The sequence below is a fragment of the Gossypium arboreum genome, chromosome 5 (assembly GCF_025698485.1).
Source record: "Gossypium arboreum isolate Shixiya-1 chromosome 5, ASM2569848v2, whole genome shotgun sequence".
In the NCBI taxonomy this organism is placed as follows: domain Eukaryota; kingdom Viridiplantae; phylum Streptophyta; class Magnoliopsida; order Malvales; family Malvaceae; genus Gossypium; species Gossypium arboreum.
This window is the reverse complement of record NC_069074.1, coordinates 10,350,237-10,420,584: the sequence shown is the minus strand read 5'-3', so window position 1 is coordinate 10,420,584 and position 70,348 is coordinate 10,350,237. Positions and strand designations below refer to the sequence as shown.

The 70,348-nt window shown below is 31.8% G+C and overlaps 8 protein-coding genes, 1 long non-coding RNA gene and 1 pseudogene across 21 annotated transcripts in view; 6 read left to right on the top strand and 4 right to left on the bottom strand.

The window, feature by feature from the left end:
- The window catches only part of LOC108452075 (G-type lectin S-receptor-like serine/threonine-protein kinase CES101), a 4,136-nt gene extending 2,718 nt beyond the window's left edge, over positions 1-1,418 (bottom strand). The window contains exons 1-2 of one of the 2 annotated variants that reach the window (XM_053027697.1): positions 1,205-1,418; positions 1-1,106 (exon numbers count right to left, since the gene is read on the bottom strand). The exon at positions 1-1,106 is cut by the window's left edge and continues 9 nt beyond it. In XM_053027697.1, the coding sequence (XP_052883657.1) occupies positions 1-967 (967 nt within the window). In that variant the 5' untranslated portion in view covers positions 968-1,106; positions 1,205-1,418. The other variant, XM_017749813.2, reaches the window with a different exon arrangement.
- A 9,377-nt stretch (positions 1,419-10,795) lies between these two features.
- LOC108450812 (uncharacterized) lies at positions 10,796-14,886 on the top strand. Its single transcript, XM_017748585.2, has 6 exons — positions 10,796-11,355; positions 11,481-11,613; positions 12,676-12,779; positions 12,939-13,083; positions 13,185-13,325; positions 13,645-14,886. The coding sequence occupies exons 1-6, from the start codon at positions 11,315-11,317 to the stop codon at positions 14,542-14,544; spliced, it is 1,464 nt and encodes a 487-aa protein (XP_017604074.1). The 5' UTR covers positions 10,796-11,314; the 3' UTR covers positions 14,545-14,886.
- Positions 14,887-18,629: 3,743 nt separating this feature from the next.
- Positions 18,630-20,674, top strand: LOC108452350 (uncharacterized). Its single transcript, XM_017750128.2, has 3 exons — positions 18,630-19,387; positions 20,259-20,330; positions 20,431-20,674. Exons 1-3 carry the CDS (start codon positions 18,791-18,793, stop codon positions 20,434-20,436), a joined length of 675 nt encoding a protein of 224 aa, XP_017605617.1. The 5' UTR covers positions 18,630-18,790; the 3' UTR covers positions 20,437-20,674.
- Positions 20,675-28,163: 7,489 nt separating this feature from the next.
- LOC108452614 (transcription repressor OFP14-like) lies at positions 28,164-29,740 on the top strand. The gene is made up of 2 exons (XM_017750415.2): positions 28,164-29,220; positions 29,599-29,740. The coding sequence occupies exons 1-2, from the start codon at positions 28,325-28,327 to the stop codon at positions 29,612-29,614; spliced, it is 912 nt and encodes a 303-aa protein (XP_017605904.2). The 5' UTR covers positions 28,164-28,324; the 3' UTR covers positions 29,615-29,740.
- Positions 29,741-33,075: 3,335 nt separating this feature from the next.
- LOC108450863 (trihelix transcription factor ENAP1-like) lies at positions 33,076-35,367 on the bottom strand (annotated as a pseudogene).
- Positions 35,368-38,157: 2,790 nt separating this feature from the next.
- LOC108449926 (uncharacterized) lies at positions 38,158-42,130 on the bottom strand. 4 transcript variants are annotated; one of them, XR_008282865.1, is made up of 5 exons: positions 41,808-42,130; positions 41,429-41,597; positions 40,802-41,164; positions 40,576-40,692; positions 38,158-40,129 (listed from the first exon to the last, which is right to left on the bottom strand). It is a non-coding gene; the product is annotated as an uncharacterized LOC108449926 (long non-coding RNA). The 4 variants fall into 4 exon arrangements; XR_008282863.1 differs by having other exon boundaries at positions 38,158-41,309; positions 41,433-41,597; XR_008282864.1 differs by lacking the exons at positions 38,158-40,129; positions 40,576-40,692 and having other exon boundaries at positions 40,727-41,309.
- Positions 42,131-49,651: 7,521 nt separating this feature from the next.
- LOC108453514 (FCS-Like Zinc finger 10-like) lies at positions 49,652-52,775 on the top strand. Of its 4 annotated transcripts, none has more exons than XM_017751658.2 (4): positions 49,652-49,975; positions 50,059-50,112; positions 51,067-52,110; positions 52,201-52,775. In XM_017751658.2, exons 3-4 carry the CDS (start codon positions 51,107-51,109, stop codon positions 52,355-52,357), a joined length of 1,161 nt encoding a protein of 386 aa, XP_017607147.1. In that variant the 5' UTR covers positions 49,652-49,975; positions 50,059-50,112; positions 51,067-51,106; the 3' UTR covers positions 52,358-52,775. The 4 variants fall into 4 exon arrangements, with proteins under 4 accessions (XP_017607147.1, XP_017607144.1, XP_017607146.1 ...); XM_017751655.2 differs by having other exon boundaries at positions 49,653-49,975; positions 51,023-52,110; XM_017751657.2 differs by lacking the exon at positions 50,059-50,112 and having other exon boundaries at positions 49,653-49,975.
- Positions 52,776-54,729: 1,954 nt separating this feature from the next.
- Positions 54,730-59,525, top strand: LOC108453376 (MAR-binding filament-like protein 1-1). 4 transcript variants are annotated; one of them, XM_053028024.1, is made up of 5 exons: positions 54,730-54,844; positions 55,046-55,210; positions 56,814-56,866; positions 56,981-57,118; positions 57,601-59,525. In XM_053028024.1, exons 2-5 carry the CDS (start codon positions 55,081-55,083, stop codon positions 59,314-59,316), a joined length of 2,037 nt encoding a protein of 678 aa, XP_052883984.1. In that variant the 5' UTR covers positions 54,730-54,844; positions 55,046-55,080; the 3' UTR covers positions 59,317-59,525. The 4 variants fall into 4 exon arrangements, with proteins under 4 accessions (XP_052883984.1, XP_017606936.1, XP_017606935.1 ...); XM_017751447.2 differs by having other exon boundaries at positions 54,800-55,210; positions 56,826-56,866; XM_017751446.2 differs by having other exon boundaries at positions 54,800-55,210.
- A 768-nt stretch (positions 59,526-60,293) lies between these two features.
- LOC108452849 (uncharacterized) lies at positions 60,294-63,109 on the top strand. Of its 2 annotated transcripts, XM_017750626.2 has the most exons (3): positions 60,295-61,217; positions 62,022-62,245; positions 62,597-63,109. In XM_017750626.2, the coding sequence occupies exons 1-3, from the start codon at positions 60,994-60,996 to the stop codon at positions 62,602-62,604; spliced, it is 456 nt and encodes a 151-aa protein (XP_017606115.1). In that variant the 5' UTR covers positions 60,295-60,993; the 3' UTR covers positions 62,605-63,109. The 2 variants fall into 2 exon arrangements, with proteins under 2 accessions (XP_052883982.1, XP_017606115.1); XM_053028022.1 differs by lacking the exon at positions 62,597-63,109 and having other exon boundaries at positions 60,294-61,217; positions 62,022-62,369.
- A 1,294-nt stretch (positions 63,110-64,403) lies between these two features.
- LOC128292999 (uncharacterized) lies at positions 64,404-65,474 on the bottom strand. Of its 2 annotated transcripts, none has more exons than XR_008283011.1 (3): positions 65,312-65,474; positions 64,975-65,149; positions 64,404-64,653 (listed from the first exon to the last, which is right to left on the bottom strand). XR_008283011.1 is itself a non-coding variant. In XM_053028023.1 (3 exons), exons 1-3 carry the CDS (start codon positions 65,352-65,354, stop codon positions 64,494-64,496), a joined length of 363 nt encoding a protein of 120 aa, XP_052883983.1. In that variant the 5' UTR covers positions 65,355-65,474; the 3' UTR covers positions 64,404-64,493. The 2 variants fall into 2 exon arrangements, 1 of the variants encoding a protein (XP_052883983.1); XM_053028023.1 differs by having other exon boundaries at positions 64,975-65,134.
- Positions 65,475-70,348: the final 4,874 nt, after the last annotated feature.

Below are 70,348 nucleotides of genomic sequence, written 5' to 3'. Positions count from 1 at the left end.
TGTCCGCAAGCATGAAGTAGAGCTGTGTCGTTTCTTTATAAAAGATGGGGTGTCTTTTGGTACTCAGTCCTCTGCTCCAGACGTCGCAACTGGCGGTTCGGTCATCATAAGCAAATGCGACACAAGAACAATCGCTAGAGCAATTGGCATTGCAATCATAAAGGCTCAGATTGGAATATTCTCCAAACTTGAATTTGCCTTTAAAGGAAGCTTTGCTATGCTTATACTGTTGGACAAAATGCGTACTGCACTTGTGCGCTGTTGGCTGGATGCAACCGGTAGCAAGGTTATTGGATCTGTATAAACCGCAGCTCCAAAAAGGTGCTGCCTTTGACCTCTCCAGGATTTCACCTGAAGATGTAATGGAATATCCTGACATGGAGTGGTTTTTATTCGTGGAAAAGGAGAAGTACCTCTCTTCCTCATTTTCAGTGTAGCTGAAGTGGTGGTCAGATTCATTTGACAATTCTGGGGCTAAATCGAAATGTTTGTCGCGGTTCCGCCAAAGCCCGCTAGTCCAATAGGGCTTCCCTTTCCACGAGATTATCCATTGGCTTGCACCGCTGCGGTCTACACCAAGGGTAAAAGACCCAGTGGCAGGAACGGCATCGCTAATCCATGAACTTAGTGACCAGTTGTGCCCAGTTTTCAAGTTAATTCCGAGTTTCATGCCGGGAAGAAGCGTGTCTGTGGGATAATCAAAGCTCTGCCACAATATCCGCTTGGTAGAACCATCTGAACTCAGCTCCCTGAGTATAAAATTACCAGAATCGAGTAGCGTAGCGCTTACGTTACCAGCTGTTCGAGCAGGAGAAGATAATACAAAGGGACTGCCTCCACCATGCGACACTTTCAAACTGCCAACTTCATCTATGGTTAGGATTCCGGATTTATCAAATAACGGGTTGTCTCTATTGGCAACCCACACCGCCTTTCTATCTGCAGGCTGAGGCTGGTTGTACCACATCCCTAAGTAGCGATTGTTGGAGGAGCCGGGACTAAAGAATCCTAACCTGAATGTCCCGCCAGCAGAGATCAGATACCCCGACTCTGCATCCTTCAGCTCTTGACCTGCTGCTAATGTGTCTGTCTCTACACCTGATGAGCTAACACATATAATACAAGTGAAGGAGCTAATAAGGAAAATCAGTTGTCTTCGTTTATTACCCATTAATCGGTTAAGCTTGGGGATTAAATCGATTACCTTGTAGTGACTATCTAGGCTTAGATATTCTGTTCTAGTTACAGTTCTGTTTTAAGTTTCAATCTTGAGGTCACTACGGTATTCATTTCTTTGACAGCGTTGGGTACGCGTCTTTAGGATTCAACATTTTCGTTCTGATGAAATTTCAGAAATCAACACTGTAACAAGTAAACGAAGGTTCCTTTGCACTTTTGAGTATCGCGTGGATCGGAAACTGTGAGGAAAATGAAATATCATTCCTTCCATAGGAAATAGCAAAGAAACAAACGTATAAGGGTCAATCTAGTATTTAGGGCCTGAACTTAACAATTATTTCAATTTGAGGGCTTGAAGATTTTTCAAATTCGTCTTTTAATTTGACAATAATTTTTACTTTAGGACCTAAACATTTTTTATCCAAACTAATCACTCACCATTAATTTAGCTAACAACAATATGATTGTGTACTCGTTTTAGTAACTTGTTTTAGTTAAAAATTTTATTTTAGTTATTCATTTTATTTATTTTTCTCTTTTAGCATTTATTTTATGTTTTATAGAAAAATATTGAATTTTATTTTAAAAGATATGGGTTTTATCTAAAAAACAAGTTTTTGTATTATTTTTGGTCTAATGTGATACATATATCTGACAATTGTTATATTGAAGATAATAATATTAATTTTTAGTGTTTAATATAGGTTTTGGAATTGATTTAATGAAAATTTATAATTAGCTAATAGTATTAGCAATGAACTTTCATCAAATCAACACTAAAACTAAAATTAAATCACATTCGTAAGGTTGTATTTGACAAATTAAACACAAAATTAAATAAATTCACATTTAACACTAGTTTTTTAAAAGTTCATAAAAAATTAAAATCTAATATTAACAATTAACTTTCATCAAACCTTATAACTCGAATTAAATATTAAAAGTTAATATAATTATGTTTAGATATATAACTTTTATTAAATATAAACACCATATACGATAAAAAAAATGACACAAATACATTTTAAAAAAGAAATATGTAGCAAATTATATTTTAAGTTATAAATTAAATTTAAAAAATGTTAACCAATCCGTATACAGTTACATGTAGCAGTTCCTTTTTAAATTCTAAGTGCCATTTGACAAGCGACAATTCTTATAACCTCGAGATGAAAGAAACTGTCTTATCGGTAAAAACTGAATTGAAATTAAAGATTTATGAACTCTTTAAAGCTTTCACTGCAAAAACCATGGGCTCCACTCAGTCATGCAGTTTTGTCAGCTTAACAAGGAATTTTTATTTTATGACCCATTTGATGGAATCTCATCCGGTTTGAAAGTCTAGTTAGATTTTAAAACTTCTTTTCTTCAATAATTAAATTTTTTTAACTGTAACTTTCTTCTTTCCGATTAATTTATTTTTATAATGGAATTAACGTTGAAAATAAGTATTGATAATCCTTAGTAGTAATCACTTTTTTTAAACACACAATTTGTCTCATTTTTTTAAAATTCTTTTATCATAATTGAATAAAACTAAATAGATATGCGATGGAATTAAATTAAGTCGATGATAATTTATTTGATTAAGATGATTTATTTAATGAAAAGATTAAACTTCATCCATACTTGAATGTTTATCAACTCATTAGTCGGTAACACTCCCACTACTTATTGGACCGAGAAACACGAAATCAAGATAAATCTATCAAAAAAAAAAAAAAGATCAACATTCTCCGAGAATTAAAACCATGTGTTTGCCCCTTGTTTAAAGGGGTCTGATAAACCCCCTGAATCAGGAAGTAAATACAAGCAAGCCGACGAGAAGGTGAATTTAAATCAATTTTTTTATGTTTACGAAATCGAAAAAGTTCACTGGCAACAGAACATACGCATAAAACATCGAGGCCCCTGTCATTTGGGCTTTCTACTATTTATCCAGGAGCTTGGATTGGCTCCTCAGTCGTAGCATTACTATAAGCCATTTTAACAGTTTGGCAGCGGATTTGACCCTGAGAGAAGGGTAGGTAAGAACATCAGCTGAAGATTGGCAGCTACGATTTCATCAGTTGTTTATCAACCACCCACATTTCTCATTTCTCTTCGATCCACTACACTTACCCATTGTCTATTTTCAATTCAACCTTCAATCTCTTCTTCACTTTACCACAATCGTTGGACAAAATTTCCACCGCTTTTTTGACCCTGTAAAATCATGGTAATGGCGTAATGCACTCTTCTTTTCTTTGTTTTTATTTGTTTCGTTTTCAATTTTTGTACCGAATTTGAGTGAGAGTTTTCTTAAAACTGCTCTAACAAATGTGTATATATATATTATCATCTGCCATTGAATCAAGCTTCCCAGCGGATAATCTTAGTGATATATATTTTTGTTGCAGTCTGTGATGACATTGATGGTACGGTCGGCAGCAATGCTAGTAACAACGCTAGTGAGTGAACCAACGGCCTCGTTCACAACGTTGCTTTATTACAGCGATCTTCTACCGCGAAACCTCAACTTAGAAAGACTGGTTCGACGGGACTTGCTGGACCCAGAAAACTACTTGTTTCATTTTCTCATCAACCTCTTGAGATGTTTTTGGTAGTAAATTACCAATAACTTATTTTTCTTATCAATATTGCCTTTCATTTCTGATAATACATGGTTTACCTGTTTTATATCTAGGACCAGTGGGACGAGTAATAGTAACACTAACAGTCTATTCTGTTCTTTTGAAGTAATAGTAAGAGTCTTTAAACGTCTCATTTTTGTTTTGTATTTTCTTTCCCAGACCTGCTGAGATTGGATCATTTTGGTGGGAAGAGAGGGATAGCATCCATTGATGGATCCCAGAGTTTGATGTAGCATACTCTAAACTGCATGTTATGCATTTGGAGACAAGTCCTAGGTTAACGAGTAGACTTAGAACTGGGAACTAGTATTGTAGGAAACATGACTATGCTAATTAATGAAATTCCATTACCAGTTTTTATTTTTCATTTTTTTATGGTTCCTTGTTTCGTAAAGACTAATGAATGAAAGAGCTGGTGGAGATCGGAAGTGAACTGCGCATGGTGGGGGGCAAAGAAAATGACCCTCCACATGTCGGATGCCAGAGAATTATTTAATTTGGGATATGTCACTAGAGGTGATCATGGGCCGGGCCGGGCCCAAATAAAATTTTAGGCCCGTCTACTAGGCCCGGGCCTGACCCGGCCCGAAATATGGGCCTAAAATTTTACCCAAGCCCGACCCGAAATAAAATTACTAAGCCCGAGCCCGCCCGGCCCATATTAATTTTTTCTTATTTCATTAAATAAAAAATTTAAAATATAATAAATCAAATATATTTAAAAACATAAAAATAAATATTAAAACAAATAAAAATAATACTAAAACAATTCTTAAAACAATACACAAATTAACAATATAATAAAAATAGTTATATTAAAATTTTAAAATAATTAAAATAAAATAAAAATATATATTAATAAATAATTCTGGCGGGCAGGCTGGGCTGGGCCAAAAACTCTTACCGAGGCCCTGCCCGTTTTTAAACGGGCCTCGTTTTTTGCCCAAGCCCATTTTTCGGCCTATATTTTTACCCAAACCCTTCCATTTTTCAGGCGGGCCTTCGGGCCGGGCCGGGCCGCCCAACCCATGTTATTTTATAATATCAAATACTATACAAAATTACATATGAAAATTTTATATAACATAAGTTATTTTATAATATAAAAAATTATAATAAAATGCATAAATTATTTTTTGAAAATTACATGCGGTCTGATAGAATATATAATATGAGAAACTGATAACTTCAAGTACCGACAAAATACCAAATCAAAGTCAATGCTCCAATAAGATTTACATACAAAATCAAGATGAGAAGACAATGAATCATACATGATAACAAATTTAGGATATTCCCCAGTAGTCAATTCACGACTATATTGCTAATTTTCCGACAATCTTCCCAGTCTTTTGCGTACAAAACTTTCACTCTCCTTGGACGATGAGTGAGTTCATTTGTGCTAGAAATAATACGGTTGCCCGCATCATCCAACAACATACTGGTGCTGTAATGACCAAGTTAAGGTGGAACCAAGAAACCATACTCGTGTCTCCTAATTTATAAAATATTTTAAGCAATTTATTATAATGTGCAACACCTAAATTTTCAGTTTGTATTTAAATAGTCTATTCCTCAAATAAAAAGAATAACACTTCAAATTTGAGCCAGACTCTTTAAAATATTTTAAAATAATCAAATAAGGATTAATTCATTTCAGATATACTTAAATAAAGATAAAATATTTTAAAATAATCAAATAAAGATAAAATCTAGTAAAAACTTTTAAATATCTTATAATAAGTTTTAAATTATGTTATTATTTTTTATTTTTAAATAATTATAAAATTTGACTCTTGACAATTTTAGAAAAATTGAAAACAACTTGTATTCAGCACCTAACACAAATTAAAATAAAAAAACGTTTTCTGGTGTAGGCCGAAACCCTCTGAAACTCGTACAGTTGAGCCACCGCTCACCCCACATGGATCAAAACATCCTTTTTAAACACTAACTAATAATAAATGGGTTATAGGCCCAACTAATCTGAAAGCTACGGGACCATACGCAAGGCTTCTCAGGGCTTAATTTGGTTACGAACTGACACTTTGATGATGTAGGTGTGGGGAATGCGGTGCCTCCAATCGGGCACAATAAAATAGGCTCGACTCATAATCAACAAAATAGAACCATTTAATGAACTCACTGGCAGTTTTCTTTACGTCAGAATGTAAATATCATATTTAATTCATGGCTAGATAAAATTGCCTTGCTAGAATTGTAAAGCCAAAATCATCTCCAATATATGCAGGCCGACGGATTTAATTGTTCATCCATCCATTCTTCAGAAATTTAAAAAAAAAAAAAGTTCATCCATTCATCATTTTCTTTCTTTCTCGTCAAATTTATAGCAGTCACCACCATCATAATATATATATATATATCTTAGTGAAGACCATATCGATCAATATTGCACCGATTTTACTGTAAAACAAAACGATATTTATATTGCACCATCTTATGTTTTTAGAATTATATTAATGTGTATTGGTTATATCAAAAATAATAATATGATTGATATAATATTTTTTTAATTTCACCTATTTTATTTTTAAAGTAGATTTTAATAGTTTTTCTATGATAAGTCATTTTATATATGATCAATAATACCAAAACCATATATTACACAACACACTAGTATAAAATGCATGGGTATAGCGGCGAGTGCAATTTGGTAGCCACCGTATTTGGTAGTGTAAGAACCGCGTTTAGTATCTACAAAAGATCTTGGTTTTGCGGCGCAACTCATCTATGATAAGTCACATGGAATGCTTTCCTGTTTTGCCGGCACAAGTTTTCCTTATATTATTGTTATTATACTAATTTAATTTTAATGTTTATTATATATAATATAATTAATTTAGTTCGTGTTAAGGAATTGATGTCACGAATTAACTTGTGATTAATTCACTTAATAAAATTATTTAAAATTTAATTTTAATAAAATAATTAATATTAATATAATGGTATTTTTGTTTTTTACTGTTTTATATAAAATATTTAACTAAAACAATTAAAAACTAAATAACTACGCTTTAAACTTTAGAGTACTAAAGAACTAAAACTTTATTTCGGTTCAAATTAAATTATTATATTTTATAATTATTGTTTAATATAATATAATATCAATTTATATGAAACTACACCTGCTGAATTAATTTAAGATTTTTTTTTTGTTATTAAAAGAAACACGGCTATCCGGAACTGGGAATAATATTTGTTTAAGGCCCAGTGTGGCAAGTCGAAGACTTGGTGATATGTATTTGCAATGTTCATGTGAGTTGGATACTTGGATGGGGTGGCGCAATATTTTTCACCCGATTTGGTGGCAACGTAGCATGTGAGCTGCTAGCTAATTAGGCCCAAAGGAAAACTTCATTTTGACGCCATCCCCTACAGTTTTTATGACGATTTTTTTTAGTCCACTAAAGCAAACACAACCATTTCACCATCACTCCACTCTATAGATCATGCTTTTCTCCCTGCTTCCATACCCAACTTATTATTGCCAGCTATCTCTATATCGATACATGGCTATAAACCATTCATTTCATTTTCATGCATTAACTAATTATTTCTAAAGTGATACACCATTTTCAGATTATATACCTCAGGACGCCATTGCCCATTTACCTTCACCCAACTTCAAGACAACAAAACAACTTCAAGACAACAAAACAATGGGTCTGCGCTATTTATGTATATAAATGTCCAATGATTATAATATTATCAATCATTGATTGACAACTTAATTTTTTATGTATTTATTAAAAGTCATTTTAACATTTTTATTTTATTCTTTAATAAGATGATAATTTATAATTACTTGATGATGCACAGATTTTATGCGCTATCAATACATTAAATATACCCATAATTATATTTCACATATGTTTATTTTAAATCTCGCGTCCAAATAAAAAAGTATTTATGTAACGCTAGTTAATTAATTTGATTCAGTTTGTAAGGTAATCGTTTATTTAATTAACTCTAAATTTAAAATTTTTAACCATTTACCTTATTTTATCTAAATTAAAACAGTATTTTTAAATTTTTAGATGCTAATTAATTTGAGGAGTCGAAGCATTTATTTATGTCTATACATTATAAAACCATTTTTTTACATGACATTTTTCAAAGAATAAATTAAAGGTGGTGGAGAATAAAGTATAAAAGTATAGGTACAGAGGCTATATATCATGTGATTAGTGGGGTCCAAAAGCAATACCTAATCAAATTTTGAGTCAGGATCAGTAAATAGCAAATTGTCTCTCTCAACCACTTATCACGAACGAAAATCAGGTTAGTGATGTTCAAATGGGTTCGACGTTCTTTAACAAAGATATCAATTTTTGATTTTGTGAACAGAAAAAAAAATCCTTTGTTATTACATATAAAAATAATATATAAAATCATTACAACGTGTCTAATTTTTAATTTGTCCAATTATTCATGAAATTTTGAAGCATAATTTTTTATATGAAGATTCATCAGGTTCTCAATAAAAGTTTTAAGATTTGAATTTAACTTAATTCAAAATCCTCTTATATCCATAAAAAAAATACATTTTATTTAACATGCATTTAAAAATATTAATATAATATAAATTATAAAATAGAAAAAAAAGATAATATCATTTATATATCATAGAATTGTATTGCTTTTGTTTTTTAAAAGGTAACCCATATGGAAAACTTGCGTTCCTTTTGTGAAATTAATGTTGACAATGTATGTTACCATCTTCTCTTTCATAATCATAATAATGTTAATTTTTCATAAGAAAATATATTTAAAATTTAGTTTCCTATAAGAAAATAAATAATGGAAGTTGATGTTTTGTAATCATAAATAATATGTTCACAGATATTTCCCCAAAGAAATTGGCTACTAAGTTAACTAAAACTGTTTACTTACTAAAGAAGATTATGGGGCACACTTTTTGATATTGGGGGAAATGAATCAACTCAAAGTATTAAAGTGAAACTACTTTTCAAAAACTCAAAGTGGATCATTGAACTTGCCTAACAATGCAACATATTTTTTTATATTAAAATTGTATTTAAAATTATATTTTATACAATTATTAATTATCAATAATTCGTATTAAATAAAATTAAGCATATTTCTATATTAATATTTTTTAATACTTAAGTGGTAAAAATCTTTCCGAAAAGTTGAAGCATTTTGTTTTGGCTTTTAGTTTTCAATCGACCGATTGGCACATATAACAATTTTTTTAATGAAATGAAAAAAAAAAAAAGGAGAATATTTTAATACTTGGCAAGCAAGTAAGGACATTGGCATATATTTCCATCCAGGTAACAGCTGTGCTCCAAAATCCAAAGACATGGAAACCCCGTTTTTCTACCGAGTTAAGCTTTGGAGTTGGACTTGTTTTATTTGGCTATATCCAATAGAATATCGACACGCGACTGTAAAAGCAAAGTTATTGACAATTATTCATTCTAAAAGAATTTTGGGGTGAGTAGGTTATTATTTTAGTTGTTAGTGTGATTCATCCATTTTTATTCTTTAAATCGTGAGGAAAATCTTACGCGATAATGCTAAGCAGTGTTAAGGTGATATATATATATAAAAAAAAAAACTAGTAATGTAGATATATTATATTCAGGGCGAAGTTAGAAAATTTTTTAGGAGGGCCGAATAAAATTTTAATTTTTAATAGTTTATATTTTTATAATTTGTAAAGGATTAAATTAAATTTTTATAATTTTAGGAGGGGCCAAAGTGTAATTTTACCTTTATTAATTTAAAATTTTTAAAAAATTTAAAGAGCCTAAAATAAAAATTTTCATTTTAAGGGGGGGCCGGGACCCATGCCAGCCCCCTGACTACGCCCCTGATTATATTGTAAGTTTTTCATCTCTTAAATATAATAAAAATTACAATCATAAATCCCAAACTTAAAAATAAATTTGCTTGAGATCCACATATGTTATTTATGCATAATTTATGACTCTAATTGAATGTTTAACAACTTAATGTTTAAACTTTAAATAATCTCATTACAACTTATAGATAATTAATGAAAAAAATATTAGATTTAAATGGTTTTAAGTTTTAAAATTAAATCTCTCCGAACTTTTTCAACAAATGGATAAAACAAACATTACCTCAATTCATTGATCTTCGTAATCTCCAGTCAACTAGCCATAACAGTTTTTAGTTCACATCGGTTTTTATAAGACAATAATTTTTTTTGACAATTTTACATATAATAAAAATAAAAATATGATAACAAAAACAATACATAGATATAATAAATTCTATATAAATAAATTATTAATATAAATTATATGATACTTTAAAAATAATTATAATATATAATTTTTATAAATAGAATACAAATACAAGTGATCGAATCAATATTTTGAATGATAAGTACATCGGATACAACATATCACATTAACGCAAGTTGACCATACTTGAAACTACTTTTGATATAAGAGTTTCCACCATGCTCTAAGATGTTGGCTATTATACCTTATTTTTGTGTAACAAAAGATCTGCACTACGCTAAATTGGTTTCAATTTATTATCATGGAGTAAAATTTAATTATCGGAACCATAATATAAAAACAAATTACTAATATTTAAAATAGCAAAAAACATTAAGGAATAATCATATTTTAAAAATATATAATTTTCAGGCATCAATAAAAAACATAAAAATATTGATATACATCCAAATATGTATGATATATTATTTTAACTTAATTTAATTACTTAAAATAATTAAATTTTAATAAAATAAACTAACATGAATTCTTCTTTTATAATGTTTTAATCATTTTAGTTTTTCATTTAATTTAATTTAATTCTTTTGCAACCAATTTTTTTTTAATTCTTTTAGTTTTTAAGTAGTCCATTTTTTTCATTTTAAATGTTTAATAAAACACCAAAGTTTGATTATAAATTTTAATTTTCAGTTTTCACTAAAGGTATTCTTAGTTGTTGATTTCAATTTTTTTCAATTTTATGCTTATGATTCTTTATCAGTTATTTTTAATTATTGATTACAAAATTTTCAAAATTCAATAGTTTTAATGTGTAGCATACTCTTCCCTCTTCTTTAAACATTCTTTGAACATAACCTTCTTCATTTTCTGCTTGAAAAGTTGAAAAACCTCTCAAATTCCTTTCGTTTTAGCTACTTTTGCTTTGCTATAAACACACCCATTTTAGCTTTACCTGTCTCCTCATTATCTTCCGGCTCTTTGCTTTTCTTTAACCGAGTAACTTTCTCGGAAACTTTTATCTAAAATCTTTGCCTTTTGGATTAAAAAAGAGAAACTTCTTTTCTTTGCTTCTTTGGGTTTTTTACATACAGATTCCTACCTTCCTGGTGAAACTTGAAGAGCAAACTTCCAGTTCTATTTTATCATAAACCCGGCCTCAAATCTTTCTCTTCTTTCAAAAAGCCATTTTCATTTTCAAAAAAGAAAAAAAGAGCCGTCTGCTTTTCAAGTTTGAGTCTCAAGATGTTTGACTTGTTGTTGAAGCCGAAGTTCTATACAAAATGGTTAGACATACAAAGACCTTTTTTTTTTCTTTTTTTTTTGCATGAAATTTTGATGCTTTGTTTTGTTTTTTAAAATTTCATTGTATTTATCGTTTGATTGGATTTTTCATGTTTTGTTCGGTTAGCAAATCGGCTATAAAGATGATTAAGTTGCGACTGGAGACTATAAAGAAGAAGAGAAATGCGGTGGAAAAGTATCTGAAGAATGATGTTGCTGACCTTCTCAAGAACGGTCTTGATGAAAATGCTTACGGCAGGGTAATTACTTCCACTGTAATTCGTCCTTTTCCTCTTTTTTTGCTCAATGATTTACGCATTAACTTTTTTGTAGCAGAGCCTAAAACTTGAGTTTCATAATTACCATATATGATGTTTGTCGCCTATATTGCTAATTAGACATTGTTTCCTTAATGCACTTCTTCTTCACTCTGAAAAAATAAACTATTTAATGCTAATTTTTTTTATTGTCTTTACTTTTTAATTCGATGAATCTTATAGCTCTGATTTTCAAGAACCCCAGAAAATTTGTTTGCTTGTTTAATTTTTGTTGGTACTTTGTGATGAATTTTTAATATTAGTTCTTTTTTTTTTGGGGGTGGTTCTTTAAGCATCTATTTGCTGTAATACTTCCGTTGTCTGCTTATCCTTGGATTCATGGCAGCCTAACAAGTTTTCGACTTAATTAACTTTGAGTGCCTTGTTCCTTGCTTCATTATCCGTGAATATTGGAAACATTTAGGCTTAAGGAAACATTTCCACAGAATTTTACACCAAAAGAATAAAAGTTGAAATATTGGAGTATGTTACGGGACCAGATGTTATGCTTCGTGTGCTATGTTATATTGTCTTCAATTGTCACCCTACTTCATTTGGCAGAATATATTAGTGTCTAGTTGTGAGTTTTGATTAATGAACTGTAATATATGATTGTTGGCGTGTCGATTGAGCATCAGCAGCTGTTCGGGATGTTTTTGTTTATCAGCATGATACTTTGATGACAAGGCAGCATCTTGATTTCATGACCTTAGCTACTGCTAGGTTTTTTGTATTACTGCTGGCATTCATCAGGTTTCATGTGCAATAAGCGTCTATGTTGCTGATGTTTGCTCTCAAGGATCATTGGATGGTCTAAGCACCTTAAATTCCCAACATGAACCAGACTTAGTGATACATATGCAGACCGTCTTATACCTTTGTTTGCGTGCAATTTAATATGAGATTTAATTACTTGGCTCAATGTGCAACCAAGTTAGTTTAATAATTTATGCACGCATATTGACTATATCGAAATTTAATAATGTTTGTGGCCTGCACATGCAGGCTTCAGGTCTTCTGATGGAGCAAAAGAGAACAGCTTGTTACGATTTCATAGAGCAGTTTTGTGAGTGCATCTCAAAGAATCTCTCAGTCATACAAAAGCAGAGGTATTTTGTGACGCTTGAATATGTGCTACTCTATTCGTATTTACAGAACGGATACCTCATCAAGTGCTTAAATCGAACATTTACCCCCCTTTTCCATCTCTTAAGCTTAAGGATATGGGGAAATACTTGAATTTGACCCAAATTTTCTCTTCAATACAGCGAGTGTCCAGAGGAATGCAGAGAAGCTGTCCCTTCTCTAATATACGCAGCAGCCAGATTTGCTGATTTGCCAGAACTACGTGAACTCAGAACTATATTTACTGAGAAATATGGAAATTCCCTAGATTCTTACTTAAACCAAGAGGTAATAAATGGGTGACTTGAAATCCTATAAGATTTTCTCTTCTCCTATGCTTAGGAATAGTGTCTCTTTACGTACTGATCTGGATAATTGCATACATGCAGTTTGTGCAGAAGCTAAAGGCAGAGCCTCCCACAAAGGATACGAAGCTTCAACTGATGCATGACATAGCACAAGAGTTCTCTTTTGAATGGGACTCCAAGGCTTTGGAACAGAAGCTGTTTAAACCACCTCCATTAGAGCAAGTAAACTTCCTCCCTAGAACCTTGTAAAACCAGTATCTTGTTGGAACATGAGTACAGAACAATTTTGAATGCTTTTTGATGTTAAGAAATCTATAGTTATTACGTTTTAGTTACTGTAGATCTATTTGCTTTCTCGTACCGCTTGGCTTTAAAATGCTTTGATGCACTGGGGAATGCATTGGGCCTTTGTTAGAAGGTAGAATAGTTAGGAGGTTTTAGGGACATTGCATATAGCTAGGCAAATTGTCTCATTACAGTAAATACTTGTGTCTCTGAAGATCTTTTCTAAGGCTGATACACTTTGTGACTTTTCTTGCAGAACAATGCTGATGATGATAGATACAATTTGTATAGAAGCAAGAACGACACATTTGAGAAAAGCAACAATGAAGATGAGAATGGATTGAGCAACTTGCATAGGTACAGGAGGCAAAAGGGAAATGAAGCAGACCTTACTTCTCGTGGGATAATGGAGGATACTGATGATAAATTCAAGCAGAATAGCAGCAGTGAAGATGAAGTTACTGATCAAGATATCCCAAAGGGTAGTTCTGCTTCGGATGAAAGTGTTTCTGAGGATGGTATAGAAAACAGAAAGCCCTTTTATTACAGGTTTATTCCTCCTCCCTATGTTAGGCCCGCCCTGGGTAAAGAAAAAAGCATCACAGAGGACCCCATGGCACCGAATGATAATACCGAGAATGAGAATAACAATAAATGGAATGAACCTGTTGGTGAAAGTAAGCCAGAACCAAGATCTGTTTGGAGGAGACCTTTGAGACCACCACCGGGTTCCAAAGGTTTAAGTGGTTTTGGAAACAATGTAGCTGCAAATATGAGTCGGACATCCACACAAATGGAAGGCAGAGATAAGAGGGATGAAGAAGAAAAGAGGATGGATGAGCTTTTGGTGCATTATAGTAAGAAGAAGTCGCCTTTCGAATGGGTGAGCAGATGGAAGACAGCAATTCTAGCACCTCCTCCTAGAAAACAAGAATCCGAAGGCACAAGTAAAGCTCCAGGCTTACGAAGCACTAAATCCAACCCTATTTCACTTCCAGGCAGAGTTGCATCTTTTTCCAAAGAAACAACAAGTTCTTCTGAGAGAGCAGGAAGACACACCCGAGCTGCCTCAGATGGGTTTGCTGGGCATGTGCATCCTAAGCTACCAGATTATGATGATTTGGCAACTCGTCTTGCAGCTCTAAGGCAGCAATAAAAGAATATTTACACAGTATTATGAGAGTATAGATATTACCTGCATTTATATTCTACCTAGTAATCTTCAGATTTGAAAGGCATCTATAGGAATTTAGTTTGTTGTTTCATTCATTCATTACCATATATAGCTCTACATTTCTTTATGAATTGCTCGTTCATTCATGTAAAAGAAAAAGAAAAAAAAGGTTGTAAAAATAGATTCGGATACATATATAGATGATATTACTACGTGTTTATTTACATACGGATTTTGACTGCTTCTCTGTAAATGATTATAACTTTTGGAAGATGAATTTCAATCTTCACCATTAGGAGGATATAAAAAATTGATATTGGACAATTTATGGTGGAATCATTGAAGAAGAGGAAGGGGCTTATGATATACATGGTCAGTCTAAGATGCTAGTGTTAATCAACTAAACAAAACCCCAGATTCTTTTAGTCCGGCCTCGGCTTTCTTCATTCCTGTCTGAAGTTTAAGGCATTCCCATGCTACGTTTTTCCAGAACGCTGCGAAAATGAAATTGATTTTTTCCTTTGAGGATACAATGAACTAATTAGTTAGTAGTTTGGACTGCGACAGATAACATGGGATGTGTTTGCCATATAAGGAAGGGGACCATTGCTGATTGTTTCTCTTTGCTTCTCAAGATTTTGCTTGATACTTGTAAAGATTAAACGTCCTTGAAAAGAGGCCTTACCCGTATTATAAGACCCTTAAGTATTAAAAATTTAAAAGTCCATTTTTTTAAAATAATTGTATGAATTAATTAAATTAAATCATATTTCAAATGTACCAATTTTTTGTTCTCACATTTTTATTGCAAGGAATTTTTATTAGAAAATTACAATCACAGCTTCCGCGTAACAATCAAATAACTAACTAATACAAGAACAAAAGTACTAATTTTTTTTTTTTTGGATGTTTAAAAAAAAGGAGGGTACATATGAGGAGTTAGAGAAATATAAATATATTCGTACCTGACAAATGGTTTAAAATTCCCAACAAATTTAAAGCAGAAAAAACAAACCAACAAAAGAGCCAGACATTGCAATTTTTGTAAAAAAAAAATTGTAATTATTATCTAATTGTGTGGCTTGTTTGAGTCACCCAGAGTAGTCTGTCTTCTATTTGTTCTCTTCTTGTACATGAAGATACGCATTCGAAAAAAGCTGCATCAAGAAAACAAAGTCCTACCAAAGCTTTGAGAAAGATAAATGGAGTGATAAACTATCATTAAAATCAGATTTTTATATTCATTACACCGAATCTCAATTTTTATTAGAAAATCGTATGAAGGCAATACAATGGGATGAGAAATAAAAAAAAAATTAGGGTAAATTCCACCAACACTCACTCAAGTTTGGGATAACTGACAAAACAGTCACCTAAGTTTCATTTCAGTCACTCAACTTTCGAAAAGTTACAAAACAGTCCTTTTTACCGTTTTCTGTCACAGACATAATGACAAAGTGACATGGCAGATGACGGTGTCCTTGGTATCAAAAAACCGTCCAACTGCCCGGTTACTCTCACTTTAACAACCCTATCAGCACCATTTTAGGGTTTAAAAAAAGAAAAAGAAGAAAAAAAGAAAAAGAATAAAAGGGGAAGGAGGAGGAGAAAAAATGGAGGTGCCTCTAGTGATTCCAAAATCAATTATTAGGCTTATGGTCTCTCATTGTTGTCACTGAAACTACGAACAAATTATGTCATCCGCACAAAGCCCCTGAAACCCAATTCACCATTTTTTTCAAAGAAAAAACATATGTCTGATGAAATTTTCTTACCTACTCTGCAACTCTTGATACATTATCTTCCCCAACAAAAACTTTACATCTATGTAATATATTGAAGGTATTGTTTTAATGGAGGAGGTACCATTTTTGACTAAGTCACAGTGGATGAAAATATAGTAAGATTTGGGTCATTGGGTAAAAATCATTGGTATTGAAGGTAAGTTGTTTGATGCCAGAAAAAGACTGGGATCAAACAGGCGATCATACAGTTGAAGACGGACTAGTGGGTGAAGCTGGCGCCTCTGGTTTTTGGACAGACTTTTGTCTAAGAACAACTCAAAATTTTGACATTCAATCAATATAATGGGTGGCAGGGAGTAATAGGACTTCTACACGGCTTACCTTGTATGCACCTTTACATCAAGCCGCAATGAAAGGTGGTTAAGGAAAAGCTAAAGAGTTCCTAAATATTCATCCAGGTGCTGCAAATGTCAGGATAACCAACCGATTGGAAACAACTCTTGACATTGCTGTAAGGGCCAGACACATCGGATTTGTAGAGGAGGTAGTCAAGTTGATGAGCGTATCAGACTTGGAACAAAGGGACAAATCCAGTAACATTGCGCTTTTCGTTGCCGCTGATTCGGGTATTACTAGGATTGCAGAGGTGATGGTGAAAAAGAACAAACTTTTTGCAGGGTTAAGGGGTAACTAGGGGGTGACACCACCCTGCATTGCTGCACAAAAAGGCTATTGAGACATAGTTTGGTATCTTTACAATGTGATCGTTGCTGAGTATCTTAATCAGGAGGATTATATTGGGTTGCTTATAGCAACCATCACTACTGATTTATTTGGTATGAACTATGAAGTGAAGTCTATTAGATGTTTAATAATGGTTAGGGCTATTAAGGGTGTGTTCTCCATTGCTTTAAGGATGAACTTTTTCTAAAAAAAGTGTTTTTCTCTTAAAAGCAATGAATAATACATATCATTGGGGCAACTTTTTTAACTTTTGGGATGAGTTTTTTTAGAGATGAAAAAGCAGTAAATTTTAGGTTTTCAGCCAAAAAGCACTTTTGGCTGTTATTTTACCTTTTTAACATTACTTTTTGACTTAAAATGTGTTTGATGTTATTATTTTGTGTTCTCTTTCTTGGTTATTTAATATGAGTTTTATAAATGTGTTAAAAGCATTAATTAAAAATAAAAAATATTTTTAAAATAATACAATTATGTCAATATCTAATTATAAATATTTAATTATTATATTTAAATATTTAAATATAATTTATATATTCTAATTAAATTTAATAAATAATTAATATTAACTACTTAGAAATATTTAAAATTAATATTATATATTAAAATATTAACAATAAGTTATAATAAATTATTTTTTATATTTTTGCTAAAATATCATAATATTAACTAATTTGAACATTATTTAAATACATATTTGTTACTTTATAATATCATGTCTAAAATGAACATTTTACTTCTCAAAATCACTTTTTGACAGCAATATCAAACACTTAAATTTTTCCAAAGCACTTATCAAAAGTACTTCTCAAAAGTACTTTTCCACAGCACTTTTCAAAAGCATTGCCAAACTGGCCCTAAGTCCATACTTTATGGTCCATTTATAAATAACTGATCAAATTCTCCTTTTCTACTTAGACGTAGCTCTCTACTTAATTCAGCACAATCTAGAATTGGCTATCCTGCGTGATTCAAATAGGGAGACGACACTCTATGTTGTTGAAATGGTTGAGGAGTAGCCTCTAAAATCGTTCTTGATGGCGGCGTGGGGAGCTCTGGTGAAGCAAAAGAGGGTTTTATGGCGGCGGTTACGAGCTAAGTTTTGCCATTGGACGATATCAGAATCGGTTCTTGGATGGAATCCTATTGGGTTTCCGTAAGAGCACTTTCTCTTCTTCTTCTTCTTCTTCTTCTTCTTCTTCTTCTTCTTCTCTGTTATTAAGGGTTTTTTTCAATTTTTACTGTAAATATCCAATGTGGCAAGTTAACTGGCCACATCAGTTAGTTAACTTGCCACATCAGCAGTTAAGACACTAATGGAAACTATTAATTGGTGACTATTTTGTCACTTTTTTATAACGTTAGTGACTATTTTGTTATTTTTTCAAAGTTGAGTGATTGAAATAAAACTTAAGTAACTGTTTTGTTAGCTACCCTAAAGTTGAGTGACTATTGGTGAAATTTACCCAAAAAATTATGTTAAAAATTTATAATTAAAATAATCAACGCTAGGAAAATCATCCATGATTGCATACCTAATTATGTCTTTTACATAAATATATTATTTATTTATTTGAATGCGAGAAACAAAAAAAAAAAATCCCGTCTAAAGCAACCATCATGATTAAAGGGGAAGCAAACAAAAAACCCACTTTCCTCTAAAAACCTACATGATCTTCCTAACACAGCCCTCACTCCCATCTGGTCCAAAGTAACATTTCTCTCACACTCGACACAAGTCAATGGCTCTCTCAAAACTCGAACAACAATCACCCACACAAGAACCGCCGTCGCCATCCCACTGCTACACTGCTTTACCAACCCAACCTCCTGATGAAAACTACGTCGTTTTGCCCTACTACTCCCCCGAGGGACGGCTCCGCTGGTGCGGTTGCCGGATGCTATACACCGGCACGGCTTCCTTCTTCTTGTTAGCTACCTTGGTGTACATTTTCTGGCCCTCCGACCCCGACGTTAAGATCGTACGGATGCATGTGAACCGCATGAAAATCCACACCGTACCCATCATAGCGTTGGATATGTCTTTATTGATTACGTTGAAAGTGAGGAATTCGGACGTCTACTCCATGGACTTCACCAGTTTGGACGTTGCTGTCGGGTACAGAGGGAAGATGCTAGGACACGTGACGTCGGAGCAAGGTCACGTGAAGGCGTTGGGGTCGTCTTATGTGGAGGCGGTGCTCGAGGTTAATGGGGTTGAGGTGTTGTCGGACGTTGTGTATTTGCTGGAGGACCTGGCCAAGGGAACTGTCCCGTTTGACACTGTTACGGAAGTCGCCGGCTACCTCGGTCTGTCCTTCTTTAAGTTCCCTTTAAAGGTAAAAATAAACTTTTAATTTTATATTATTATATTTGCTTTTCTTGGAACCTATCTTTCGTCCCTAGCAATATATGTTAGTTTAGGTCAAATTTTAATTTTAGTTCTCCTACTATACTGAAATTTTAGATTTAATCCCCATAGTAGTTTTAAATTTACAAAACAATTAACGGTTTGTATTAAAGTTTATTAACACTGTTAATATAGTTTACAGTTAATTTGTTAGTACTCTAATGGAAAAGCTAACAGTGTGGCCTACTGATAACATTGTAAAAGTAGAAGATCAAAATTATGCCAAATTAGAGGGGATTAAATTCAAAGTTTAAATATAGTAGAAGGACTCAATCTAGAATTAAACCTTTCAGTTTATTATAGGTTTCAATATTGACAAGATTGAAGTTGAAGGCTTGGTACTTTAATTTTTAGATGGCTTCTGTACAAAGAACTATAATGGTGCCTTCTTCTCGAAATATTTAGGTATATTAAGCTTTAAGTTTTGTCTTTTCATGTTTGGGGTGAAATGTTGATTGACACAATAATTTTGTTTTCCTGGAAAGCAAAAAAAAAAAAAAAAGGAGAAAAAAAGGTAACTAACCATTAAAGCTGTTTTATACCAACTTACCATTTGACTGAACAAAATGATGATATATTATTGCAATGTTGATCTTCATCTTCAAAATTTTCATTCTTGAAGATGAAGATTGATTATTCAACTTGATGATTGCTTAAGCTCATCAAATTAACACCCTGTTTCGAGAAACACAAGGAAATGGGATTTTTGGATTAACAAGCATTAAATATTAATGTTGTACTACTCTGTTTCATGATTTTAGTCTTTAGATTCTCTTCATGTGTGTAATAATATTGAACAGGCGAAAGTCTTATGCGAGATTGTGGTACATAGAACCACTCAGACTATCGTCCGCCAAAACTGCTACCCTCAGGTACGGACGGAGCTAACAATTCACGCATGCGTGTTGAGTTTCGTTTTATAGATATTGTACTCTGTTTTATAAACTTATTGTCAATTTGACCCTCGCATAGAAATGAAGTTGGAAGCGATGGGTACGAGGAATGAAGTGGAATGGATTGGATTGCTTGCGGTGCAGAAAAAGCTGAAAGATTAACCAGTGTTCCACAGCCATCATTGTAAATAGAAATCGAAACAGGTTTCTTAAACTTGTGCAGCCTATTATTTCATGGTATTGTAATTATAGTATATCCTGTTTCCATTATGCTGGACGAATTGGTTAATCTGCATAAAAAAATGATTTGGATTTTCCCATCAGCTGCTTTTATGATTGTTAGATAGAAAGTAGTAATAAAATAGGAAAGTGAGGGATGGGAACAGAAACAGGATAGTAAAACAGGGATGGTTTGAAGGTTTGGTAGTGATCCCGATGGACGGTATTGTGACAGCGGCGAAAGATGATAAAAGAAGAAAAAGAGGCGGAGATTACAAAAATCGACCACGTGCCCGAGGTGGTTTGGGTTCCGGTGGCTGGGATTTGATTTGTGGTTGGTGGGTATCCTCCACTACAATCGTCAATCTGAAAAAAATTTGAAAAAATTGAATGTGAGGCTAATCAATGCCTCTGACACCATGGAAGAGATTTAAACATTTTTTACTGCTAAGATACTAGTAAGTATGAACTGTAGAAGTGGCTAACCTTGTTATACGTTCACACTTAATCTATTCTTTCCCATATTTATAATCATAAAAAATTAAAGAAATCTAAAACAATAGGTATGCCCATTATAGTTTATTGGTTTTTTAGCTATACGGTCCTGAGCCCAAAAGAAAATTTTGGGTATTTGTTTTTTTAAATAATAAAAGCCCAGTTAAATTATTCAAAAAAAAATCTAAAACGATGGGGAAGAGATAAATTACGTATCAATTAAAATTTTAAGGGAATGAAATTCCATATAAATTAAGAATCTAGAAAGATAAAAGAAAAAGATATAATTAATGAAATATGAAAGTAGTTTAATAAACATAATCCCATTATTAATCTAAGGTTCTGCATTTGAATATGAGTCTTGGATCTGTGGCAGCTACCCCTAATGGGGAACTGTTGTTTTGGGCTGCACCCATGCCCTAATACTCCCCAATCCCCATTTGAATATATTTTGCTGCATCTATTTATTATTCCTTTTCGAAGAGCATCTTAATTAGTCTGAATAATAATGTTTTGAAGAGTTGTTGTAAAAGCATGAAAATTCAATTCTAAACGGTTCAATCAAGCGATTATGCTAACCCAATTATCAAATTAGCCAGTGCATGTAGCTGAATTATTATAATAATAATAGAACCAAAGGAAACATTAATTACTCACCATCACATGCAGCATAATTTCAGGATCAAATATTGTAAGTCAAATTAAGCTGAAATTTTGGTTTTCTTTTTTGAAAAATAAGATAAAATAAAAGAATTCTATTATTAGCTCATAACAGGATTTTGACTTTGGAAGCATGTTGTTGCTTCGTATATAACTACCATACAGCATGAATATCCATAAGCTTTTACACTCTCGCCTCAACAAGATCTCAAATAAAAACCCACAATTTCTAGCTTCTCCTTCACAATGGAAGTTAGCAAGTTGTGCAGCTCAGGCATCCAGGAGTTGAGATGGAGAAGCAACCGTTATGACCGGATGCTTTCAATCAGTGTGTTGACGACCACATCAAAGGTGCCGAGGTGGAGGCTGCTATGGCGGAAGTTGATGCGGGAAAAGAAGAAGGTATTTGCTTGTACATCAAGGACTACTTCTGGGGTGCATAATGTTTCTTATGATCCTCATACATATGCACAGAACTTCGATCAGGGCCTGATCCCAGCTGATCCTGATGAATTCTCCAGGTCTTTTTCAGCTAGGTTTGCTGTTCCCTCGAGGGTTTTTGACAAGACTGGATTCATAGGTTGATCCATGTATTGTTGAGTTAAGAAAATAATATATAGTTTTTTTTTTTTTTTCACTTTGATATGATCAATCTACTAATGTTAAGATCCACCAAGCTTTACATATTTGGTCATCTTAATTAATGAAAACATATCTACTCTTCTTCCTCATCTTATCTTCTTGTGTAGCTTTTTTCTTCATTTAATACCTCGGCCGCCATATTTCCTCTTAACTATCGGATGCCACGAACCGATAAGAAACTGAAGATGTGTGATCACATTTCATGGTTGAATATTGCAAACCTAGTCTGGCAAACCTGTAGAGCATATTTTCATTTTGTTTTCTTTAGATTTTAAGTGAAACTTGAAATATATTATAAACATTAATGATTAAAAGGATTATATCAAAATAATTTTTAATTTTCAAATGGGTATTATCCTATTATTTTTCTGAAGATTGCAGCGATGTTATATGGGAAAAAATAGAGGTAGTTTGAAAACTGAACACTATTATTCAACTTACAAGCTTTTATAATGAAGAATCACATTGTTGTTCCTGTTTAGTTGTTCATTTAATCATTAACTAATCAACACTGCAAGCTTTCTGCTAATAAGAAAATTATTTTAATCAATTTTCATTAGTGGCACAGAACTTGCTTATATATATATATATATATATCATGCAACTTCCCTGTTAGGTTTAGTAACAGAAACATATTTTCTTTTTTCTCTTCAGTTCAAAGCATGAAATTGGGCTTTTTCAATCCTGGTTTAAAAGTCCTTTTCATACAGCTGAAATAATTTTTTAAAATTATTTTTATAAATAAATGTTAACTTTTGAGATTCTTATGGTATGTATGGTTAATAGTATATCAACAAATGAATGGTGCAACCATATGTTCATACATAAGGACCCAGATGTCTCACCAGTCACTAGTGTTTCCATTTGCAATAGTTCAGGTCACATCTTAAAGTCTTAGAAATGCAGAAATAAGGCCCAGTGAGAGTGTCATTTGGTGCATGGCTTGACCCTTCTTTCAAAAGCTTGGAACCCCAGTGTTTGTGTTGATTTCCTCAATTTGCATGTAAGGAGCTAGAACTGAAGAAGATAACAATTACAAATAATACGTGCATGATATTATTACAAAAATTAACCATTACCCTGATCCGTATAAGCTTAGATAGATCCATTAATTCAATCACCATAATCAATAAGTATGGTGAAAATGGCAAGAGAGATTTCACAACAAACTTTATGAATAGATAATATGAGAAAATTTCCTAATTTCCAATGCAAGAAGCCTCAGCACAGGTGAAGATTTTGAGTTTAGAACAGATAATGGGCACTGCAATTCTGGTTCTTTTACCTAGTCATTCACCTTCACTTCTCATGTCCGGGCCCTATCTGTAACTTCGACGGACCATTTGATGGAGCCTAAACATCCACTAAAGGAATATATGATTCTATGTTCTTCAATCATCCAACCACAACATGTGGGCTGCTTTTATAAGTTGTATTATTATTGCAATCAGGGATGAATCTTGACCAAAAGTGAAATGAGATATTTCTTGAATGCCTCAAAGTTCCAAGTAACTCAAAATTGGTTTATCAAAATGTAGTTTTCATCAGATTTATCTAAAGCTTGGCAACTGGTATTGCATCTCAATTCTAATCACTCTTATATAATAGTTAAATTTTAATTTCGATACGTATATTATGCTTAAATTTGAGATTTAATTTTATATTTTAATTTTTAATATAATTTGGTACCTCAATGTTTATAATGTCATCATTTAGTTTAGATAATTTATTCTTATTTCAAGTGAGTTTTTTTTCTTGAAAATAAATATAAGGCTACTAAATTCCAAAGATAGAGAGTACACAAACTCAAAGCATATTGTAACTTTAAATTTTAGACATGAAATCAAATTTAACCCTTTACGGTTACATCTTGTGTCAATTTGACCCTCATTCTTTTCTAATTAAATTTATTCTTCAACTTTTCACAAAAATTGAATTTAGTCTTAAACCTTTTAAAAGAGTTAAATTATTATTTCTTTAATAAAAATACTGACTAAAATGTTAGACTTTTAAATATAACTAAATTTAATTTTAAAAATAAAATTAAATTGACAAAATATATAAATATTAAAAACTAAATTACATTATATCTAAAATTTAACCCTACAATTTAGCGTAAAATAATTAATGCAACATTAACATAGGTTAAAAATCATACTATTTTAATCATAAATGTGAGGGTAGTTAAAATAAACCGGTGCTAAGAAATTCATTGCTGTGATTACTTCGAAAGGAGAATTTGTTATAACAATGAAAATCACAATAGTGTTTAGCATCTTTGCACGTCAAACAAGGAAGGTCGGAGCCACTTCAATAATTGTGGAGTTAATCTAAAAAAAAAGTTTAAAATATATACTTTATAAGAAAAATAATTTCTTTCTTGCTAAAACTCCTAGAATCTTTAATTTTTTTATTTTATCTTAATTTATTTTAATATTTATAATGTTTTTAAAATCTACCTATTTTCTCACTCTCTTTTAAAGACTTCTACATGGTAAATGGTCAATCTTTTAAAAATTTAAGTGGGTATAACATTTTTTTCTTTTTAATTTTTATTTATTTATCTCTAGAAAATTAAGATTGCAGACTTTATTTTTCATAGGTTAGGACTTTTATGTAAGATTAAGTGTTCATTATTGAATTGTTTTGAGATATTGGTTTTGTATGAAATTCCTAACATCTTGATTGAATGATAATTTTTAGATGTTGATTAATACAAATCATGAAAGAAAATTAGGTTTTATTATCCTTTAAATTTTTGAACATTGATTAAAATTTTAGCATGTCTTTAGAATTTATTGTTAATAGTGTGATTACTGTGAATCTTGTATTTGACATATTGTATTCTCATGGTACCAAAAATATTTAAATGGTCTATATTTTTGTGAAAAAAATTTAATTACCATTTTATAATCAACTTACATTTAACCATTTTATGTATTAGTTTATAGAGTGTTAATGTTACTTTTTAAACATTTAATTTTTCAAAATTTAACACTACAATAAAAAAAAACTCTTAATTTTACCTTTAATGACCTGCACATAAGTGTTGGAGGCAATACCTATACATGCGACTATGGTAGCAATTGTGCATGCAAAGAGACTTGGCCTGGTGACTTTGAAAGTCTCCAAGGGTGAAGGTACCCTCTGAGTGCAGTTAGTGGGTTGGTAGACTTTTGAAGCCTTCGACTCACTTTTAAGATACTTTGAGAACAAAGGGTTCGGATGTCCCCAATGCACGCGAGTACTAAAAGTGTAGGACAAGTTTAGAAACTTGTGGTGAGTGTTGGAACACACAAGTGAGCACTAAAATATTACAAAACATCGTAGGTGTGAAATTAAATATTGTATTGGTCCAATCCTAGGGAGGCCTATAAAAGATGTAGGGGATGCCTTTGACTCAATGAAAGCCTTTAGGGTACTTCCACCACCTCAACCATAGTCTTAAACTAGATATTAATTGGCTAGTATATTTTGATCATGCATTTGTTGTATCATTAATTAGTGGATCCTATATGGGGTTTGGCCTATAAATGGGAGGCACCCACCAATGGAAAAGCGCAGGTGTACATAAGTTGTATTAAGTAATATGAGCTTATAGCTTTCTCCTTCTTAGCATACTAAGTTACTAACTCTTGTATTTGGTATATTAGAGTGCCTATAGGCTTTCTCGTGCATGTATTTAGTAGAATATTTGAACATTGAGTTTTGGCACGTGTAGGCATAAGTCTTGAGCTTAATTAAGGGAGCATGACAATAGGGCTAAATTCTCAGCATATGATAAGTGTTAAGTGAATCACGTTTAATATGTAAATTTGTTACTACTTTAGATAGTAAATGAAACTTGTTATTATATTTTAGTTTTATTGATACTTATCATTGCACTTTTAAACTAAAGATAAATTTGCCACTCTATTTTAATTTTATATTGAATTTTGTCACTTCACTTTTGTATGATTGAATTATGAAACTAAAATTTGATTTTTATTATTAAATTTTACTATTCAATTTTAATTTAAATTAACTTAAATTAAATTTAATCAATTATTTTTAAGAAAAGACAACTTCACTAAGATAATAATAGGACAAAACAGTAAAGAGAAAAACAAGAGGGCCACTTAAGTCCAAATCATCAAGCTTACCTAATACACTCGAGCCTAACTCTTCTCATTAACATTCATGTTCGCCAATCTCTCAGCGATTACAATACCAACAATATAGGAGGGATAACAATCCAGGAGCAACCTTATTAACACCCCTTCGAACCCAATGGAGGTTGAAAGATTGAAACTTGAAGGCAATAGCAACACAATCTTTTAGCATTAATAATCTTGAATCCGAAGTATCTACACGCCTCAAATAAACTTCTTGCCAGATATGTTGGCTACCAATTTTCATGATAACACCATCCAAATGCAATGACCTAAGCCAAAAAAGAACCTCACATTTCAGCCATAAAAGGATCAGAAGAGCTCTTCATGAAACCCAAAATACATCTTATAAAGCCTCCTACATCATTGTGCACAACAGCAACCCATCCCACATGTTCATTATCAACAAAAGTAGCACCATCAACATTACATTTGAGCATGCCAATAGACGGCTTCCTCCAACAATCATCACCTCCCTCAACCCCTAGACACCTAACCGATTGAGAGATGTGAACCGTATGCGGCCCAACCAACAATGTATGAATTCATCAACATAATGCACAAGCTGGTCTGTCGTCATAGAGATATGCTTCCAAACCAATACATTCTGATTAAACCAAGTATCCCATAGCATCCCAAGCACACGCCTCCTCAAATCATCTTACTGATCGGTCAGAATATAAACAATAAACTCCTCAAATATATAATAAATATATTTCATTTAAATAACTAAAATTAACATAATATTAAATATTAATAAAATTGCTATTTATAAAAAAATTATCTTTATAGATTTTTAAAATTTTCAAGTCTTTCTTCGATTAAATAACTTAATCTTAGCTGTTAAAATAAAATAATTAAAATAATTTTTTTTATTTTTCAAATCATTAAGATAAATATTTAAAAGTAATATTTTATTTAAAAATCAAATTAATGAAAAAAGTAATTAAAATTCAAAGTTTAATAGCTATTTTCAATCACGTAAAGGTTAAATGATAAATTTATCTATATTCTTAAAATATAATAACTAAAATCAATCAAAATAAAATATAATAACAAATTTCAAAATTCATCATAACAAATTTATACTGTAACCCCTATTTCAAAACCCACGTTGATTCAGCTTCGGTAATATTCATGGCCGGTTAAAGGCCATACATCTTTTATTTAAATGGACACATAGACAAGTAAATAAGGCGGATAATAATGTAGCTTCAGTATGTTTATTAAGTGCTAATTAGTTTAGTTGTGTTTCTCATGTTTTGAGGTGAAAATAATTAAATAAATTTTAATCTTATACCAACAACCAATTAAAATGGAAATGAAAACTGTAAAATTTAATGTAAAAATTCATTAATGGTCAAAACAAATAACCCCATACATTAATATACCACAACGAAACCTCTGAATAAATTCAATTTTTAAATCTCTATTTAAATATTACTTTCCATAAAATCTGCCAAATTAAAAACAACCTAATAAATTAAATGCTTTTAATATTAGCATCCGAAAATGTGTCCTAAATAAAGTAAATCTTTCCATGATTTAACAGCAACCCAAATCTTACCAAATATTTTTCACATTTCCATTGAAAATCTGGCCTCTATTAAGTAAATCTTTTCCACTATTTAATAGCAAACCATATTTGTCAAATCTTTACCCAAATTTGATGAGCTAAACGAGGTAAGTTTTCAAAGTATTTGTTTCTATTTGCTTTGTAATTATTATTATAATAACCCAACCTGAACCTATTTATTCTTATGCTTTTTATACTTTGATAAACCAAAGAGCTTGAAAAAAAAAATTATGTCCAAGAAGCTTCAAAAATCTCTCCAGGATTACGTCTCCAAGATCAAAAAAACTTCCCCAAATATTCAGTTTCTTCCTCCGAACTCACTCTCTTCTTCCAAGAAATGGATCCGATGCAAACACACCAAAACCCTATCTTTTGCAGTCAACCTTGCCGAAAATCATGGTCATCAAGGGAACAGCGATGATAATAATGATGTTGCGGCGACACTTGCTGATGTTGATCGTTTCCTCTTCGAGAATTTCAAGTCACTGTATATTGAAGACTACGGTGAAATTCATGAAAAGAGAAGTGACGTTAGATTAGAAGATGATGAAGTAAAAGGCACCCGTGGCATCTTCTTTGATTCTCCAAGGTTTATTGATCTTCCCTCTGATCTTTGTGGCTCGAACAGGTTCTTTGTGTCGACGGGGTCGTCGGGTTCGCTCGTTGACGAGGCTCGCAGCAGTGCTGGGACCAAGTCGAGGTCTGAGGAGCTGGGTTCAACCTCAAAGTCGTCAGCTTCAATCGATAATACTACCGCTGCCAACGGTTCCAACAGCAATGGCACCATCGGGGGTGATGGGGTCACTGTCAAGTCACTGAGCAATATTCCGAATGAGTGCATCGCGGTGTTAACGTATTCTCCAAACCCGTATGATGATTTTCGACGTTCAATGCAAGATATGGTGGAAACGAGGCTGAAACATAATTCCGATATTGATTGGGATTTCATGGAAGAGCTTGTGTTTTGTTACTTGAACTTGAACGACAAGAAGTGTTACAAATTCATTTTAAATGCTTTTGTTGACCTGGTCGTGGATTTGCGTCAACATGATATAAAAGTTCCGATGAAGGCTCGTAATAATGTACGAGATCATCAAAGATCAATGAGAACAAGGCACAACATAAGGTAAGGATATATATAAAATGTCATGTGTATTTGTGTTCAAGAAATATTGTTAAAATTATTATTATGTTTTTTTTTTAAATTAGTAATTTGTGTTATTGATACAAACATATGATTTCTAAGAAAGAAGGTTTTAATTTGTTTATAATTTAAGCTATTGGATTGTTGTGGTATTCGGTAAGATTTGGTAGATGCTTGCGTTGACATTGTCCATTGCTTGTTCCCTGCCGATTATTTGTGTATATACTCTATATATATTAATATTAAATATAGAATTACAAGATTTATTTAAGCAATGGCTGACAAATCAACAATCGTATAGTGTTGATTTATTTTGGCAATGAAGGTCTATTGTGTCATGTCTAACATCTACCATTACAGATTGACACGAAAATGAGAATCTTGAAGGCTCTTGGTCATTTTCTGTATTCCTCTAAAGGCTACTCAAATCTGGAAGCCAATATTGAAAAAAGGAACAAAATCTGTTGGCTTGATTTGTGAATTTTTAATTAAAATTTTAATTATTTATATAATAAGAAAGTATAAATTATATGACAGATGTTGTCATTTGATTATAAGGAGCCAATAAGAAGACTAAATTAACATTGCTCATCAAAAGCTTAAAGCTGTAAATAAAGATGAATTTCAAACAACACAAACTATAAATTAGGCTTTTAAATTTTATTATTGGAGTTTCATAGAGAAAACTAACATTTAAACAAATTAATTTAATTAACTTAATATGTCTGACAAATATATTCAGTGAAGCAACATTTCTATTATATTTATTTATTATTATAAAATAAGTAAAATTAATATTATTATATTACATTTTATTTGAAATACCATTTATTATTTTGGTATAGCGCATTTTAATGAAATATATATATATATATATATATATATATATATATATTCTTTGTCCCTATCAATATCATTTTGATTAAAAGGAGCCTCCACCCCATTTTCAGATTGTTTATTCGATAAAATATATATGAAATTAATTTATTAGTAAAACAAAACACTATAATCTTAAACTTTTGTGTAATTAATAAACAATAAAAAGATAATAAAAATTTTCTAATTTAATAAAATGTGCTTTTATATTTCATCAATTAAATAATAAAATATTACATTTTGATTGTTTTAATTTATCAAATTTATAATATAACAATATTAAAATTAATTTTTCATAAATACTCACCAAATCATTTGTGTAAATTCCATTAAATATTTTTAAAGTATCAAAACACCTTTACTTAACACTCATATATGTCCCTAATGAAAAACCATTTAAAATTTAATTTTATGGAGTTCTATTAAGGGATGGATCCCAGTAAAGATCCCTCTTCCTGAAGCCACATGCATTTTAAGAAGGGTCAGATATGGATCCTGGGAGGGATTCCCCAGCCTAACATAACAGCTACTAAATTTGTGTCTAAAAGAGATGAATCTCATACTCAACTATTAAAACCCACAATATTTTTAGTTTGTCATTCTACAAGTACAAATAAAGCATGAGAGACAAGTTCCAAATGTCAAAAGGGTATATTCTAAGTTCTATTATTTTCATATTCACCTTTTATTCAGAGGTTTATTTTTTATTCAGGGAGCTTTAACTTACATATTTGAAAAGCATATTTGTTTGCTAAACTTGTATTCTCATTTGCGAGAGTTTTTAAAACTTTTGGGCACAAATTTTTAATAAAAAATTAGTGGTTCTATCTTATCGTTGAAATTATATAAAAATGCGATCAATTTTTTTATCCATAAAATGTATTAATTTTAAGGAAGATAATTTGGAAGAATTTCATAGTAAGAAAAGCTAAGGAATTGATTTGTTTTCAATATTTTTTTATTTCATTTTGAGAATTTTTAAACACCAATTCAACTCATTCTTATATTATCGACTTTTTATATTCCAATCAAATGAATCAAAATAATAATTTAACATACCTAATAATGTGCTACGTAATCTTACATTTTGTAATCATATTACAAAAATAATCTTACATTATTTTAAATGCTCCTTAGTAAAGTGTGAAGAGGGGATTAGTGAAGGCTCTTACTTATGCTGAACTTGTAGTTCAAGAAGTTCACATGGTTGAGGCTGTTGGTTCAGTCTCTCGTGTTCCTGCTATGTTAAACATCCTCACCGAGTTCTTTAGCAAAGAACCTAGGCGCACAATGAATGCTAGTGAATGTGTGCGAGAGGTTGCGCCTTGCAATATGTAATTCTCAATCTGACATTCAAATTTCGGGAGTTTCAGGTAATTATTTGCAGTTATTAATTTATTATCATCGTTTTGTTGTTCCTGTCAAGCTTTGTCTCAGCTTTCTACGTTAATTTAAGAAGTTCATTTATCTATTTGAGAAACACGCATCATAGTATGATATTCAGTTGACTTTTATTTATTGTCTTGGAGGTTAAGATTTTGTCTCGAAAATCTTCCATGCCTTACTTTCAGTGTCAAGGCTGTGACATTCCATAAGACAAGTACTTTCAGTCAGTGTCGATGTTTGATATTCTGATGCAAGTGCAGATCCCAGCAAAGATTAGTACATACATGGTAATTGGTCAGCAAAGATACTGTTGCCTCTAGTGCCAATGAGACAAATGTTAACATGCAGGATGAAGGGTACAACTGATGCAACAGGGGTTGAAAATGGTGTTGATGAGTCAAGGAACAAGCCTGTTTAAATGGAAACCGATACTAAAGTATGTGTTTTTGGTCTGCAGTCTATAAATGAGTTGACAGGATTGACAGTTTAGCCTTTAAGGAAGGGCTTACTCCTGGTCTTATATAGAATAATTTTGGAGCATTTGTCTTTGGTTTTTGTATGCGTTTGGTTGGTTTAAATTTTATATATGTTCTGCCTGTCGTATAGGTTGAGAATTGAGACTCCCAAGAAGAAGGTCAAGAAAACAAATGTCCCAGTGGCAGAGTTGGTTTATGGTTCAATGTTACCTACAGGCTACAGATGGTCAAAAAGCGGTAGAGGAGTGAAGTACTCGATTTTATATCCAGCTTGTAGGTTCTTTTATTCGTGCATGATACTTGATGCTAAGACATCGAATTTTGCTTTAAAACAGGTTTTGCAAACCAATGATGACGAACCCTAAATCAACTAAGCCAGCCATGCCTGAAACACCACCAATCCCACCTCCCCAGGGAAGTGAGGTTCAACCACAGGGAGCAGATGGCGCAGATTTTAATCCCAATGTAAATACAAGTCCTAGTACGAGTGTCCCGGCAGGTGAAGGGGAGAACAATTTTCAGTTTTAATCGAAAAAACCAAAAATTAAATGGACCAAAAATTAAATGGACCCGTTTGGTTTTTGAAGTTTTGGGCCGACAGAAAAATCGACTTATTTCATATTATTTTTAATTATCTAAAATATATTTATATTTTATAAGATATAAAAGACAAATAACCATATAAATTCAACCCAATAACCAAGTTCTACCATCAACCCTATAATTTCTTTAGGAAAACTAAATCGAAATTATACTTGCAGCAATCTTGTGGGAATACTATGAAATGGGTTTAGTTATTTCTTATTTATCATGTTCTTTGGAAAGCTGATCTGGTGCAGACAATCAGTTTGCTGTTAACAAGGCACTGAGTTTATTAATGAATTTTGCTAACATGATTGAAGACGATTCCACCCTTGAGTTATTTCCATAGCAAGATCATTTTGTTTTCTCTGTTTCCTGTTGGATTTACTGAAAAATGGTGGGAAAAGTTGAAAACAAACTAATCGAAAACTTCTCATTCAATAGGTATACGACAATCTTAATTTAGCCCTAGTTTGGATAATGCTGCACTGATAGCTATCATGAGATCTACTTGCCCTTCTTCAAAACAAAAATGATGCTATTCAACCAAATTGCATGCTTGACATAAAAAAAAGGACTTGTTACCTGTGAACTATAGATATTAAAGCAATATAAGTGAGAAAGTCGGTAAAAAGAATTTTCTAACTCACGGTAGCATTTGGCAATAGGCTTCAATATGATATACAACAACATTTTGTAGTCAACATTAACTAATCAGGTTTTGCATTATCCGCTAGCATTCTCGATGGAGACGTCGTTATCCTCTTCGTCGCCCTGCTGTATTTTTACAATTTCGGCTTGTGCATTTTCCATGATCCGCCTCTTCTGCATTTCCATCTCCATGTGAATCTCCATCCTCATTTTTTCTAATTCCAACATCTGGTGCCTTTTACTATTTTCGATCTTTTCATATATATTGCTGAATTTATGGATTGAATCTGCAAGCATTCGGAAAGAACCCTCATCATATTGCCTCCTGAACCTTCTCTTTTTAGGTGGCAGTCCATCTGAGATGTCCTCATCACTGTCAGCGGATTCTGAATCTGCTGGACTATCCCTCATTTTGTCCATACCATTTGCACAGTTCGAATAAGCCCTAGGGTTTACAAATATAGGCTCACCCAAGTCCATGCCACAAGACAGACCACCTTGCTGTGGAGGAGTTGACATTAACATATCCACCTTCTTAAAATAAACCCATTTGCTAGTGGTAGCACTAGTCTCTGCAGCATAGCCTTCTCCTTCTTATACTTCTTCTTCAATGTATCCAACCGATTACGGCATTGGGTATCAGTCCTTTCAATCATTGAGACCTTCGAAACTTTCTCAGCAACTTCTTGCCATTCCTCGGATCGAAGACTCTTCCTCCCACGTTGCAAGAAACAGTCACCCCATGCATCTAGTAAAACAAATGTCTCATGTTCAGTCCAGTCTGTAAGAGAATTCCTTCCACCATGCGAAGGCTTCGGCATCGACGAAGCTGCAGCTGCTGGTGCAGGTACTCGAGGAGCAAATTCATAACTCGATAGCAAATTCTTCAATTTCCTCTTTTTTGGGTGTCTCTCCAAGTCAACATCATTGCTATTTTCATTATAGCCTTTTGGCTTATCACTGCCATCATCATCATCATCCTCCTCTCCATCATCAAGCTCATCGTCATCTTCATTATCAATATTTTTTCCTATATACCAAGCAACATTATTTTGTTCACGATTCTTCGCTTCCCTTCTGAAATCCTCCTCATCTTCTACCTCATCATCATTAACATCTTGATTCCCCATTGATCTAGAATATGGAAGATTTCTTACAGGAAGCTTCCGGCGACTCAAAGAACCATAACACCGCTGGTGACTAACACCATATTGATTTGGAGGATATCTAGCATCATCCTCAATGTCATCCATTGAAACCATAAACTCAGCTCGCCAATAAGAAACCCCAAAAAGTATCCTCAAATTCAAGCTTAAAACAAAAACATACTTCTCCTACAACGTAATATACCTCCAATCTCAAATTTCATCTTTCCCAAACAATTAAGCCTTAACAACATTTTCCAAAACAATCCAAGAAATCGCCATAAAATCCCTAAAGTTCTAAAATCCTTCTGAATCTTTTCTCTTCATAAAAGGAAAGAATTTAACATCAAGCTTCCTCCTTTATTATTGAATCAACCAACAAACCTTAAAAATTACTAAAAAAAATGAACTTTCTCAACTGTAAATAGTATAATTCCAAATCTTGTCTAACTTAACAAAATCAACAGCGTTCATTATACAAATAATCTTTTTAAAAAACTAAATTTCAAGTTATTTTCTTTTTATTTGATCATTTTTACTACTCAGCTCTTGATGACCAAATTAAATTTTCCAAAAAAAAAATTAACCCACTCGTCTTAAAATTCCATAAAGCCCCTAAACCTTTAATCAAATCAAGGAACAAATGAATCAAAACGTACCTGGAAAAAAAAAAGCTCTCAAATTTCTCAAACTACCTTTCAACATCAATTCCTAATTGAAGCTCTAAGAAGCCTCTAACTAAAAAAATGAAGGCAAACTGAAATTTCAATTTGTTCTTTGAAGAAATTGAAACAAACTGCGTTTGTGGAAATTTTTAAAAATTGGAAGGAAAAATATTCATTGGAGATAAAAAGATGATCGCTGTTATTATACAGCTTTGTGCGTTTTTTTTCCCTTCATAACAGGCCTTCATATTGATGAGCCCTTCGAATCAAACGGGCTTGTGTTTGATTGCTGTTGTATTTTTTTATTGATCGAAATCAAAGTATTTGGCCAAGAAAAAAACGTTTAAATGAAAAAGGCAATGGGTAATTATATGTATTTGTATTAAAAATTATTAAAGTCTTAGTAATTAGTTTAAAAATAAGTATTAATAAAAATGATTGAGTATTTAATTTAAAGTTAGCAATAAATTGAATTTTTGAAATATAATTTTTTAAAATAATTAAATGATGATGTGATAATTAACATGAAAAATATGATAATGTATGGATTGATGTGAAATAAATTATTGATGTAAAATATTTAATAAAATTTTAATTTATTTAACGAAATGTTAATTGATTTTAGAAATTCTAAAAAATCATTAAACTATAAATATATATAGTTATTAAAATGATAAAAATATTTTAAAATTGTTAAGAACTATTGCAATAAAAAATCATATATATAATCATTGGTTTTGATAAAATGAGATGGAGAGCTTGAATTATGATAGTGATTAGACTTTGTATGAGATGTGAGTTTGAGGGTTTGATTAATATTAAGTTTAGTGTTGCTTAAGTAATGATTTTAGTTAGGAGTAATGACTAGAATTACCTCTGTGTTTTATTAAAATTGTCTATACTTTTAATTTATTTGACGTCATTTAATATGTGATCAATCTCTTGTGCCACCTACAGGGACTAAAAGCTAATTTATCAATATTTATTATTAAGTTATAGAAAGAACATATTTATTAATCAAATAAAGAAAATGTCCGCCATCATCTTCAATCTTCTTCCCAAAAACCTGCAAGATCTAAAATTTTCAAAAACCTTCACCAAACTTGGTCAAGTGTTTGTCTTTGAAACCGTTATCAGAATCACCGGGAGGCTCATGAGGTGGGTTTTTGGTTCTGGTACAGATAAGTTGATTAACAAGGCTATGGATATATCATATTAGCACCAGATACATGAGATTCTTCTTTGAGTTAACTAATTTAATCAAATTTCATTCCATCTTTTGTTTAATGCTTGGAAGATGGTTCCTTCACATCTTACTGATCCCTTTTTTTTTTCAACTTAGAACTCAACTTTTTTATTGTGATAAAGAAAAATCTTAAATTTAGCTTCGAAATCTGAAGCGTAGGTTAAAGGATTTAGCGACTAAAAATACAGAGGAAGGGGGAAGGGTAAGTGGAGAATTTCAATTTATGGGTTTCTTTTTACAAGAAGAGATGACCCCAGAATTTTTTTTCTTTAGTTTATGATCCCAAAATTTTTTATTCTTTTTTTTTAAAATATCAACCCATACTAATACTGAAGCAAATAAGTCCACAGTCCACACATTATCCACCATGAATAATTTGTGCAGTGCATAACAAAACATAAATCTATATAAATGAGAAATCAAACATCCACTATATATCATCAATAGCCAACTACCTTTAGATTTTGAGAGTAGAGCCGAAAAACAAAGCCATGGATAAACTCATAAGGGCGCAAGCAACCATGAAAGAAAGCATCAAAGAAGCCTCGGAGAGATCAATTGTCGCAAATCCGTAAGTGTTTAAAAGAGAAAAAAATGAAAAAAAATAACGGCCTTTTTTCAGTTAAAGGATTGAGCAAACAACGGATCCGATTAGAAGGTTGGTTTAAAAAAAAAATAGATAAAAATATAGGATGGAAAATAAGTTTAGACAATAAAATAAAATCAATTTAGACGATGTGTTGGGCTTCGATTAAGATTTTTTTATCTAAATTTTCAAAAAAGAATTGTTTTAGCAGCTATTTTTCATGTTTTGCTGTTATTTTTTCGTTTTTTGTCACTATTTTGCTATTATCTTATTGTTATGTTATTAATGTTTAGATATTGTATAATACTTGTTTTATTGTCAATTTTACTATTATTTTAAAGAAATTTGTTTGTTAAGTTTCACTTATCTCAATGTTATTTAAGTATAAAGATTTTTAATTTATTTTTAATTTGTTAAAAATATTTATTTTAATATTCTTTTAATATATTTGGTGTATTATATTTTTAAAAAATTATAAAAAATAAAATTAAAAACATTAATACTGAGTCAACACTAAACGTAGCAATCAGGCCCAAAATTTTGTTAAAGTCTAATTCGAACCCGACCCGACCTGAGTTATGGACAACTCTAAGCAAATGTTGTATATTCTCGAGAGTGTATCAACTTAAACGATAAACCCATAATACCAATTTCTAGAATTGGGAAGAATATCAATTAATTTTAGTTAATAAATTTTATTTTAGTTTCTCTTGTTTTTTTTTTTTGGAATTTTTACTACGTTGTAGAGACGAAGATGTTATAAATTGGGAGAAAATAATAATTATTTTATTTAATAAATTTTACCTCTAAAAAGAAAAAGGAAAAAATTTATACAAGTCCTTATTTTCTTACCATTTAGTTTTTTCATCTGGTCCAAGTGCCATATGGCATTTTTTTAGTTGTCCATGTGTTAACTAGAATTTAAAATCATTAGGCCAGATATCAGAAAACTGGATGGAACAAAAGTAAAGTTAGCAAATGGGACAAATTGAAAATACATATACCACATTGACAATTTTGTTAAAGTATTAGGGTAAATCTTGTCGTTATCCCTTTTAGAATAAGTAATGCAAGGGAAGTTGACAAGGTTGAATTGAAGTGTGGTAAAAGGTATATGTAGCATTTACCTTGCAACTATAGTATATGTCTTGATTGGTGGTTCTAATCCCTACATCTGTATTTTTTATAATTAATATTGTATATAACATTAACACTTTTCTCATCATCTTGCAAGTATTTACCTCACCAGTTAAAACTCCCTCCTCTGTGAATTGTACAAGTCTCTTTGTGGAGGTCAGGAATAAAATTTCGACACAAGAATAATAATTTTCATTAAGAGATTCGTTGGTCATAAATAGATAACACTATGAAAACTTCTTCCAATAAAGAGTCTAATCTCCCATCAACAACATTAAAATATTAAAAAATCAATACTCGTCGTTTACTATATTACTTGACTATTATTTGAAATATTATTTTAAGTTTATAAAAAATACAAAATGCTTAATGAAAAAAACTAAATTTCTCTTACACTTAAGATGCAAAAGGCTCAAATAAAATTATTGTTGTTGTTTGGGGTAATTTTTAATGGGCTATTATTTGAAAAATTTACAAATGTTTAACTCAGATTGGTTGTCTATATTTCCTGAGGTAATAATTCAACATCTTCCACATTCTTTTTCAGATCATTACCTACTTCTTATCACGACGAAAAGAAAAGATAATGAGCGGCCTAAAAGAAGTTTCAAATTCAAAGCTTGGTGGCTATTAGAGAAATCATTTATTGAGGAGGTACGATATATATGGGACAATTCAACTGGAGACTTGATAGAAAAATTGGAAAAAATAAGAAAAGGTTTGGATAGATGGGCGAATCAAATTCAACACAGTAGAAAGATAAAAAAGGAGAGGTTAACTGATAGATTGGTCGAATTGATGGAACCTGACATGGATGATGAAAACTTGGCAGAACTTATTGATATGAAGATCCAACTTAATTTTGAGATTGACAAGGATGAACGATATTAGGAGTAGAGGGCCCGAGTTAATTTGTTGCAATTTGGAGACAAGAATACTACCTTTTTTTCATAAACATACGACTCAACGACTAAGAAGGAACATCATTCGGAAAATGCAATTTGAAGATGGTAGAGAAACATAAGAGATTCTTAAAATGGAAGGAACTGCTAAATCTTATTTCCAGAATTTGTTTTTAGCTGGGATGAGGGGAAATTATGAACATCTGTTGACAGGAATTGATTGTTGTATTTTTGAAGAGGATAATTCTAGATTGACAGTGAGATACACAAATGAGGAAATTCGAGTGGCTTTATCAGAATTGGGCCCAACAAAAGCACCAGGAGAAGATGGGTTCTCGGCTTTATTTTATCAGAAGTGCTAGTTAATTGTTGGGGAGGATGTGTCTTCATTTTCTATACAACATCTAAATGGAGGTATAGACATTAGTTTAATTAATAAAACTAATATAGTGTTGATCCCAAAAATTCAAAATCCTTCAAATATTACTTATTTTCGGTTCATAAGCCTATGTAATGTGATTTATAAGTTGATGTCTAAGGTCATTGCAAATTATCTTCGTGTAGTCGTTGATAAATGTATTGACCTAGCTCAAAGCGCTTCCGTACCGGGGAGGTTAATTTCTGATAATGTGTTACTGGCTTATGAAATCCTACATACTTTAAAACAGAAGAAGAAGAGGGAAAAAAGGCTACATGGCAGTAAAGTTGGATATGAGTAAAGCTTATGATAGAGTTGAATGGAATTTTATCACAGAAATTATAAAGCGCATGGGTTTTGATTCAGGGTAAGTTGAGTCTCTAATGAAATGTGTTTCCATAGTTTCGTATTCGGTGGTTTTCAATGGTCATATTGAAGAGAATTTTCAACCCACAAAAGGACTAAGACAGGGTGACCCTTTGAGTCCGTTCCTATTTTTAATTTGTGAGGAAGGTCTTTCCAGTCTTATGAGACTTGCTATGCAAGGGAACATACTTAGAGGGGTTAAGGCAAGTAGAAGTGGGCCACAGATTTCCCACTTGTTATTTGCGGATGGTTATATTTTATTTGGAGAAGCTACAGAGAGAGGAGCTCATTCATTTAAACAGATTTTGATTGAATACGAGAATTGTTTTGGACAGTGTGTCAACTATTACAAATCTACAGTATTCTTTAGTACTAATACACAGGAAGGGGATAAAACAATTATATCTAAGGTTCTTGAAGTGCGTAGTTCTAATAATCCGGAAAGGTATCTTGGTCTGCCAAATATAGTAGGAAGAAAGAATAAAATCTCATTTCAAATCTTGAAGGATAGAATGAAACAAACAGATTGATAACTGGAGTGTAAAACATCTATCTCAAGGGGGGAAAGACGTGTTTATAAAAGCTATTATTCAAGCTATTCCAACCTAAACGATGGCATGTTTCCTAATCCCTAAGTCTTTATGTGCTGAACTAGAAGGCATTTTGGCAAGGTATTAGTGGCATAAAAATCGAGATAAAAAAGGTATTCACTTGTGCACGTGAAATATTTATGCTCTTTGAAAGAAGATGGTGGTTTAGGCTTTCGTAATCTCGATAAATTTATTATTAACAAAACAAGGTTGGTGTCTTGTCAATTTTCCTAATTCTTTACTAAGTAGTGTTTTAAAAGCAAAATATTATCCAAATTCGAATTTTATCAATGCTGAATTGGGGAATTTACCTTCGCTTACTTGGAAGAGTGTTTGGGTAGCTAAAGGGATTTTGGAGAAAGGATTATGCTGGAGGATAGGAACAGGGGATCGCATCTCTGTTTGGGATGATTTATGGATTTCGGAAGCTGAAAATGATAGATTGCATAATGAAACCACCAATGAGAATATTAAGTTAGAATTAGATTTGATAGATGCTAATAATAGAAAGTGGAATACAGATTTAGTTTTAAGTACCTTCAATGAGGATACTGCTAAGAAAATTCTGCAGATCCCCTTGGCAGAGATAATCTACGAGGACTTCCAAAGTATGGAGAGGAGAACCGTCAGGCGAGTATTCAGTCAGAAGTGCCTATAAACTATTACAAGGGACTAATTCGGGTCCTAATAATAGTTTTATATAGACCGAGATTAGAAACTTCTATAGAAAATTATGGAATTTACAAATCCCTCCAAAAATTAAAATTAAAATTTGGAGAATTTCTTGGAATTATATTCCTACTCTATCTAATCTAAAGATTAAAAAAGTTGCAGCTGAAACTCTTTGTCCCCGATGTCACACTTCCGATGAAGATAGTAACCACATTTTTAGGTACTGTCCTACAACAACAGAAGTATGCTCAAATTTAGATTTTGCATGGGTATAGAATAATAACATTCAAAGCTTGTGGGAGTGGCTTATTTGGGTTTTTAGGCAGGGAAACAGAGACCAGTGTCGCCTTTTTTGCGGTGGGCTATGGTTAATCTGGAACCATAGAAATAGATTCATCTATAAGAGAAGATTACAAGAGGTAGGGATATTTCTAAACAAGTCATCAGTTTTATAGCAGAGTTAAATGGAGTAGAGGAAAAAAGACTTTTTACCAACATTGACAGAGGTCATAAGCAGATGGAAAGAAGCACGAGGGTGATAGTTTATTTTGATGCGGCTTTTGATAGGAGAACCTCCAAATCTGCTTTGGGTGTAGTTGTTTGCAATACGGAGGGGGAGATTGTGGCCTTTAAGTCAGGTATTACAATGGGATTGAATATTCTGAATATAAAAAGAGACTCAAGAATAGTGATTAAGAAATGTCAAACCATAAATCAAGATAAATCGATTATAAGGGCGATAATCAGAGATAACCATAGCAAAAAAGTATTTTTTTTTCAGAATATCAGGTTTCATTTCATTCCTGAAACAGAAAATGAGACTACCCATTTTGTTGCTAAAGAAGCACTGAGAAGATGAGAAGGGCATTACCTGTTGGGGCTGCATCCAATGCATATTCATCAGGAGAGGGAGCCACGGAGGTCAAGAGAACCAGACAAAGGAGATTCAAGAATGCCCATTTTTTGATAAAGAAATGTTGTGAAAAGAAGAAGGACGACTATTGGGACTGCATCTAAGGTATACTCATCAGAAGAGGGAGAGACTGAGATCAAGAGAGTCAGACGAAGAAAATTCAAGAAGATTTTAAGAGGATATTGGTAGATAAAAGATTTCATTGGGAAATGCTATCATAAAAGCAGGGCGGTGGATATGAAAGGACAAAGGCTAGTGATGTCCAACTATCTTGATTGACCGAACTGAAGATTAGTTTTAATTTTATTTATTTTATTTTATTTTATTTTAAATTTTGAATTCTTTGGGTCAAGATTATTCGGGCTTGGCCTACTCTGTTATTGCTTTTGCTTATGTTTTCTTTTATTATGGTCTTAAGCCCAATTCTAGCTAAAACCTAATTTGTATTTTTTTATTATTTCTCTATATAAAAGTCCAATTGATTTTAAAAAAAAACGAGGTTAAAATAATAATAAGAAACTAAATAAATGATATGCATAGTAATTTTAATTCGGATTATAAAATTTAAAACCTTCATCATCATTACATAAACAATTATTTATTTTAATAATTTATATATATTTATTATTAAGAAGTGAAATTTATTATACATAAAATTATTTATGTGAGATTGTTTCACCTTCAAATTTTCAATCTATATTTAAACTTTAATTTTCATAAATGAAAAATTTATAATGATTTGTAAAGAAAAAGATTACATGTTAAAGCAAGGTAAATGTACAATTTACATTTTATTCATTTTAAAATATACAATTATATAGAATTGGATTTTAAAATGGAAATATTGATACAAATAATTACATATTTATTTTGAATAAGGATTTTTTTAAGATTTAAAGGTGTAAAAGTCCTCAAACTTAACTTTTTTTACTCAATTGGGTACTTGAACTTTCAAAATGCATAAAAAAAAACCTCAAATTTTTTCAAAAAAAACGATCAAGCCCTTTTTTTTTGCACTCAATTAGGTACTTGAACTGTCAAAATATATAAAAAAAGTCTTTTGATCATTAACTTTAACAGTTAACCATTAAAGTTAATTGCTCCTAAATTTTTTTAGTTAAAGTCACTATGTGTCACAACCACGGTATGACACGTGGCAAAAAAGATAAAAAGATAAAAAGATAAAAATAAAAAATAAAATTAATAATTTTAATAAAAATATAAAAATTTTATTTTTATTAAAATTATAAATACAATAAAGATTAAAAATAGTAATATTTTACAAAAGTTGTAAAAATTATAAATATATAGAAATATAGAAAAATTATAAACTTTTATAAAGTCGTAAGAAAATTATAAAAAAGTAAAAAATATAAAATTTGTAAAAAAATTATAAAAATTATTGTACCAAAAGAAGCATTTTATTAATTTTTATAACTTGTATTGATTTTATTTTTTATTAATTTTTACAACATGTTATGCTGTGTTGTGGCACGTGATTGCTTTAACTGAAAAAAATTGGAGGTCGTTAACTTTAACGGTTAACGGTTAAAGTTAATGGTTAATGTAACGGCCTAATTTTCAGTGGTGTCGGAAATGGTGATTTGAGATCACTAAATTCGACAAATAAGATTGAACAAGATAGTAATTTAATATTTATGAGTCAAGTAAGAATTTAGAAGAATTTGTGAAATGGTGAAATTAGTGAATTAAAAGAATTTATTAGGTCAAACGGGTCAAAAATGAGGTATCGAGACCTCAAAGTTGAAAATCGAGCTATAAATATTTTTATAAAGATTTATGGAGTTTCATTGAGTTAGTATTAAAGTTTCGTTAGAAAATTTTAACGTTTGGATGGCTAATTAATTAAAAAGGACTAAATTGAAAATAGCACAAAATTTGTTAAATTGTGAGTAAATAGCTTAAGTATTTAAAAAGATGGATTTAAAGAGCAATTAGAGCCAAAGGTTAATGGCTGGACGGTTTGGGTATGAAATAAGCAAGAAAACAATGTGAACAAGGGGCAAAATTGGAAATAGCATAAAAGTTAATAGTTAAATAATGATGTAATTGAAAAATCTAGACATTTCTTCATATTTTCTCAGCTAAAACGCCATAGAAGGTCTGGAGAAAGCTGGTTTTCATATTTTACATCATGTGAGTTTAATTCTTACTTTTCTTGATAATTTTATGTTTTTATGACTTTTACAATTAGGTCCACTTGTAGAATTCATTAGTTTTTGATTTTATGGGTGAAATTGGAAGTTACCCTGGATGGATAAGGGAATTTTATGATGAATTATTATGAAATTTAAGTTCTAATTTTATATTAAGGTGGTTTTATTAAGTGATTTTGATAGGAAATGATATTTAGGACCTAATTGTGAAAAAGTTGTGAATTGAAGGTTTCTGTTGAAATTAATAATATAAAAGGTTTTGAAATAGTTTATAATGATAAAATAAAGTGTTAATTGAGAAAATTAGTTCAATTGATGGGTGAATTGAGAAGGACTAAATTGTGAAAATTGTAAATTTTGGGGTAAAAGTGCAATTTCGAAATTTGAACAGCATAAATTGTGAAGTGAAATAGAATTGAAATGGATGCTAATGAAGGAATGATTTTATAATTATAGATCAAGAAAACGAACTGAATTGTGGAAAGGAGAAAATTCAAGAATAGTCCCTGAATTTCTACGACTTTTACAAATTAGTCCAGGTAAGTTCATATGGCAAAGTTCAATGTTTTGATATGAAAATATTATGATTGTTAAAGTATTTTATTGTTGATGAATACTATCAATTTGCATTAACTAATGAATAATGTGTAACTAAAAGTACAAATTAGTAGGAACAATGGATTTGAGTGCTTCTATTCTGTGACCCTGATGAGTTGATGAAACATATGTGACAAGTGTGCCGTTTAAGACCATAGCTGGGCTATGGCATCGGTGCAATGTGATAATGTGACTCAGATAAGACCATAGTGGGCTATGGCATCAGTATAATGTGATAATGTGATTCCGTATAAGACCATGTCCGGGATATGGCTTTGTATGATATGTGAACCGTAAGACCATGGCAAGGCTATGGCTTCGGTGTGTGATGCGTATCAATGTGAAAGTCCATGGTTTACTATGGCAATGTGATAATGAAGCACTCAATTCCCTTATTGTTCCCTAATTTGACAATGAAGTAAATGAGAAATGGGCCTAAGGGAGTTAAATTGTGAGTTGCCATATGGAAATTATTCCAATGAGTTATTAATGAAATTGTGATTTGGAGGATGAAATAGTTAAACTAATATATATATGATTGTGTACGATATTTGATATGATTTGTGTTTATATGCCTATGAGCTTACTAAGCTTCAATAAGCTTACTTGTGTGTGTTTAATATTTTTATGTAGATTGACTTGAAGTGAAGTGGGTAGATCGGATCAACACAACAGGGCACACTATTCAGATCAATTCCAGTAGTTTTTGTTTTATGTTTAAAGATTTATATGGCATGTATAGAGTTTGAATGAATTGAAGTAAAGATGTTATAAACTAGTTAACAATATTTGTACTAAAACAGTTTTCGTAAGTAGCAGTAGTTTGACTTTGAAAATCACTAAAAATAGTAGAAATGGAATTAAATAATGAATAAATTATTGAATCGAATCTTGATGAGTCTATTTTCATATGGAAGAAGCAAAACAGGTATATGAGCTATATTTTATGAGATGTTTAAATTTTTGTGAAACAGGGCCAGAGCGATTTCTGGATCCCCTGTTATGACTTTGGAAATTCACCATAAATTTTACAAAGATAATTAGAAGTCATACTTTATATGTACAGATTCCTTATTGAGTCTAGTTTTATTAGAGACAAACGGCATAGTCATTGAAGCTCTGTACAGAGAGATATCTGATTCGTAATACACAAAGGTCAGAGTAGTCAAACCCTAAAACATGGGAGATTTTAAATAATAAACTGTACTAATTGGCTTGACCAAAAATTCTAGAAAAAAATTGGTAAGTAGATATATGAGTATAAATTCAGAGAAAATTTACGGATTTGGATTTCGAGTTTTATAACTCGAGATATGAATTATTTAGCAACTATGACACAGTTGGACAGCTTGTCTGAAAAGTATTATATAAATTATCTAAATTTGGTTAAGTGCTCAAATAAGTTTAGTAGTGCCTTGTGCTCGACTCCGGCAACGGTCTCGGGTAAAGGGCGTTACAGTTAAAGCCTAAAGGACCTTTTTGATACATTTTATAATTTTTTTTATGATTTTTATAATTTTTTACATTTTTTATGATTTTTATATATTTTACTTTTTTATTAAAATTTAATACTTTTTATAACATTTATTTATTTTTTTATAATTTTTTGCCACATGTTACGTCGTGGTTGTGATACGGGGTGGTTTTAACTAAAAAAATTAGGTGCAATTAACTTTAGGGCAATTAACTTTAATGTTCAACTATTAAAGTTAATGTCAAAATGTTTTTTTGATACATTTTGACAATTCAAGTATCAAAATGTGTGTGAAAAAAAAAACAAGGGCTTACTTGCTTTTTTTTGAAAAAGTTTGAAGGTCTTTTTTATGTATTTTGAAAGTTTAAGTACTCAATTGAGTGCAAAAAAAAGGACTTAATTATTATTTTTTAAGTTGAGGGTGTTTTTTATGCATTTTAAAAGTTTAAATATCCAATTAAGTAAAAAAAAAAACAAAGACTTAATTACTTTTTTGAAAAAGTTTGACTTTTTTTTTTACATGATTAAGCCTTTGATTTACAAATGGAGTGGGTAAAAGTATCATAAAGGTTTAATATTAAGAATTAGATTGTATTTTGTCTTCTTTACTAAAAAAAGATAATTTAATACCTATACAATATATTAGAGAACAAATTGGTCACTTCTTTTAAAATTTAATCTATTTGTACTATTAAGAACTAGTGCGATTGATAAAATAATCAAATAATGACGCATGGAATGTCATATGTACTCTCATATTAACATACAATAATTAATTTTTAATAATAAAATTTTAACAGAATAAATAATTTTTTATTTAACACACAAAAATTAATTAATTTATTTTTTTAAGTAAAAAACTATTAGTAGAAAAGCTTCATGATACTTTTATTGAAATCATTCAAATTAGGCTAAACCCTGAATATCCTTGCCCTGCAAAAAGAAACCGAAAGAGAAAAATTAAGAAAATAGTAATATTAAAACGAAAAGCGAATGATGCAAGGTTGCAAGCTCCGGGCATCCCGATGTGGTTACGATCTCGTGCGCCACAAACAAACAAAAGAATTTCAGGCACTTCAATACATTGCACGACACGTGTGGTGGGCTCACTTACAGGAGCAGTTAACTATGTCATTTGTATCCGTCAGATCATCTTACTTTGCCCAGCGAATCTTCATATTTCATCCGTTGGATTGCACCAGGTTTGACAGCAAAAGGGAACACATGTGGATCCTCTCGTGTACATATCTTTATTGTAATTATTATTACTATTATTTGGTGTAATTAAGTATATTAGTGAATTAGATTTCTTTTTATAAAAGAAAAAGAAAAGCTGAGTCAAACTAAACGACAAAACAGAACTGTAAAATAAATAGGTCTGTGAACTGCGAGGAATCATTACTCGGAGCAGGTCTTTTCTAGTGGGGTCCACTTTTTTGGACCCACTAAATCATAGAGTTTGACGGCCTTATTCGACGCCGTTTAATTTATTGTTTGGCTCTACCACAAAGGACGTGGCAAAGCCAAAATTTCAAACTTCTTGCGGTATAATAAATTATTTACAACCATTGATTGCGTAAAACAATGCAAAAATGTTTTCGCGAGCTAATATTTTTGAGTGAGCTATACGCAATATAAAATTGAATTAATATATTTAGGTATAATATTAAATATATTGTACATTTTCATGACATTTTTTAAGGGAAGAATGAATTTCAGACTTCAAAAATAAAATTATTAAAAAATTACCATGAATCACAAATATAAATAATAAAATTGATGTGAAAATATTTAAAAATTAAATTAATTTTCGTAATGTTTTTAATTTACACGCATCCTCCAAGTTAAAGGAGTAGGAATATTTTGAAAATGGAATTTTATTTTTACCTTTATACTTTTAAATCAATAAAATAATATTTTTATCAATTATCATATAATTATTGATAAAAGAGGTGGATTTTTAATTTTAATAATCCGAAACACGTTTTTTTATATTTCGTAAAACATACGAGCCTCCACAGATATAAACAATCTGTATAAAGTAAGAGTAGAAGCATTACGGTTTTTTTTTCTGCCGGAAGTAGTAGTACGTTAGTGAGCAGGCTTTTATCCCTTAAAACAAATAGCACCATGTTTGGATCAATCCAGAAGCAACTTTGGCTGTGTCTCGGAGTCCTTAAACACCGACGGCATAGTAATAAGTTTGCAAAAGTTAAAAGCAAACAGATCTTTAGGTTCCCTCTCCTAGCCCTTAACGATTAACGTCGTTCAACGCAACAGGACAGAAATTTTAGAAAATAGAAAAATTGGCGTTTACAAAGACGTTTTTGTTCAGCTTTGTGTTCTTCACTTTTCGGTTTTTTTGTGCTGATTACACTATTTAAGAAAGGGCAAAACCGTAATACACTCTTTCAATAGCTTTTTTTTTTTTTCCTTAACACAACTGGAATTTTTATGGTCTATCTTCAATGCACCATTTTATGGTCTGAATTCAAAGACTTTTTTTTTCTTTTTTTTTTCAAGTATATAATCTAGACTCGAGAATTTTAAGTGTGATATAATTATACGATATAAACTGTAAAAATATTATAATACGATATAATATATAATTTAATGTAAAACATTAATACGGCTATTACAGTATAAAACATGCAAATATATGATAAAAATTATATAATATAAAAGTTTTAATTTATATTTATATTTTACATGATTATAAAAATGCAAAATACAAGATTTTCAGTAAAAAAAGAGAAAATAAAATAAAAAGTTGATGAAGGGGGAGGACAATTAAAAGCAAAAACGTGGGGCAGATCAAGTGGACAACAATTGCCGTGCACAGCAAGCGTGACTGCTTCATATAAAAGAAACTCTGTTTCCTTTTGTCTTCAGCTCTAAAACAGGAATGGAATATACACTGTTTAAAGAAACATATTATTATTCTTACAGTTGGATAATAATTTGATTATAAATTATTAGGGAGCTAGATAAACAGTAGAAAAATAATTTATTTTTTTGTTTCGTTTATTAATTCAAGTAAATTGTCAATATAATTTCATTTACTAACCATACTAAATCTTCAGCCTTTTTAAATGAATAGTACATTTATTTGTGATTGGTGTGAAAATAATAGTGATGTAACGATATTTTAGTGTAAAAAAAAATTAAATATATTACACAGGAGATAAATATCTATCCAAAAGACTTTAAGATATATTTTAATTGGTTTAATTTATCAAAAAAATTATTTATTAATCCTATCTCTCTTTAAATAAATAATACTTTTATTTATAATTAATATAAAATAATAATAATTATAAAATTAAATACTTTAACTATAATGTAACTTGAAATAAAATAAAAAACTAAACATACCACATAACTTATAAACATAATCTAAAAGAATCCTAAGACATATTTTAATTATTTTAGTCTATCGAGAAAAATTCGTTTATTAATAACTTAAATGCTTGTTTTGAGTCGGTTTACTGTTTTATTGTAATATATTATTTACCGCCTATCAGTAACTTTTACGAGGTTATCAACAGCATTCAAGCTCACAAAGGTATACGGTGGACACTGTTTTCTACGAACCACATCTACATCGCATAAAAATACGTATATCACTCTTAATGATTAGAGAGAAGCAGAGAAAGAGTATATCAGAAGCCTCAGTCGTCTACTATTTCCCTGATTTTGATGCATTTCAGAAGAAGCAAAAATAAATTAACTAAAAAATTTAATAAAAATGGCAGGAAAAAATATATATTGAGAGTTTATATATGTTTTTGCTAAGCCAGACTATCATCTCATTCTCATCTGCATTTTGGGTGTTCTTTTTTCCTCTCTCCTTCCAAGTTTTAAGAGAAGAAAACCAGGTGGGTTCTTTTCAATTTTCGCCATTTTGTATTTGTTTTAGCTCTTTTATTTTTATTTTTTTTGATCAATCTGCATTTTTTAGCATCTGGGTGTTAAAAAGATTGGATCTTTATTTGAAACCAGTTTGATTTTCAAGGTACTTTTTTTCCCTTCATGTTTTAACTTTGACTTAACTGATGTCTATGTTGGTTTTGATGCATGCAATGTCTTTTTTTTTTTGCTAATTATTAATGCCTTGTCCATTTTTCGAGTACCCATTTACTTTTTTTGGGGGGGGTAAATTTTGCATCTTGTTTCGATCGTGCTTTTTGTTTTAGTTACTTCTTCATCATTTTTTTAAGAATCTGTTCTCAGTCCTCCATCTTCAAAAAGCTCCTTAAATCTGTCTGATTTTTAGAAATCTTTGAAATTTTTTTGTTAATGATAATCTGGGGTTTGGTTAATGTTGATCATCAAAATCTATGCTAGCCACATTTCTGTACTGCTTCTTTGTAGAGTTGGATGTAAAATAAATTATTGGCTTTCTTGTTTATTTGCTTTGTTTATTTACAAGTTCACTGTTGCATATCAGCTATATAAAAGGGTCGCCCCCTTTTGTTGATTTGGATTTACCTTTACCACATTAAACGAACTTATTGAGGATTAGTTTGCTTCATTAGATTCTTCATCGGTGCTCAAAAATGTCATTAGATGAATCTTTAATGACATTTTCAAGTTTTCTTTTTTTAATCTTCATCTTGCATTGTTGATATGATTCAAGGATCTTGTACTGTTCCACTTTTTCTAAAGGCCTGTCAAACTTTTGATTTTTGAGGTGAAATTGTTATGATATTATTCTGCTTATTGGCTATTGCGATGTTGCTTTCCAAAAAATGCTCATAATTTTGGGGTATAATCCTCTGGGCTTTTGTTTTTCTTTGGGTGGATAAATGGATGTTCTTTATACTCTTTTTCATGGGGCATTTCCTTGCATGGTATTTGTTTTGTTATGGTTTTGGCATCAATGGCATATGTTTTATATTAATGAGTTCTTGATTCTAATGCAGTAAGGAGCTGCTGGCTTTCTTGCTAAAAGGTTGTGGTTTTATAGATAATGCAGTGTGAGAAAACATACTTCATAGGCAAGTTCAATGGATGGTAGTGTGATGGCTGATCCTGATCCAGACTCGTCTACATTGGGTTTAAGGCATATTAGCAGCTCACTATTCAATATTCCTGGTTTCCTTGTTGGGTTTAGCACTAAGGGATCTTCGGATTCTGATGCTGTACGAAGCCCTACATCTCCTCTTGATTTGAGAGTGTTTGCGAATTTTAGCAACCCCTTTACTGTTAGGTCTCCTAGATCATCATCTCAAAGTGGTTGTCAAAAGAAGTGCGATTGTAGTAAGATAGGCTTGGGCATTGTGAATTTGCTTGCCGATGATATTAAACCAGATGGTGGAGACCTTGATTCTCCAAAGAGAATGAATATAGTATTCGGACCACAGGTGAAGACTAAGTTTCCTTATTCATCGAGGTATTCCCGTGAATACCTTGGTAATTCCATGAAATCCAATTCTTTGCCTAGGAATTACATAATTTCACAGCTTTTCCAAGCCAGAAAATCCAGCACCAAGTCAGCAGATTACTTTGGAAATGAAGAAGTATCGGTTGAACCCAAAACAGATCTTGGGCTTTCCCCTTCATTTATTTCCTCTAGTGAAAACCTGAATATGAGTTCCGAAAGTTTTTGTTCAGAAAATGCAACCTTCAGTACTAACAGTTCACCTCTGCCAATTGGCAGACCTTTGCAAGTAGATAATTCTTTGGTAAGTAAACCAAGTTCACTTCCTATACTCCTCAGCCATAGCATGGTGTCTCTTTCCACACATGAGATAGAGCTTTCCGAGGATTATACTTGTATAATTTCTCACGGTCCGAACCCTAAAACAACTCATCTTTTCGGTGACTGTATTTTGGAATGTCACAACAATGAGTTGACCATTTTTGACAGAAAAGTGGAATCCGGTACCAATGTGCCCCCACCAGCCAAGAGCAGAGAGACTTCAACACTTCACCTCTCTGATGAGTATTTGAGCTTCTGTTACACTTGCAAGAAACAACTAGAGAAGGATGAAGAAGTTTACATGCACAGGTTTATACACTTCGTATCCGCTTTCAACTTTTACTTCTGGTTGCAACTCTATGTAATGGCTGAGACTGTTTTTACTTCTGATTCTTGCAGAGGTGAAAAGGCATTTTGCAGTTTCGATTGCTGCACTGAGGAGATTTTTGCGGACGAGGAAATGGAGAAAACTTGTAATAATTCCTCATCCGACAGTTCTCCAGAACGGAGCAATGATGAAGATGTCTTCCTAATGGGTATGTCCATTAACATGTAATGGACTATTGTTGTGAAAGCTTTTTGCAGGCATCCATGCCCAGAGTGATAACATTAATTAACTGGGATGATCATCTGTTCATAAAAAGAGCTGTTTATGTGAATCTATCTGCAGCCATGGATGATTGGAGCATAAATCACAAGTCATGGATAGCACAGCATAGAGTTTAATTTATAATCCGGAGATAGATATAATATCATTAGACTGTTGCATTATAATTTTGATTAGATGAGTTAGTAGCGGCTGGAAGCCCCATGTCATCAGTTTTCTTTTTATTATATCTTTTTTTTGTTATTGTTGCTCTTGTGTGAGCCGTTGCAGAAACTTTGGAACTTGACAAACTCATTGTTGAATCTTGAATGCATTCGACATTCACTGGATTAACCTTAGTTGTCTGTAATAAATTCTTGTTTATGAATGTTAGTGGTTTAATCTTGTTCCTGGTTCAGTGATGCAAATCTGGGTTTTCACGGTTCACTTGGTAATGCTGAAGAAGATCGTCACAGGTTAAATGTATCTCCTATCATTGGTGTCTCAATCTCAGATCTCAATCTCAGAACCAACGATACTTTTTGTGGAGCGCTGTATGTTACGTGGGTGAGTGTTGTCATGGTGAGACATGAGAGTATGTTTATTCTGGATGTGTTTGATACAGTGGTTGAAGTCTAGTGCTGGATTTGCTAACCTGGATATGGTAGCCTAATCTTCAGCACCAATCTTGCAAGAGCTTAGACAAAGGTGAAACCACTTATTTGATTTCCAGGGAAGGGGTTAGAATCTTGCTCTTCGAGTGAGTGTTAGCAGATTTTCGGTTTTTTGTTTATGGTTTTCTCCAACTCGATTTAATATGACTTATGGAATAACAAAGAAAAAAGAAATAACACAAACAAATAATTTATAATTGTTTTAATGGATGCAAAGTCAAAAGGCACTCACATCAGGTTGAAAAGCATTGCATCTTTTCTGCATGCATAATTCTTCTAACGTTTGCTTTGCACAACGTGAAATAAGAACCATGGAATTTGGTGTTTGAGGCAAAATTAATCATAATCAACTATCCTTTTAAAAAATAAAAAATAATAATAGAAGAAGAACAATGCAAATGAAATGGTCCAATGCACTCATCTGTATCATTAACAAGTGTAAAAAAGAGAGGGTGTTATAGCCACAATGCACTCATCTTTATGGCCATAATGACTTGTTAAAAAGGTGATATCTGACCTAATATTAAGATTGTTCACTATTTGCTTATTATTAAATATTAATGAAACTTCCATCAAGGAAAGGAGATTGGTTATAGGTTCAAAAGGCCCAAAAATAATAAACACAAAGAAGTAGAAAAGACCGACAGAAGTCAAGCTCAGTAGCCCACAAATGGAAGAACACCCTCAAACAAGAAAAAATATTTATCAGAGCTAGCTTACCGGATACATCAAAATTTAAAAAAAAATGGACAAGAAAGAACTACTTCAATATACGATCTTGCATGTTAAAAGCCTCTATCATTCACTATATTAACATGACTACTCAAATTTTAATGTTTATCAATATACGAAGAACAAATATTTATTCGACCATCTGAGCTATAATTTTGTACAAACATAGGAGGTTATGAAAAAGAAAAAGTAAGATTATACACTAAAACAATTTGCATGACGTGGCAACCTACCGGCCTGTATGTTGAAGATAAAAAGTTTCACTTCTTCTTACGTGGCAATTTGACATTGGGTTTAGAAGCTGTTGAATCTCGATGCTGCATGTATGGATCTGTTTTTTTGGACCCATATCTCTATTCCAAATTACCCATTTGCCCTCTCATGTCTAACATTATATATTACTCGATAATTTTTTTTTAAATTAAGAGTAATTCTTTTTTATTAAAAAATGAATTACTTTGATAAAATTTCACCACTCTTTCAAAGCAAAACAATCTACTTGACCGTGTCAAGAAACAGTTCAATGCACTAATCTTTTATTTTCATAATTAAATTTATATTGAACTTAAGTATAATGATTATATATATCTTCAACTGTAACAATTGAATTAAATTTAGGGTTAGTATTTAATATATTCCTAATTTTTATTATTTTACAAGTAATTTTAAAATTAATTTTGTATCTCTATGTTTTTAAAATATTTATTTTTAATATTTTATTATATTCAGATAAGATATTTTTAATTTCTAACCCTAATTGTAAAATTTAAAACTCCGATAAAAATATACCAAATGTTTTTCCTAATTTATATGAGATGCAATAGAAAATACCAATACTTAAACACACGCACAAATATCCCCCCCCAAGAAAATTCTCAAATCTACTGCACGAAAAAGGAAAAAAAAAATTGAAAATTTTATATTTTATAGAGTGGAAGAAGGATTTTCCTCGTAATTATCACAAACTAATAGGGGCATTTTTGCCTTTCAACGAGCTTTCACTGACGGAAATTAGAAAAAAGAAATGAGGATAGAGCAAAGTAGAGAGCAGGTGAGCTTCTTTCTTTTTTTTTTCTCAACTTCCCAGAAAAGTTCAAAAAAAAAAAAAAGAAGGGAAAAAAGGTAGAAATGGGTTTCGTGATAGGGAGCTCTTGCTATTTGCAAACTCCCATTTCCAACTGTCAGCTACTGTTTTCTTCTTCTTCTTCTTCTTCTTCTTCGCAATCCGTTATCTTTAACCTAAGAAATGCAGAGTCCAAGAGAAGAAGGAGAAGCTTCAGGCCTCCAATGGCTTCTCTGTCCCATCAAGACCCAAAGGACCACGTTTCCCGTAAGAGGAGGGCGGTTCTTCTTGTGGGTATTTCCATTCTTCCTTTCCTGCAACTCAGAGCCAACGCTGTCGAGGGCTCCGCCTTAAGTAAGCCTCATTCTTTTTTGAAGTAACATTTTTGTTTTCTTTCAACATTTGATCCTTTTAATCATATTACTGAACTTCTTGAAATGGGTTATTGTTTTAATTAAACCATGTCTAGAAGTTGTACTTGAATGAGTAGGCAATGCTTTAGTTGGAGCAATGTTCTTTTGAATTTTATGGTTTTATTGTTTTCACATCTTATAGATTGGTTCACGCATATCCTGAGTTCTAGTTAAGATGAACTAGCTTTTGTTATGGATGCAGAGAAATTAGATAAAAGTGGATATAATTTCCTAATCGATTTTGTCTTGTCATATCTTATCCATATCCTTATACACCCATGCAAACGTTACTTCTATGTTTTTTTCCCTGATATACGTGTCAGATTATCACCCTTTAGTCATTTTTGCTACATCAATTTGATTTGGATGCATTGAGAGCACAGATATCTAATGTTTTTGCTCACAGGAGTGATGTTCTACTGTAATTTGTGTACTTAAATATATTCCTTTTGGACTTTTTTGGGTAAATAATATTGGTTTCTTGAAGAAAATTGTAGCAAGGTTCTGCTGATGGTTGTTCTGCACTTTGAAGTGATGTTCAAACATAGCAGTTAACGGGCCTGAACCTGATGTCAATTTAGGCACTCAACTTTAGCATCATACTTAAATGGGTTCTATTTTGCCATCAGGACTTCTCTTTGTTAACTTTGTAATGCTGTTTGGTATTTTTCTAATTTTATACGGACATGTGTTGTGGTAGAAAAAGAAATAATACATGTTGAGAGATTGCTATATATGTATTTTGGTTTCAGCAATCTATCTCTGATAAGGTAAGCTTCTTTAAGGTTCAAAGTATAAAAGTGATGGATGAGCTAGATGAACTTACCATTATATTATTAGTGTTAGAAATAGATGATTAGATGGACGAATCTTCCATGATAAGTGCAAGAGATTGCTTAGCGGAGAAAAGTAGAAGTAGATAAGAAGGAATACTGGAGCTGCAAATGGCAGTTGCTTGTGGGGAAGCTCTGGCACTAATTGCCTTTATTTTGATTTCTTTTCTTTTTGCCCTTATTGTGTTAAGAATTCTGTTTTGGCTTTTATTACTATGAAATAATTGAGTTAAATATTAAATTGGTCCATCCCCTTCCAGGGAAAAAAGGGAAACATTCCTCCGAGTGGTAGTGGAACAACTTTTAGGACTGTTTTGTTAGTAAAAGTTCAATGGTCCATGAAATTAGTAAGAGGTGACCTGATTGAGAATTTAGTAAAATGCTGAGTGGTTTATTTTGGTATTTGAACAAGTCACCTTTCATGGAGAAGAAATCAGGTATGAACTCACAGTTTCTGTACTAATTGGCTTGAGGTATAATTGCAAGTGAAGCTTGTATAAGTTACTCATTGCTTTCATATTCAAAACAAGTTCTTATGCTCATGCTTGTTCTTTTCGAATTAATTCGCGTATCATTTTCTTTAAATTTCATATATATTGGATCTCTTATCAGGGTCCTATATGCATTCTTCTTCTTAAGTCCCTTTTAGGGTTGGTCTAATAACTGTTCACCTTCAATTTCTTTTTTCATTTATTCATCTTTTTTTCTAAGAAAATGTGACAGAAAGTGAGCTAAACAAGCCAGAGGAAAACCAAAAAGCAGAGGTTTGAGTCTTACTTGCTTTATTATCCCATTCAGTCTATTTGCTTTAATTATGTTTATTTCTTGACTTTTTGACTAAGTTTCGAAATTCTTAACGGGGTAGCTTCCATGGACAGGAAGAACGGGGAGGTTCGACATCAAATCCCTTTCTATCTTTTCTGAATGGTCTTGGGATATTTGGAGTCAGTGTGCTTGGTCCGCTCTATGCTTTGCTTCAGAAGGAGAAGAAAGAAACTGATCAAGCCTTAGAGTCAGTAAGTCATCACTTACCTTCAAATTCAAATTTTGTTACACCATAAGATGGTTTTGAGCATTTAAGAAGAGTTAAAGAAGTTATGGGTACTCAGACCCTTTTCAACCTATGTCACTTGGACGTGGGTGTGTTCAATTTTTTCATAGTTTTTTCATGTATTTGGAGGGTGGTATACCCTCCATGTCAAAACCTGCGTCGGACTCAGATACTTCAGTGAAAATGAAGAATCATAGCAATATAGTTTTCTACAATATTATTGTCTCTCCCAGTCCTCAGACTACTTTTTCCTCAACTTCCCTACTTCCTATCAAGTATTCCCTTTTCCGGATAGAGAAAAGTAAAGACAAAAAGCAAAAGATTAGATATCAAAGAATGCTTTTGGTTTTTCTCACTTAATGTAATATTTTGCCGTTCTTAATTAATTTCGACTTCCATTTCCATGGATTAGTTTAAAATTAATTTTGCATTGATTGGAACACGCAGATAAAGATCAAATTGAAAGAAAAAGAAGCTGCAATTGTCTCAATGGAGAAAGACTTTGAATCAAAACTGCTAAATGAACGCGAAGAACGAACCAAGCAACTTAAAGAGGCAAAGGAAGAAAAGCTGTCTATAATGGATCAACTAAATTCAGCTAACAATACAATTGCAGGCTTAGGGCAGGAACTTAAAAATGAGAAGAGGTTAATTGAGAACCTTAAAGTTCAAATTGACAGTCTTCAAAGCAACCTCTTGAAGGCCGGGGAAGAAAAAAGATCTCTTGAACAAGAATTGAAGGAAAAGCTTGATTTAGTGGGCGTCTTGCAAGAAAAAGTAAACTTGCTCCGTTCAGAACTCAAAGATAAGGAAGGTAACATTCAAAAGCTCAGCTCATCCATTGATGAAAAGGAATCAGAGTTAAAGAACGTAAACACTGCTTATGAGAAAACTAAGGAAGAACTTAGGAAAGCAAATTCAGAGATTGAAGGTTTGAAAGAAGAATTACTGAGAAATCAAAGTGAACTTGAGTCGAAAAATGCTGCGGTGGATGAATTAAATGCAAGGATAAGTTCTTTAACAGTTGAAAGAGATAATTCTAGGCAGGAATTTGGTGCTCTTCAAGAGGATTATAATAATCTCAAAGTGTCTTCTGAAAATAAGGCGGCAGCAGATGCTAAGCTTTTGGGGGAAAGAGAAAAAGAAATTCACTTGCTAAAGGACCAACTCAAGCTTGCTGTAAATGATGCAAGTAAAAATAAAGCAATTGTTGTGGATTTGGAGAAGGAAAGAGAGAACCTGAAGAAAGCACTGGAAGTGGAATTGGAAAATTTAAAGAAGCTGAAAGAAGAACTCCTAGTTGCTGAGGAAACTCTTGCAAAGTCCAAAAGTGAGGCTTCTGATCTGTTCAAGCAACTTAAGAACTCACAAACACAATGTAAAGAGCTTGAGTCAGAGGTTTCAAGGGTTAGGGCTGAGTTTGATGAAACTAAACTAAGACTGCAAGGCAGCCTTGATGAGGCAGAGCAAAGTGGCAAAGTTCTTGCCAATGAGCTTGCAGCTGCGAAAGAGCTTCTGAACAAAACCAGGGAGGAGGTGCAGACATTTTCTCATGAGCTGGCATCTATGACAGAAAATCGTGACAGCCTTCAGAGGGAATTGGTAGATGTCTATAAAAAGGCAGAAACTACAGCTGATGATTTGAAAGAAGAGAAAGCGATTGTTTCTTCCTTAAAGAAAGAAGTACAGGCTTTGGAGAAGCAGATTTCGAAGGACAAGGAAGCAAGAAAATCACTTGAAAAGGACCTGGAAGAGGCTACCAAGTCACTTGATGAGGTGAACCAAAATATACTGAAACTTTCTAAAGATCTTGAAAGCGCTAATGCTAAAATATCTAGTCTCGAGGATGAGAAAACGGTGCTGTATAAAACACTTACAGAGCAGAAGAATGCAGCTAAAGAAGCCCGAGAAAACATGGAAGATGCCCACAACCTTGTCATGTCACTTGGCAAAGAAAGGGAGAGTTTGGAAAAGCAAGCGAAGAAACTCGAGGAAGAATTGTCATCCGCCAAGGGTGAAATACTACGGTTGAGGAGTGAAATAAATACATCCAAAGTTGCTGTAAACAATGAGCTTGGACAGGAAAGTGACAATGAAGGTGAAGCAAAAGTGACAGTCAGTTCAAGGAAAACTACCAGAAGGAGAAAAAGTAGCTCACAATGAGGTTCACAAGTAACCATCCTGAATTATAATATTTTATTATCCTGGATTTGATTGTTGCTTGTCAATTTTTGGCAATATCATTGTATTGTTGTTACATAAATCTGACATCGAGAATGGTAATTAAGGAATTGGCTTATATGTATGTAAAGATCCACTGTATGCTATTTAAGGAATTATTTAGCAATACCATTGTATCATTGTTATATAAATCTGACACCAAGTATGCTATTTTAGGAATTTTTTTACATTCTTTACTTCATACTGATGCCAAAGTACCAACACACGTTCTGAACCATTTTCTTCTTTTCTCATGCATTTCTCCCTTTGCATCAGTTATGCAAATATAAATAAATTAAGAATGCCAAAATTTTAAATATAAGTATGATACATGTCATGCTAATCTTCATTTACAAAGTCACATTAATCATGTTTTATGTTTATTATATTCACTGTATCATGTATTTGTATAATGTTGTGTGCATAAAATTTTTTAAGATATTATTTAGTGATACATAAAAATGTGAAGTAAATTTTAATTGGTTATTAATATTTAAATATTTGAAAGATTTAAAATGGGTTATTAAAATGGTTTTAAGTAAATTTATGTGATAACGAACTTAATAAGAATTTTTATAAAGTTGTAGAAGTATTAGCTATCAACACAATTAAATAGGTTGGTAAAAACCATATTATATAATTAATTTAAATTTTACTTAATTGTAAGGTTACAAAATTTTCCCAAAAATTTTAAAATTAAATATCTTACTAACTCACACTTCCTATTTTCTACTCTTCTAAAAAGAAACTATATATACAATTAGTTTTGTTTCTTTCACTGTTATTTTTATTCTAATTATTAATGTATAAATTAATTAATTTGTGAACGATCCAAATCCAAATCATAATAATAAAAATAAATAGTAGCTTTTAAGACTTATAAAATTTAATAAATAATTACCAAGGTATGAGTGTCGACCACAGTGGGAATCGAACCCACGGCAAATCTAACCAAATAATTTTTAATAAAATTGAACTGAAAACAGAAAAACAAATATGTGAATTTATTAGATTTTTTCATTTTAATAAAAATTAATTAAAACCTTCATTTTAAATCCATCTCCAAAGAAAGTTCTTCCATTGGAGGCCAAAAGTTTGTATTTCTTTAAATTGTAAAAAAAAAAAAAAAATGAAGTTTTGTTAAAACAAAAATTGCAGAATTCGCTAGTATACGGTTTCCTCGTCTCTCGCTTGTATCGATCTCGATTTCCAGTATTTAATCTTCACATTTTCTTTGTTTTGTTTTTGTTTTCTTTCTTCAGGACTCACTGATTTACCAGATCCGAGTTCGTCAAGTTTCGATTTTGGGTACACTAAAAAGTTTTAAGGAAAAAAATAGCATCGAAGTCAGTTTTAGCATTGTTTGTTTGAAAACTGGGTTTTTCTTTAACTTCGAAAAGCTTCAGTGGGGCAATCAATGGTTTTTTGCTTTGATCCTTGTAATTTTCTAAGAATTGGGGTTTCATAGAAGAATTATTAAAAGAAACTAGTATTTTTAGGATCTGGCGCTTGGATATAAGGAAAATTTACAATCGTATTAAGGAATTGGTTTGGAAATTCTTTGAGGTTTTTGCTGATCTTGTGTATTGGGAAATTGAAAGTTGTATTTCAATTGTAGTCATGTTCTATGGGGCGACGATATGGGATCCTTGGCTCATTGTAGCCCAAATTGTTTGCCTTCAATGCTTATACTACCTCACCCTTGGAGTCTTTTTGTCCTTTCTTGTTGGCACCCATGTTTCTCATATGAGCTTAGTCTATTTCTTTGACTTTGCTACTATTACATCCTCAACCGTTGTTGGCTGGTGTGTCATTGCTTCCTTTCTGTTCAGCTCTGTTGCAGGGTGAGATACTGAGAATATAGTTCCCACCTTGATTTTTAACTGCACTTCATTTTATGCTTGTCTATTTAACTTTTGAATACAGAAATGGTTGGTTCCTATATGATGCCTTTTGGATGTAGTAATTTTCAGATTTCCTTGGATACGAGTAATTGTTGCCATAAAAGAATAAATTGTATTAAAGTTAAGCCTAAGTCTTATTTTGCTTGACAATGGGCTGTTTATTATTAGAAAATCTATATGTTTCCTACTGTTGCCTCAGCATTGTACCCCATCCTTGTAAAATCTGCTGGTTGCTTATGATTGAACTATATAATCCCCTTTTCTTTTGTTTCATCCATTGCTATAGGTTGTAGGACTGGATTTGATCAATAAATGGATTATATTGTACAACTGTGATGTTCCGTGATGGTCCGTGTCGTCAGTTTTATGATATGTACACTTTTTCTGATACTAAAAACTTGGATTTAGAAATCTTTGCATATGCATTTTGATGTCGAAATGTGAGAAATTTGAATGTCGAACTGTTTTCTTAAGGATATCTATAGTTAAGCTTTAAAGTAATTACGTCTCTGCCCAAGGCATTGTATCTGTTATTTTTTGCTGATTCAGTTTGTGTTTGGCATGAGGGAGGTTTTACTTAGTTGCGAATTGATGGCCAGAGGTAGATATCACTTCTAGGAAGATATTACCTCCATGAAAACTTGGAATAATACTCCACAAAGAATTTTGGAATAATGATATTAGGCATTTTCTAAACTTAGCTTATTTTTAACTTGCGTTTTTGCTTTATTTGGATGTATACAGAGCTGGATACATGATTTATCTGATTGAAAGGGCAAAGAAGTGCTTAGATTTTTCAGCCACCCTCTATATTATCCATCTTTTTATATGCCTTGTATATGGAGGTTGGCCTTCCTCTGTAACCTGGTGGGTTGTGAATGGTACTGGAGTTGCAGTGATGGCTTTGCTAGGTGAATATTTATGCATTAAACGGGAACTGAGAGAGATTCCTACTCGATACAGATCAAGTAAGAAATAATTCCTTTATATATTAAAAGTAGCTTCTTGATTGTAATTTGAAATAAATAATTATTTTTTCTTTATTGGATTATATCGGTGATGTTTTCGGAGGCATTTCCAGGGAAAGAAAAACCTTTTAATGCTTGACCCCTAACTGTTAAAGAATCCATAATCATCTTAGTTATCTAAGAAAACATAGAAAATAAAAGGATCCAGTCCTTCAGCTTAAAGTTAAAACATAAAACAGAAATGTTCAGATAATCGTTTTGTTTAGTCATTGACCTAAGACCTTACTAGTTTTCTGAGTTGAAGTTCAACATGTCATAATATTGGTTGAATTTTGAAACTATTCCATGCAGATATTTGACTGACAAATAATCAATGTGTGAAGAAATCCCTTATGGCATTAAAATTCATGGTATTTCTTCACTTCTTTGGAGGAGCTTAAGGATATAGTTCTTTAGATATGGATTCAAAGGCGCTAAGAGGAAGCACTAGCTTAAGTTAAATAATATATGTTCAGTGCTTCTGGATATAATCAAGAAGTGCTTCTAAGGATGGCAGAGAGGAGCGGTAAAAGCTTGGGACTTGTGGTGCTCAAGTGATATGAAGCTGGAGCATACCGCTAGATATGCATTCATTCGAGGTAGATCTAAGAATACAATCATAGGCCGCTTTGCGAAAGATGATTCATTGCATCTAATATACTGTTTTCTGATATTATTTGCATAACTGAGTAGTTTTTCATTCTCTATAGAATTGTTTGATAGTATACAATTTATTTTCCAAAATAAATTGGTTCTAGTAACATGAAAATTGATTTAGTTTCTTACATTCCAATATGAAATTGAGAAAGATATTACTTTGGGAAACCATGAGAAATCGACTTGGTTTGATGGAATGCAACGAAGTTTAACCTATTTTTTTTCTCCATTAAACCAAATCATAATGTTTAAATGATTTAGGGTATTCTCACAAAATGAAGTTTAAAAAAAAGTCAGGTGTATGCTAAACCTCTTTCAAGACTGCCCAAGGGTCTGGAAGGATTAGACAAGCACTTTCAGCGTGTTTGGTTGGCGAGGATAGCCAACTCATTCAGGACTGATTCATAAAGCAACAGTTTCTATTTATTGGAATAACTCATTGCAAGCAATGATGAATGTGGCCTGAGTAGGCACTTGGGGCTCTGCCATCAGAATCGGCTATTCAACGCCATCAACAAGCACTGAACTCAACCACAACAATACGACGACTCAAAATTTCAGTCTTATAACTTAAAAATATTAGAGGGAATCAAAATAGAAGTAATTCTTCTATAAGAAAAAAAAAAAAAAAGAACTCTCCTACAGTTCAATGCAAGCAAGGGCAAATGTCAAAGAAATCAATGGAAGATGATTCAAGAGGAGATCTATTGCCGACCCAACTAGGGGAACCTCTTCCAGGTAGTATTGAATGATGTTAGCCATTTGTTGTAAATTTCAAATGAGGTTGGGTATCTCGGAACTTATGCATGTAGTTAAAAAGTGAGAAAAATCAAAGCAATTTTTGTTTATGGTAATCAAAATTTCAGAAGCAAAAAATGTCAAAGAAGGTTTGGGCGAGAAATCTAGAAAGGAGACAGAGGAATAAAGGTGAAAAAAAAAGAAAAGAAATTAAAGTATGACTGGCAATAGAAACCACGGTGGTTGGTGGAAGCAAATATGACGAAAAGTAGATAATATGATGACTTATGAGTTTAGATAGAGAGAAGATAAATTTTTTAGAGAGAGGAGAGACAATTTGCAGAAATAAGTTGAAAAAAACCAAAATTGAAATTAAAAAAAAAAAAACTCATATGATTTAAGAAAATAACAAGACAAAATGAAAACATTTCTAACATTATTTCCGATTAACAAGATGGAGGATTATATTATATTTTGATATAATACGAACTACTAACTAGAATATAAAAATATTGTTTGTAATACCCAAAAAATATTATTTAGATTTAATACTTGTCTTTTAATTAAAATGAAATATTACTTTAATATATATTATTAAATATTTCTATCTTATTATGGTTAATATTTAATTTTTATAAGATGTTAATAATATAAATAAAAATTATATTTAAAGATAAAATTGTTATTTTAAGCTATTCTTTGCATATTCTTCTATGTAATCAAATTATGTAAAACTATTATTTATTTATTCTATTTAATCAATCAAACTAGTTAATATCTATTACCTCCTCATTTTATTCCCATCAAATATCTATTACATCCTTATCTTATTCAATATCAATGAACCAAACGTAATTATTATTTCTTCCCCTGAGGCTTCCATGGTGCTAAGATGTCTCCCACTGTGAGATAGACTGAATTCATTCCAAAGGATTTTGGAATTATGTAATTTCTCCATCACATTCACACACAAGCTGAAACGGAAGAAAAACCACATCAGCAATGTATGCTGCGAAATTTCATTGGATGAAAATGACTAGGTTTGAAGAAATAATATTCTTCATTCAACTTGCAGGACATATCAATAATTATACATTTCAAAGTGGTTTCATGGTTTTCAGTAATCCATTCTTCCTCCTATAGCAATGAAATTCCTTTATTCAGCCAAGCATTTGCTCAATAGAATGCTTTTACTGTAATCTGCTAGGCTGAATAAAACATTTCGGCATGACAGTCCTCTGGAAATTTTAATTACCTATTCAATGATAGGATTAAAACGACATTAGTGGAGTTACCTTTCTTGTAGATAAGTTGAATTTTCGAAGTAGATTGGAAATCGGGTGGCCAGTATGAGAAATGAAGGCACCTTTGTATTTGTGTTGATGGAATATATTCCCAATTTCCTGTGTTTGGCCTGGTGACATGCAAAAGAATCTTGACTACAGGAACCCCAACCTGCAATTTCAAGCACTGATCGAAAATTTTCACTACTTCCTATTCTATGTCGATGCTTTTAACAGTACAATAATAGGGGAAGAGAGAGATGAAAAGCAGTCACTTGGAAAAGTTTAAAATGATTACTGCAGTGGCAAGTAATCAATGTTACGATGAAGTAATAGCAAGAGTCCGAACCTAACGTAAGATAGCATGAAGTGCAAGAACCAGCCGTGTTCATTAGAGACTGAGGGCCATCATTTCTTTGTTTCTATCAACTTGGTAATTCTTTAGAGAAGCAAATGGGCAACTCCTTCCTGCACAACGTTGTGAAACATTTGTATGAGAGACTAAATTTAAAAATCATAGAGATGTCAATGATTTTGTGGTTCATTTATAGTTAGCGTAGGCCATCCGTAACATGGTATGGAATAGTATGTTCATATATGTTGCCTAATAATATGAGGTAATAACAAAGATTTTAGTTATCGACGACAGTGCTGGTTCAGGAAAAGCTGACAGTGAGGGACAGGACCTCAGTCTTGATAGCAAAAGCCAGATAATGGCCATTAAAGTATAGCATGTTCAACGAGGCTGGATTCAAACCCTTTTGCAAGTGGCCAATCAGTGAAATATAAAAAGAAAGAGACAACTTAGATTTGGGACAATTTTTTCAAAACATCTTTTACATAAAAGTAGAGTATCACTTCTTACAAATGAGATTCCATGAGCTTTTTGATTTAATGCAGAAGACGAGAGAATCGCGGCCGTTAATGGGACAGCTGCCGATTCCCAGACAAGCTTCGGTTTCCTCATGATCTGGATCCATCGAAATTTTCAAACATCAAAAGTTAAAGAATCTAAGTTATAATGTGGACAAACTTTTTGGTGGTGAAAAAGAGATACTTGTAATGTCTTGCCGTCAACAGAAGCAACAGGAAGCCAAATCCCATTACAACAGATGAATTTAAAACCAAAATTACCATTGGAACATTTTGTTCCTTTTCAAAAGTGGAATAGGGCTCTTACTACATGAAATGAAAGCATATATAATATGAAAGGCACATGCATGCCTTGTAGTCATTGATTCTGTGGTTTAGTTTATTGGACTGAATCAAAGAGTAGATTTACATTCATCGAAGTCATCCCAACCAATGATTGTGGAAGCATTTGTAAAGTGCCCCTTTGATTCTTGTCCAAAAAGCAAGCAGAGCACTTCCTAGATGCCGCTAATTACTAGCTTACTTGACATTCTTCTATAATGTCTAGCACCTAGTTATTTTAAAAAAGAAAGAAAATGACTATAGGGAAAGTATACATTGCTTTCCCTTGGTGTACCCACTTACCTCATCTCTGTGATCAAATACAGAGGTCATAACAGGTATGAATTGCAGCTTGCTAGTATGTAGTATTCCAAGCAGTCCCTTTAGCTGCTGTAATCACACAACGACTGCTTCACCCTCCATGAATCCAGCAAGTGTTGCCTTGGGTAGAAGCTCGATCAGAAAGCCTAACCTGTATGTCAAAACCAGAATCAACTAAAATCACACTGATAGATAAATGAAGTGGCTTTTGTCTCTATCTATAGTCCAATATGTTCAAGAACTCCTTTGACAAACCTTATACATTTTGACTTTACAACATTAAAAAGGGTGCCTTAAAGAGACCCAAAGATGCCTGATACTCATGTTTTACTTTCTGTTTGGTGTGATTGGGTGGATTAGCTCTTACGAACTTCTGTTCTGCTCTTACGAGCTTCTGTTAGCATATTCGGGAGGACCAGCTCTTATAAGCTTCTTGTAACACCCCATACCCGTATCCGAGACCGGGATAAGATACGAGGCATTACTGAAATTTTCAGAATAATTTCAATTAATTTATATCATTTAGTATTCATTTCCATATTTCATGTAACATCCTTTTCATATTATAATTCTCGTATCATATCAAATATTCTATCCGTTGAATCATTGAAGTTCTGATGGATTTTTCAATAGTACACTCAAAGCGTACATTTCCATATTCCATCAATTCATATTCAGAAATAACCCTTAGGATGTTTAATCATCAAGCACTCTCCCGAGTCACATCTAATGTAACTATAGTGAATCAGGATTACCTTTTCAGGTCAAATCCTATCCGCCTTAAGTTACCATAGTGAATTAAGAATAAATCCTATTTACTTTAAATTACCATAGTGAATCAAGAACAAATCCTATCCACTTTGAGGTATTATAGTGAATTAGTAACGAATCCTATCCACTTTATATTCTCGAGAAGGGATTTGTTAGATTAACCGTCCGGGTTATCTATTTCTGCAACACATGCAGGAACTCTTTCATTTGGGAAATCACCTATATCCATTCGGAACCCAATATTCAAACAAATTTTATCCCTTTCAAGTAGTTTCAAAACATGTATTATTTCTTTCATTTCAACATCCATTCATTTCATATATTCAATTCAAACATCATATAAAATACAATACAATATTTAAATTGACATATTTACATACTCATTCAAGTTATATGGACCTACTTGACTAAATTACAGAAATACCAAGTTTAGGGGCATTTTGGTAATTTACCATTTTTCAAATTTTCACCTGATCTTAAATTAATAATTTCATTAAATTTATTAATTAGATAATAAAACAATTCATTCCTTCAATTTGATCATTTTTTGACATTTTTACCAAATTACCCCCTAAAATTTTACTTTTATTCAATTTAGTCCTTGAGTCTAAACCATGCAAATTAACCATACTAGCTGAATATTCATATATATTTTTCTGCTCCTCCTCTCCATTCCACATCTTTAATGTATATAACATGCTTACATTATCTATAATTTCACTATTTACTTATACGTATATTCAAAGCTGTCCATCCGTGTTATAGTCACTAAATTATTTTTATCTTAAGATAAAGAACTCCAAATTAAGATCCGATAATTTTTCCTGAAACTTTATTCACATATATTCTTACCATAAAATTTTCAGAATTTTTGGTTTACCCAATAAATACAGTTTATTCTTTAAAGTTACCCTTGTTCTGTTGTCTGACAATTCCGACCCTTCTTTTCTAAGAATTAATTATCTCCTAGTACAAGATTCAGATGATGTTCCCACTTATTTATCTTGAAAATAGACTCATTAAGAATTTTAAACATATAAATTTAAGCCCTTAATTATTTTTCTCCAATTTTTAATGATTTTCCAAACTCAGAACAGGGGAACCTGAAATCATTCTGACCTTGTCTCACTAAATTTATTATATCTCACAATTTATGATTTTATTGCTTACACCATTTATTTTATGAAAAACTAGACTCAATAAAATTTAATTTCATATTTTATTCAGGCTCTAATTCAATTTCCATGATTTTTGGTGATTTTTCAAACTTAAACCATTGCTGCTGTCCAAAACTGTTTTAGTACAAAATGTTGATTACCAAGTTTATAACACCCTTATTTCCTTTCTCAACAATATTTTCCATCATTTTCCCTTATTTTCCTTCACTAACATATCAAGAACATAAAAATTTCTATAAGAAAACTCTACACTCACATCATTTCCTTGCTTTTTTAATAATATTACACTTAAAAAAATATTGAAATCTTGATATTCTTACCTTGTTCTATTGATTTCAATCTCTAACTTGATTTTCTCTCTCCTCCAGCTTCTATTTCTTGAATCTAACTTGATATTCTAGCTCCCCATAGTCTCCTTGTCATCTTTCTCTCTTGATGGCTATAGAAATTCTTTTGATTTCTAAGTGAAAATGGTGGATTTTTAGTGAAAGGACCAAATTGTAAAGAAAAGAAAATTTTCTTTCTTCTCTTTTCTTCTAATGTGAATTGCATGGATGGAAAGATGATAGAAATTCTTCATCTTTCCTTCCTTATATATTAAATAAATTAATAATAAAATAATAATAAATAGTAAAATATCTAATTAAAATATTAAAATAATATTTATCTTAATTAAATAATTATAAAATATCATCAACATCACGATTACTTTTTATATTTCTCTCTCTTTCAATTGACTATTTTGCCCTTTATTATCTTTTAAAATTCCATCCTTGAGTCATCATTTAATTTGGTAAAATTACAATTTAGTCCCTCATAACTCTTCACCTATTCAATTTGGTCCTAATTCATCCATTTTCTTTAGTTTCTAGATCATTCCACCTTTAAAATATTTACACTATTAGCCCTTCAAATTTTTCATATTTACACTTTAACCCCTTAAATTTTGAGTATTTACTCTTAGGCAATAAAATTTTTCACACTTTTACAATTTAGTCCTTTCCTGAATCAAGATATCATAATTTACTTCCCAATGTTGTCATAACTCAAAACTTCCCTTTTTGTCACTTATTTCCTTATTTTTCTATATCAATGATAATATCTTACTATAGAAATTTTCGGGGTATTACACTTCTGTTGACGATGTACTCTTATCCGTAAGTCGTTCTTCGAATGGAAAAATCTCGGTAAGTTGATTTATTTAATGAATTTGAAAGGCATGTTATTTATTTTTGTATTGATTTGAATACGGATGTATTTATCGATTGAAGTTGTGAATGACAAGGAGTTGTCATGGTTGATTTTTATTATTTGATTTATTATAGTTAGTTCGGTAAGATTTTTGTTTCTCTCGTTGAACTTATTAAGCTTCATTAAGCTTACTTGTGTTGTTTAATGTCATTGTAGATTTTCGGAAGGTTAGACGATCAAATCGGCACTCAAGTCACACTCTCCAGTTTAACTTGGTAGTTTTTGAAACGTTAAATTCGGATTATATGGCATGTATAGGCTCTTGTGCTATTTTGGTTAATGTTTGACTTATGTAAATGTTATGAATGATATTTTGTACAAATAACCAATTTGCAAAGGGTATGAGAATGAGGTATAGTTGTTATGCTAGTATGTGTGGCTTACATATATTTGATTTGTTGTGGTTGTGGTAACTTTGTTAGGTATTTTGATTTGGTATTGTTTGAATGAGTTGATGAATTGAATTAACGTGTATTTTGAGATTAAATTGTATATAATTGTGGTATCAATGAGGGTACATTGATTAGGCACATATTAGATTGGTTTTGATATGTTTTTGACCCGATTAATGTCATTTTGATTTTGTATTTTGGTTAGTATTTGAGTTTCTTAAGGTTCAGAAAATTTGATTATGTTTGTATTAATGTATGATTTGAATGATTTACTTATTC

Excerpts from the sequence above, each read along its gene's own strand:
- LOC108452350 (XM_017750128.2), top strand. The coding sequence starts at position 18,791 with ATGGCTCTCTCAAAACTCGAACAACAATCACCCACACAAGAACCGCCG. Across the intron at positions 19,388-20,258 it reads TCTTTAAGTTCCCTTTAAAG|GCGAAAGTCTTATGCGAGAT; the intron begins GTAAAAATAAAC and ends AATATTGAACAG.
- LOC108452849 (XM_053028022.1), top strand. The coding sequence starts at position 60,994 with ATGTTCTATGGGGCGACGATATGGGATCCTTGGCTCATTGTAGCCCAA. Across the intron at positions 61,218-62,021 it reads CTGTTCAGCTCTGTTGCAGG|AGCTGGATACATGATTTATC; the intron begins GTGAGATACTGA and ends GGATGTATACAG.
- LOC128292999 (XM_053028023.1), bottom strand. The coding sequence starts at position 65,354 with ATGAACACGGCTGGTTCTTGCACTTCATGCTATCTTACGTTAG. Across the intron at positions 65,135-65,311 it reads TTCATGCTATCTTACGTTAG|GTTGGGGTTCCTGTAGTCAA; the intron begins GTTCGGACTCTT and ends TTGAAATTGCAG. Across the intron at positions 64,654-64,974 it reads TCAACTTATCTACAAGAAAG|CTTGTGTGTGAATGTGATGG; the intron begins GTAACTCCACTA and ends CTTCCGTTTCAG.
- LOC108453514 (XM_017751658.2), top strand. The coding sequence starts at position 51,107 with ATGGATGGTAGTGTGATGGCTGATCCTGATCCAGACTCGTCTACATTG. Across the intron at positions 52,111-52,200 it reads GAAGAAGTTTACATGCACAG|AGGTGAAAAGGCATTTTGCA; the intron begins GTTTATACACTT and ends TGATTCTTGCAG.
- LOC108452614 (XM_017750415.2), top strand. The coding sequence starts at position 28,325 with ATGTCCAAGAAGCTTCAAAAATCTCTCCAGGATTACGTCTCCAAGATC.
- LOC108453376 (XM_017751446.2), top strand. The coding sequence starts at position 54,922 with ATGGGTTTCGTGATAGGGAGCTCTTGCTATTTGCAAACTCCCATTTCC. Across the intron at positions 55,211-56,813 it reads TGTCGAGGGCTCCGCCTTAA|AAAATGTGACAGAAAGTGAG; the intron begins GTAAGCCTCATT and ends TTTTTTTCTAAG. Across the intron at positions 56,867-56,980 it reads AGGAAAACCAAAAAGCAGAG|GAAGAACGGGGAGGTTCGAC; the intron begins GTTTGAGTCTTA and ends TTCCATGGACAG.
- LOC108450812 (XM_017748585.2), top strand. The coding sequence starts at position 11,315 with ATGTTTGACTTGTTGTTGAAGCCGAAGTTCTATACAAAATG. Across the intron at positions 11,356-11,480 it reads CCGAAGTTCTATACAAAATG|CAAATCGGCTATAAAGATGA; the intron begins GTTAGACATACA and ends TTGTTCGGTTAG. Across the intron at positions 13,326-13,644 it reads AACCACCTCCATTAGAGCAA|AACAATGCTGATGATGATAG; the intron begins GTAAACTTCCTC and ends CTTTTCTTGCAG.